General features: G+C 43.8%; 1 long non-coding RNA gene across 1 annotated transcript; it reads right to left on the bottom strand.

Moving 5' to 3' along the window:
* Nucleotides 1-57,141: 57,141 nt before the first annotated feature.
* LOC141069351 (uncharacterized) lies at nucleotides 57,142-60,712 on the bottom strand. Its single transcript, XR_012226557.1, has 2 exons — nucleotides 60,157-60,712; nucleotides 57,142-58,696 (listed from the first exon to the last, which is right to left on the bottom strand). It is a non-coding gene; the product is annotated as an uncharacterized lncRNA (long non-coding RNA).
* Nucleotides 60,713-72,089: the final 11,377 nt, after the last annotated feature.

The following is a 72,089-nucleotide window of genomic DNA, read 5'->3' as shown; positions in this document are numbered from 1 at the left end:
TCTCTGCTTCTGCATTTTGAAGTAGGTTTCGGTAAATAAATAATGGCACGGTTGACTTGTCACGTGTTGTTCATCTCATGATGTATTTTGTATTTTGTCCTGCTATGTAAAACCAAATAGTTCAATCAGGGTGTACTCAGATTTTGTCATAACTGTATAACCTCTTGTTTTAGAGCGAGTACGATCCACACTTGCGCATGAGATGTGCCATGCCGCCACTTGGATAATCAACGGTGAACGCAAAGACCACCATGGCTTGATATGGCAGGCTTTCACAAGAAGGGTAAACCTTATCCATCCCGAGCTGCCAAAAGTGACGGAATATCACAATTATACCATCAACTACACCTACAAGTACAAATGCCACCGATGTGATAAAGAGTAAGTGGATTTTATGACCCATCTCCTCCGGACACACAATCACTGCGGAGAGACGTCCGTGCGGTTCTGTTGGTGGAATGCTTTCATACTTTACTACTATCAGAGCGGACTGACGTCTGGGGGGCGGTAGGGTTTAGGATGCTACGTGTTATATTTTCTGTGCTGGGCCAGTTCTTAATATATTGATTTCAATTTGTTCTTGTTAATATAATCCATGGTATTAATGAACGTTCATTCCAGTCCAGTAACCAATATTCCTCTTATCTTTGCAGAATTGGGCGATTTAGACCAATAGCTGGCAATAAACGTAAATGCCGCCGGTGCGGAGGACGAATGCGACAACTACCCAGCAGCTAAACATGTAACTATTCTTCAGAATATTTAGTCTCTAATTTGGTTTCTTTAAAATGTAAAGTTGAGACACTTTTATATATTTTCCCCTGAGTAGCGAGACAATGAATATCTGTGTTCATCACCAGCAATTAGCGGTAAAGATCCAGAATCCGTCCTCATAGGTTCCAGATAAGCCCCGGTTACATTTCCCATAACTTGCTGGCTATGGAATGATTGACCATTCCCAGCAATTATCTACAATGCTCTGGAAAACCTTCTATGAGTTTACGCTTTGTTGGATGTAATTATTTTCTTTCTATTTTCAGGTTCATTATTGGAACAGTGAGATTCCTCTAAATATTGTCATCTCATCCACCTGTGATGGAGGTAAGAACGAATCTTCCATTATTGTCAGCAATCAATAATAAAAGTGAATTTTACAATATTGAGAATCTGGAGTCTCTAATTTAGTCTTTTATTGAGTTTTATCATTTAAAGATTAAATACTTTTATATATTTTGCCTTTTTCCACCACCGTGTAGGGAGACAATCAGTTTACGTCTTCATCACAAGCAGCGAACAGCAAACATTCAGAATCCACCTCTTCTGATGGACACAAAGCTTCTGACGGGCGTTTTCCAGGTAAATATTTTGGTGGTTTTCCTCCAATCATTCTTGTTTTCAAGAAGTGCAACAGCGAGGACAGTGTAAGCAAGGTGTCATAACAGAAGAAATGCAATATCGGTTTTATTACTGCATTTATTTGTTCTAATTATTATTTTTTCTTGCTGCACAATTTTTAAATTCTGTCTGAGAAAGGAAGGAAATGATGAAAGTTATCAGCCTACTGCTGCGGAGGAATCTCCAACACCCAGTCTGACGGGCGAGATGAGCCCCTCTGACATGGCATGCCGTATAGATCTATTGTGAGTGCTCTCACCATAGCCGTATGGCTCATGTCGCATTTATCTCACATTACACTATTATTGGCAGCTTCCTATTTCCAATCTCCACATTGGCCTTCTTTGTAGACAATATATAATGCAATATTTCAGGTCTATTTCACCTTCAGCTGATGACCAGGAATACAATGCTGAAGTTCCTTCTCGGAGTTTGTTTCTTTTGATCACCAGTACCTTTTGTCAAGTTCTTTATAAACATCTTTTAATTGTTTTCAGGTTAATGAGAAAGGCGACTTATCGCTTCCATACAGGCATGACACATCATGGAAGAAAACGGTGAATTCCGGCCCCGACCTGCGCTGAGAACAGTTTCCAAGACCTGGAGAATCTCTACAAGTGCTTTATAATCAGAGCTGCCCAGCAATGGATATGGCGCTGGACATTTGAACTTCAATAGTCATCAATTGCTTTTTTTTTCTAATTTTTCTGAGTTAGATATAAATACCATTAAAAAATGAATATATTAATTCTTTCTAGTTTGGGATTTTTGTTCTGCAAAACGATGGCTGTTGATAAACATATTACAATCAATGTTGTCTACTTGTGATATTCAGCCATAATCCGCCTCGCACAATCGAGAGGAGCGGAGCTTTGTCTGCTGCTGTTAAACTGTTAAATGCAGCTGTCAATCTGTGAGAGTTGCATTTCAACCCTTAACGTCTAATGTCGGACACAGTCCATCATGGCTGGGTGTCAATTTCCGCACCAGGACGGACAGTGTCCATCATGCATGTAAAGTGTCACTAAAACTTGCAAACACCCAGTGATAGTTCAGTGCCGGCAGATGTGTATGACAGCTGAGAGGCACGGAAAGAGGTAGTGTAGTTACCAGGGGGGCAGAGGGTGTTGTTGCCTCGGGCCCCTTGCTTTGAGGGGGCCCACCCAGAGCTACTGACATGGAGTATACCACATGAGAAACTGGGTCTGAGCAAAAAAAGTAACTTAATGTGCATGCAAAATGTAATTGCATATGAACACATGACCTTTACACAGAGAAAACCAAAAACAAAACACAAAACAAATATCCTGGAATAAAAAAGTAAAAAAATATATATTGCAAAAATTGCATGAAAGTAGTAATAGTAATAATGAGGGTATTTAGTTAACATAATTTTGATCAAAATAATGTAGAAGCCATCCCGCCACATCACGGCAACCCTTGTGGGACAGTCCTAACTCTTGTATTTAAAACCTTTCCACTTGTCAAGTGACTCCAGAAAAGGGGCAAAAAATGTCCTCCAGATTGGCGCGCCTCGAGTCCAGATGGATCTGGACACTTAAAACTGTGCATCCTCATGGGTTGAACGAAAATTTAAGTTTTGCCCCTTTTCTGGAGTAGGTGTGTACTTTTTGTAATTAGCTGTTTTCTTGTCTTTTGTTTTTAACCTTCCTTTTGTTTTATCTTTTTTAGTATATACAGTGCTTAATATTGTGGATTCCGAAAGGTTTTTGTGGATACATGATGAAGTGGACCATATTCCATCATTTGGATCTTCACATTGAATAACGCCATGTGACGAATTTTACACTATGGACAATGGAGTTGGGGTTGTTATTATATGAATCCTACCGCTCATACGTCTTGGTATATTGTAGATATACCGTGAGACATGATGTTTACTAAAGTGTATTTCAACTCTATCTGGGCAATCTAATGTTCTGTATATACAGTTATACTTATATATCCATACTTATGATGGCATAAATTTTTATGTTATATTTTCTATGATTGCTCCAGGTATACCTTTGGTATTTGGATGTATATTAGGGTTATATGTGCGGGTTTGGCTATGAGGGCATCTCTTATTTCTATTTAGCAATAACACTGGTGCTGCGGGCAAAAAATAGGAAGAGGTTATTTATTTTTATATAATTTTTATATATATATGGTTACATCAATATGCTCATTATATTTGGCTTTTGATATTTATTTACCTTTTCAATTGCATGCAGCACCAGTGTTTTATCTGTTATCTATTATTTTTTACTATTCTTGATAATATACTGGCGATCTCATCCCTCAGACCGGCTATTGCTGCCTTTTTGATATGCTGGATCTTTTGCCCCTAACTAATATGGCGCCTATCCATACATGTTTGTTATGCGCATGCCCGATCTACATTGTGTGACTTGTTGGTCCCTCCTCCCGGCCGGCGCATGGCGGCTTTGGGCGTCCGGTCACGTGGGGCCCCACGTCATCCGGACGTCACGGCTGTCCATCTGCCGAGCGTGGGGGTGGGTCCACGGTTACCCGGGTAGCGCTGAATGACTTCCGTCCAATACATGGACTGGCCCTTCCGGTCTCTGCACTATAAGAAGCACTGAGGTTCATTGTCTTATAGCGCCCCCTGACGATGGCTCCCGAAACGCGCGTCGAGGCGGGTACCTGGTCCTTTCACTTGTCGCTGTGCACGGGCACTTGAACTGGTAATGTAGGACAGATTTATATTTCCTTGTCATGACCCTGTGTAATCCACTTTGAGGTTATTATTGTTTTATATAGTGGGCCATCTTCCCACACTACTCTTTGTGTGTTATGACCGTGTGCCATATTACATGATGATATCACTGCTACACTGAGTGGGGTTTGTTCCCACTTTGAGTGGTTGTTATAACATCTCTGTGTTTCTTCCTTTTGTCCTTCCCATTTGGGTTATGCTTGATTGATATGTGAGGACTTCTGGTACCTTTTTTATGACAAGTTACCAACTGTTGCAATTTTTAATGGTATAGTCCCTTGCCCTGTATCCTAAATAAAGCAATTTTATTTATTGACCTGTTTGTTGTCAGGAAGTTTGTTCCTTTCTTCCTTCCCCTTGTAACTTTCATCAAGAAGAACAAGTCATGGATTTCCAATGACTTTTGCATTCCAGTCGCAGACATGGCAGACTAGGCATGGTGTCATTTTTAGTGTCATGCATTGATTTTGCGCTATTGCAGTCTGACACGTTTATTGTGGCTTCTGTGCCTACTGTTCCTACTGCTGCTGATGTTACAAACATTTTTTTTAAATGTGGAGACTCCAAGTTTGGTCTCCATATGGTGTGTTGCCTGTAGTGGAAGGGGTGTCACAGCACAATTATACTATTTCCACTCTGGGAAAATTGATGCCACTTTAGTGGTGTAGGACAATTATTTTTTGAAATGTGGAGACACAAAGTTGGGACTCCATCTGGTGGGTTGCCTGTAGTGGAAGGGATGTCAGAGGCCCATTATACTGTTTCTACTATGGGAAATATAATGCAACTTTAGTGCTGTGTGACAACAATTTTTTGAAATGTGGAGACACCAAGTTGGGTCTTTATCTGTTGGGTTGACTGTAGTGGCACGGGCATCAGAGGGTCGTTATACTATTTCTACTCTGGGGAAATTGATGCCACTTTAGTCGTGTAGGACAATTATTTTGTGAAATGTGGAGATTCCAAGTAGCGTCTCCATCTGGTGGGTTGCCTGTAGTGGAAGTGGTGTCAGAGGCGCATTATACTATTTCTAATATGGGGAAACTGATGCCATTTTAGTGGTGTGTGAGAATATTTTTTATAAATGTGGAGACTCCAAGCTGGGTCTCCCTCTGGCGTGTTGCCTGTAGTGGAATAGTTGTCAGAAGCCCATTGTACTGGTTCTACTCTGGGGAAATTGATGCCACTTTATTCGTGTGTGACAATAATTTCTTAAATGTTTGCACTCAAAGTTGGGTCTCCATCTCGTGGGTTACTTGTAGTGGAAAGGATGTCAGAGGCCCATTGCTCTATTTCTATTTTGGGGAAATTGATACCACTTTATTGGTGTGTGGCAATATTTTTTTAAATGTTTGCACTACAAGTTGGAATTAGAGATGGTCTATTTCACCATGGATGGAAGACACCCCTTGTCAGAAAAGGAAAAGAGAAAACTAACAAAGGACACAGGCAGAGGCGCACATGAATGACAGTGGTTAGAGAGGTGTTAGTATTTTGATATTCAGGCTAAATATTGGTGAATAAACGTGAATTGTCAGCTCTGCTCATGGACCTTAAGGAAGAAGTTGTTCTTCATTTGTATCTGGATCCTCAGTGAAATGTAACAAATGTTTACAGATCTCTGAAGTCAACACTTACTTTCTGACCAGAATGGTTTTCTACATTTGCATAACATGAAGCTCACGGACCCACCATTTAAAAGCTCCAATGGGGTTCTATATCAGGGACAGGAAATTATTCATTTGAGGAAAGCGTTTGCAAATATCCAATTAGGAGAAGGAGCCACCACTCCTTCTGGGCATGAAATTCCACAAAGGCTTAGAACACGGTGGAGCAGGAGTTCTTATGTAGGGTAATGAAGTAGTTTGGGCTTGGTGAGAATTTTACTAGGTGGATCCAAGGCCGGAACAAGGTATTTTGGTGCCGTAGGCAGATGAAGCCGATGGTGCCCCCCCCGATGAACTTTCAGTCCCTAAGTAAAGGAATGGGTCAGAGACTAAAGCGACAGGTCCCCTAACGCCCCTGTCCTTTCCTTCTGATGGGTTAAGTAGCAAGCTGTTAAGACTACTATCAATAGAATTTCTACCTTTTTCACTCAAAAATACCAGCAAAAGTATAAAGAGTGATGTGATGTACTTTAGAGAAGTGGCTCAACAGGGAGTATTTTTTTTAAGATAGATATAGAATCATTCATTGTTTAAGGACCATTAAAAGAATACAAATCGCTCTATTCATCCCTGACAGCCTATATTGTAAATCTCAGAGCCAGTGATGGTCATGGAAACTAATATAGCTTAACTATAATGGGGGCTGTTTGCTTTCAGTTAAGATGTCCAGCATTTGGAAGACATCATAATAGAAACTAAACAGACCCTATTATAGATAAAGGGATACATATGATGATTTTACTCCCATCAGGGTAGTTCTGGTGCCGTATTTCTGTATTGATGGTGCTTCTGCTGATGTATTCATGTATGGATGGTGGTTCTAACAATGTATTTATGTAGTAATGAATGTTCTGGTGACTGATTCATAACCAGAACCATCATCAATATAAAACCAAAATCATCCTCACTACATAAATTGAACACCAGAGCTATCACTAGTACATACATACGGCACCAGAACCATCATTAGTAAATAACTATGTCGTTAGAACTTCCATCAGTATATGAAAATGGCACCAGAACCACCATCAGTAGATAAATGCATCACCAGAAAGCTCATCAGTACAGGACTACATCACCAGAACCACTATCAGTACATTAATGTGTCACCAGAACCACAGCCAGTGAAATAAGTACAACATCAGCACCATTATCTACATAATTACGGCACCAGAACTGTAAGGAAAACACACGAGAGGAGAGATGGGGGATACGGAGCTTACACAGCCACAGCTCTCTGGCGCCCCCTTACCCTCAGGTCAGTCAGGGAACTCCACCTAGGTTATGGAGTCGCCGGAGAGGCTGCCCTGTCATGTACTGGTTATCAGGGCACTCTGCAGTGATTGCTGTATATATATCACCAGTCCCAGTCCGGGAATATATATATACAGTATATATAAAAACCTCCGGTCAGTCACTGCCAGCATCCCCCAATAACATCAGAACAGTATGCTGCCACCAGTTCCTCATTAGATATAAGCCCAGTCCGTTTAAAAGCTTATATCGGGTCAGAAACCAAACCCAGGAAGCGTATAAGTACTAGCCGAACTCACGGATGTGGGAAATCGGGTTTCCAGATAAAAGAGCAGCCCAGGATTAATTGATAGTTTAATTGCCGAAAGGCTCATTACATAATACAATTATATACAGAGTAATATACAGATATTACAGCCAAAAGTACAGATAAAAGTAGGGTACAGGTATGGGGAGTGCAGTCAGCTGTATGTGTCACGTTCCTTACCACTTGTGGATAAGGGAAGCTCTGGTATCCTCAGGCACCTTGTTAGCTCCTGGTCCGTCTCCACACGTGACGTGACGTGGCTTCCATGGCAGAACCAAGACAAAGGCTAAATGTGTGCAGCTAGCTTTTTAACCCCTAGCTCACCCCTCCAATATTTGCCATTGTCCCTCTGGGTTGGACTGATTTCTGCTCCCTTGAACTCTAGCTAAAATAAATCCCAATATCTAGGCTGAGTCATAACTTCCTAGCGGGAGGTTCAAATCAACGACTGCCATCTCAGTGCGTTCGTTGGGTCTGGAAAGATATTGAGAGTCCAAACTTGGGTCGGCTAAGTGGTTCTGGACAGCCAGTCTCGATGCTTAGTATCTGGGCAACTAGAAATATATGAGACACTGGTACTCTCATAATTCATCTCTAGGTGTCGGTGACGCTCAGTCTAGATCTTCCTTTGATGTTGGACACCTTGCACAAAAGATAGCAGGCGGTTCTAGCTCTTGCCGTCATTAACACGTGGCCTCTAATTCTCTGACCAAATGGTGAAGTTCTGTTCTTTTGGGGATTTGTGCACTTATCCCAAGGGTGGGGGGCCACTTCAGGAGTGGAGGAAGATCTCTGGACAATATATTGGGCCTGAATTAGTACATCCAAAATGGAGTCTCCCTCATCCCTCACTTGGGGCTGTTTGGTTTCAGTTAATATGTCCAGCATTTGGAAGACATCATAATAGAAACTAAACAGACCCTATTATAGATATAGGGATACATATGATGATTTTACTTCCATCATGTTAGTTCTGCTGCCGCATCCCTTGTGAGAATCAGGGAGGAATAGTGGATGAGGGCAGGTATATCTCGCCCAGATACCTTTCCTATGTGGCCTGGTCCGGTCAGTATCTCACCTGGTGACTAATGAATAATGGGAAGCGGATATAAAAGGAGGCCAGGTGGTGTGTTAGTAGCTCAGCCTGGGGAACACAGAGAGCCTGTCTGTGTGAGCGACACTTGTGAGTGAAAGCTGTGCTTACGGTAATGCTGGTTTGGGTGGCTGGGAGAAGCCCTCCAGTTGGTAGTTAGTACGGACCCTGTTTAGTTAGTGCCGGACAGGCAAGGAATTGTTTTATGTTTATTTTCCTGTATGTTTTGCTTTCACCTGAAATAATCCTGACCCAGCGTCAGTTATGTCCAAAACCCGGCTGTGCACCTGAGTTTCATGCTAAACCCACGTGACCTTTGACCCCAGCAAAGGTGATCCCGGAGTGTTTTATCACACCCTGTATTGATGGTGCCTCTGGTGATATATTCATGTATGGATGAAGGTTCGTATAATGTAGTGATGAATGTTCTGGAGATTGATTCGTAACCAGAACCATCATCAATATGAAACCAAAATCATCATAAGTACATAAATTGAACACTAGAGCTTTCACTAGTACATACATACGGCACCAGAACCATCATTAGTAAATAACTATGTCACTACAGCCTCTATCAGTATATGAATATGGCACCAGAAGCACCATCAGTAGATAAATGTATCACCAGAAAGATCATCAGTACAGGACTACATCACCAGAACCACTATCAGTACATTAATGCGTCACCAGAACCACAGCCAGTAAATAATTACACCAGCATCATTATCTACATAAATACGGCACCAGAATCATCACTGATAAATAACTATGTCACTAGAGCCACTATCAGTACATTAATGCGTCACCAGAACCACAGCCAGTAAATAAATACACCACCATCATTATCTATATAAATACGGCACCAGAATCATCACTGGTAAATAACTATGTCACTAGAGCCACTATCAGTACATGAATACAGCCCAATAGCCAGCATCAGGAGATAAAGGCATCACCAGAATCATCATCAGTACATGAATACATCACGAGAACCACAGCCAGTAAATAAATACAACATCAGTGTATGTGTACACCACCAAAACTATCACTAGTACATGAATACATCACCAGAACCACCATCAGTACTGTTGGGGTGATCTCGTAATGTGAGATCTTAGTGACTGCCTGCCCCTGACCTGATGAATATCAGCCGAATGCATGCATAGAAGAAGGACATCAGACACAAGGTCAGGTGTGCTCCTCTCTTGGCCAGTGCTGTCACAGAACTGACTTTATTAGTATAAATAATCCTTCACTTTCTGCTAATTCCTCTAATCCCTACTCCTAGTAAGGAACTGTTCATCTCTTCTTCAATCCTCCCCATCCACCTCACCTCCGCCTCAAAACTGTTCCTTAACATACAATCCTGTCTCCAAACACAGACAGCCCCCTCATGCCCTTTCCTGCTCCCACCTGCTAACACTTTCTCTGCTTCTTCTCACTGCTGGTGATATCTCTCCAAATCCTGGTCCTCCTCACCACATTCCCACAGTCATTTCTACCTCCCATCCACGCTCTATCACAACCTTCCGTAACCACTCCAACCTTATACCCATTCACCCAGCCCCCGCTTCCCCAGTCCCACTAACAGGAGCTCTGTGGAATGCTCGCTCTGTCTGCAACAAGCTTTCCTACATCCATGATCTTTTTGTCACTACCAAACTTTCCTTCCTCGCCATCACCGAAACCTGGCTCACCCCTTCTGACACAGCCTCTCCTGCTGCACTTTCGTATGGCGGCTTCCACCTTTCTCACACCCCCCGCCCCAGCAGCAAACATGGCGGAGGAGTTGGTTTTCTCCTGTCAGATACCTGCTCCTTCACCCCAATCCCACTGCCACCCTCTGTTACCCTCCCTTCCTTTGAGGTGCACTCCGTGCGCATCTACTCCCCCTCCAACCTCCAACTGGCAGTCATCTACCGCCCCCCAGGGCCAGCCACCACCTTCTTTGACCACTTCACCACCTGATTACTTCATTTTCCTCTCCGTGGACATCCCTACTATCATCATGGGCGACTTCAACATCCCCATTGACACTTCCCTCTCAGCTGCCACTAAACTTCTATCTCTCACTTCCTCCTTCGGCCTCACTCAATGGTCTTCTACATCCACCCATAAAGATGGCCACACACTGGACCTCATCTTCAACCGCCTCTGCTCCCTATCTAACCTCTCTAACTCACCTCTCCCTCTCTCTGACCACAACCTGCTCACATTCTCTTCCCTCTTCACTCCATGTCTACAATCCCCACCCCACAAACTTTCACACCCTCGCAGGAATCTTAAACACCTTGACCTACACTCATTCTCTGAATCCCTCCTCCCTCTCACAGATATAAGTTCCTTACACAATGCAGATGATGCTGCTGCTCTATATAACACCACAATAGCTGTAGCTTTGGAATCCGCTGCCCCACTTACACATACCAAAACTCGCAAAATCAACAGACAGCCCTGGCACACCAGCCTGACCAAAGAGCTGAGGCGAGCTTCCAGGGCTGCTGAGCGCAGATGGAAAAGATCCCACTCCAACGAGCACTTCATCGCATTCAAACAGTCCCTCACTACTTTCAAGACCACACTTGCCACAGCTAAACAAACCTACTTCTCATCTCTCATATCCTCCCTGTCTCACAACCCTAAACAGTTATTCAACACCTTCAATTCTCTCCTCCGCCCCCCAGCACCTCCTCCCTCCCCACTCATCTCAGCTGAAGACTTTGCCTCATTTTTCAGGCAGAAAATTAATAACATCAGGGACAGTTTTGGTCAACAACCCCCAGAGCCCTTCCTCCTGACTTCCCAGCCCTCCACCTTCAAAACCAACTTCTCCACCATTACAAAAGATCGACTCTCCACTCTACTCTCAAGATCACATCTCACCACCTGTGCACTCGACCCAATCCCATCCCACTTCATACCAAACCTCACCACAGTCTTCATCCCAACCCTAACCCATCTCTTCAACCTATCACTAACAACTGGTGTTTTCCCCTCAAACTTTAAACATGCCTCCATCACACCTATCCTCAAAAAGCCCTCTCTTGACCCATCCTCTGTATCTAGCTATCGCCCTATATCACTTCTCCCCTACGCCTCCAAGCTACTGGAACAACACGTCTACCTTGAACTGTCCTCCCATCTCTCTTCTTGCTCCCTCTTCGACTGCTTACAATCTGGCTTCCGGTCACACCACTCCACTGAAACTGCCCTTACTAAGGTCACCAATGACCTCTTAACCGCCAAGAGCAAGCGACACTACTCTGTCCTCCTCCTCCTGGACCTGTCGGCTGCCTTTGACACAGTGGACCATTCCCTATTATTACAGACCCTCTCATCCCTCGGCATCACAGACTTGGCCCTATCCTGGATCTCATCATACCTAACAGACCGGACATTCAGCGTCTCCCACTCACACACCACCTCCTCACCTCGCCCCCTATCTGTCGGAGTCCCACAAGGTTCAGTCCTTGGGCCCCTGCTGTTCTCTATTTACACCTTTGGCCTGGGACAGCTCATAGAATCTCATGGCTTTCAGTATCATCTTTACGCTGATGACACACAGATCTACATCTCTGGACCAGATATCACCTCCCTACTAAACAGAATCCCTCAATGTCTGTCCACTATTTCATCCTTCTTCTCCGCTAGATTTCTGAAACTCAACATGGACAAAACAGAATTCATCATCTTTCCCCCATCTCACGTGACCCCCCCTACGAACCTATCATTTACAGTAAATGACTGCCCACTCTCCCCAGTCCCACAAGCTCGCTGCCTCGGAGTAATCCTTGACGCTGATCTCTCCTTCAAACCACATATCCAAGCCCTTTCCACTTCCTGCCGACTTCAACTCAAAAATATTTCATATTCCTCACCCAAGAATCTGCAAAAACCCTAGTCCATGCCCTCATCATCTCTCGCCTTGACTACTGCAACCTCATGCTCTGTGGCCTCCCCTCAAACACTCTTGCACCCCTCCAATCTATTCTAAACTCTGCTGCCCGACTAATCCACCTGTCCCCCCGCTATTCCCCAGCTTCTCCCCTCTGTCAATCCCTTCACTGGCTCCCAATTGCCCAGAGACTCCATTACAAAACCCTAACCATGACATACAAAGCCATCCACAACCTGTCTCCTCCATACATCTGTGACCTCGTCTCCCGGTACTTTCCCGCACGCAACCTCCGATCCTCACAAGATCTCCTTCTCTACTCCCCTCTTATCTCCTCTTCCCACAATCGCATACAAGATTTCTCTCGCACATCACCCCTACTCTGGAACTCTCTACCACAACATATCAGACTCTCACCTACCATCGAAACCTTCAAAAAGAGCCTGAAGACCCACCTCTTCCGACAAGCCTACAACCTGCAGTAACCACCGATCGACCAAACCGCTGCACGACCAGCTCTACCCTCGCCTACTGTATTATCACCCATCCCTTGAAGATTGTGAGCCCTCGCGGGCAGGGTCCTCTCTCCTCCTGTACCAGTTATGACTTGTATTGTTTAAGATTATTGTACTTGTTTTTATGTATACTCCTCCTTACATGTAAAGCGCCATGGAATAAATGGCGCTATAACAATAAATAATAATAATAATAAACAAAAGACCATGTAATAGGCAGGAAAAGGGAATTGCTCAGCTTCTCCGGAGCCATTGTTCCAGTCTGTATAAGGTCCGTGCTAAGTCTATTCCACATATGGTCTTCAGTGTATCCTCATCACATTCCAAGGATTCCAGGGCATAGTTCCAGCATATAGACACCACCTTGCCACACCACGTCTGAACTAGCTTATGTTAGGTTAATAATTGATTTCATTAGCCATTCTCTCCTTCACAGTACAGCAATAAGTTGTATTGTCAAGTCAAGCCCATATACCGTATATACTGATGTATAAGCCGAGATTTTGAGCCCATTTTTTTGGCTGAAAGTCCCCCTCTCGGCTTATACGCGAGTCATATATGTCAGGTGGTCGTGGGGTGGGGCGGGGGTGTCAGATCACACTGAACCCATCTGGCACGGTCTCTGCAGCTCCCGTTTGTCCCACGGTCTCAGGCTCCTTCCTTCAGCGGTCATGTGGTACTGCTCATTAAAGTCATGAATATGCGCAGAGAATGGGGCTGCAGAGACCACGCCAGGAGGGGGTAAGTATACGCGATATTCACCTGTCCCCATTCCAACGCTGCTCACCGCTGTCTGCCGCGTCCTCTGTTAGTGACATTCAGGCAGCAGAGGTCGCGATGACATGGTTAGTGCGCGCTGTGCCCTCTGCTGCCTGAACATCACTGACGGAGGACACGGCAGACACCGGCACCTGTTCCCCAGTGAAGGAGAGGTGAGTATGTCTTTTTTTATTTGCAGCAGCATATGGGGTATAATCTATGGAGCAGCATATGGGGGCAGCATGCATATGGGGTATAATCTATGGAGCAGCATATGGGGGCATAATCTGGGGGCAGCATATGGGGGCATAATCTATGGAGAATTTTATGGAGCAGCATATGGGGCATAATCTATGGAGCACCTTATGGGGCAGCATATGGGGGCATAATGTATGGAGCAGCATATGGAGCCTATTCTATGAAGCAACTTATGGGGAAGCATATGGGGACATAATCTATGGAGCATCTTGTGGGGGCATAATCTATGGAGTATCTTACGGGGCCTATTCTATGGAGCATCTTATGGGGCCATTATTAACCTTTGTGCAGCATTATATGTGGTGTATTTTGTATGGAGCATTTTATGGGGCCATCATAAACTGTATGGAGCATTATATGGGGCTCAAAAACATTTAATCTACTGATGTCTCAATTACAGTAATTTTACTTTTATTGGTATCTATTTTTATTTTTGAAATTTATCAGTATCTGCTGCATTTTCCACCCTAGGCTTATACGCGAGTCAATACGTTTTCCCAGTTTTTTGTGGCAAGAGTAGGGGGGTCAGCTTATACATGGGTCGGCTTATACACAAGTATATACGGTATATTTGGTATTCAATTAAATTAAATGTTTATTAAGACAAATTCAAGACAATTAATGCAGGGGTGAGAATAAATTACCAAAAAGAAGGGGCAACACAAGGAGTCTATTGCACAGATATTATGCACTTCAATGTACTATGGCTATATAGGATGTAATATGGTTGTAAAAAGAATTAATAAGCCACAAAAAATAAGAAAATTGATATACTGATATTATACTACATAATCATAAAGTGCAAATAGTGAAAAAATAATTCATAAAAAGCACAAATTTGTAAAGACCAATCTATATATAAAAAGTGCAATATGCACAAATTCATAGACAGTGGGTTTAGGCACACAACCGCATAAATGTATATCACTAATTCAACAAATGACTAGTGTAGATAGCCATGTGGGCAGAGATAAATATATGTCACAACATATATCCATTTAAATAAAAATGCTCAGTGGCAGGTTCTAAGTAGAGGTGTTCAATGACAATTAGTCATATATGCGGCTGCAAGTAAACTGTATTGAAAAGTACATATACATGTGCCAAAAAATTGCACTCAATCAATACCTTATGCCAATGTGCGATAGATCCCCAGGATGCGCCAGTCCCCGACGCGCGTTTCGGCGTCTGTCTTCGTCAGTTTTTTTTCCGTTGTGATATGATTTGATATCCAATTTGTCCTTATTTGTCTTATATTGTTCATTTATGCTTTGATAAGGCTTATTATATAATTTTTAACACCATTTATAATTTTCCTTAAACATGCACCTTTGACCCTGGTATTTTGTTGAACCATATACATTTGGATCTCATAGAATCATAGAATCGTAGAGTTGGAAGGGACCTCCTGGGCCATCTGGTCCAACCACCTGCTCAAAGCAGGATTCGCTAAATCATCCCAGTCAGATGTCTGTCCAGCCTCTGTTTGAAGACTTCCATTGAAGGAGAACTCACCACTTCTCGTGGCAGCCTGTTCCACTCATTGATCACTCTGTCAAAAAGTTTTTTCTAATATCTAATCTGTGTCTCCTCCCATTCAGTTTCATCCCATTGCTTCTAGTCTTTCCTTGTGCATATGAGAATAAAGTTGATCCTTCTACAATGTGACAGCCCTTTAGATATTTGTAGACAGCTATTAAGTCTCCTCTCAGTCTTCTCTTTTGCAAACTAAACATTCTCAAATCCTGCAACCTTTCCTCATAAGACAGGGTTTGCAGACCGGTCACCATTCTGGTCGCTCTTTTCTGAACTTGCTCCAGTTTGTTGATGTCTTTTTTAAAATGTGGTGCCCAAAACTGGACACAATATTCCAGATGAGGTCTGACCAAAGAGGAGTAGAGGGAAATAATGACTTCACGTGATCTAGACTGTATGCTTCTGTTAATACATCCTAGAATTGCATTTGCCTTTTTTGCTGCTGCATCACACTGTTGACTCATATTCAGTCTGTGATCTATTAGTATACCCAAGTCTTTTTCACATGTGCTGTCGCAGTGGAAAACCGCAAAAAAAGGGAAGAAATCCGCAGGAAAAATGCCGGTCATTAAATCCGCGGGAGGATCCGCACCGTGTGCACATGGCCTCACCTGCACAACAGCAGCTATTGGATCTCTATACAAACCGATATCTGCTGCTGCGCAGACTCCCCGGATGCCATTTTCAAAATGACTTTCTTTTTTTTCCCTCGCTCAAGTAAATCTCCAAAGGCATTCAGTGCACAGTAACCATGCGACTATGATGAAGCGCATTTATCATGCAAACTGCGGGGCAGGGCAGTGAGAGATCAGTGGGGGGTCAGTAGTCTGCATTATGAATATCTCATCGGAGCACCACATACATGAACCCCATCCTAGGGCACGAGAATCTCAATAATATCAAACTGAAAATAAAGATTAAGAAACAGCCACAAGACGGCTTTCATCAACCAAGGCATCATTTTATTCAGTATAACAGCACCGACCTGACATTGTGTGTAGGTCACTATGCACAATCCTGCTGACAGGTTCCCTTTAAGTAGGCGGCTTTATATCACAAGAGTGGATTTCGTTAGGAAATGGATAAGGCAAAAATGGAGCATTACAGAACAGAAGAAATTACTAAAGAGAGTGATAAAATATGACGGTGTGGTTTTGCTCCTCTCAGAATTTTGAAAATTGTGTGAACAATTGGAAAAAAAATGTGGAGAGCATTAAACCTCGGGGGAGAGATAATCAACAGCTTAAACATCAGTGAGTTTTTTATTTTTATATATTTGCTTATGTGGGTTTTTTATTATTATTTTTTTCTGAACAATTAGAAAAAGGTTGGGAGTGAAGGAATTAGGCCGGGGTCTCACTCGCGAGTGCAATGCAAGAAAAGTGTGCGAGTCTCTCGCCTCAATCCCCGGCACTGCCACCGGTGGCTCGGAGCAGAGCGTTCAACTGCAAAGAAATACATGCAGCCGCACACTCCGGTCCCGAGTGCCAGCGGTAGTGCCAAGTATTGAGGCCAGAGACTCTCGTGAGTTTCTCGCATTGCACTCGCAAGTGTGACCCGGCCTTAGGAAGATTGTTGTTTTTATCGGATTTCCTCTTTTTGTATCTGTACAGTATGTTTTGTACAATAAAGTTGTAAAATTCAAAAAATGAGCAAACAATTGCAGGGTTCTAATGATGTCACAATGGGCTGGAGGCTATAGAATGCCCCGTCACCCAGGGTTCCGTTGAGGGTTTTAGTAGGCGTTTGTGGAGAGAGGAGTGTTGTGAGCGACTTGTGCAAATATGATGCCAAGAAAGCGATTTAAGAGTATTATAGTTCTCTGTGACACCGAGGACAGCAGCGATGATGACGATTTACATCAGGTGAGTATCATTTTATATTCTTAAATAAATAAAAAATATTTGGGATAAAAGTTCAAGAAAAGATGGTGGGACAGAAAATAGCGCTCCAAGTAGATGAGGCGATAACTCGGATCATGATTGCAGAGTGAAGACTGCGTCACTTGTAATATTTGTGACAATATATCCATGTACTGGATACATAACATTGTATGAAGACACATAAATGTCACCACCGCCCCTATCCATAGCCTAACCATAAGTGTCCCATACCCCCGCTATACTCTGTACGTGGAATAAGCACAGTGGAGACCACACTCATATCGCTGCCCACCTGTAATCAGTGGAATATGGGGTAAGATTATAGATTGGAGATGTTCATGGTTATAGATTCTATCTGACATGTTTGCCATTTTTTCAGTCTCATCGAAGAAAGAGGCCAATACCGAGGTCTCCAGGCCAAGATAACACCACTGGCTTCAATTCGGGCCCGACTCCGAGTTTACCAGGTACTGTAACCCTAATCTAGTGAAGTCTCTGATGTATTAATAAGCCATTGTAGTCACCGGGTGCAGATCACGTGCACATTGTGGTCAGGGCTTGGATTTATCTTTATTATTCGTCTATGGTAGAGTTTATATCAAACATTTCTGTTCAGCATTTGGTCAGGAATATTCATGCAGGCGTTATAAAGTCAGGCAGAAATGGGATTTGGGGATTGCGTCTCATGGTGGCCATGTACAGGGCAGATTACTGTAGCTGAAGGTGATTGTTTTGCCCCATGTAATTTATTAGGATTTATTTCTTTTGATATTGAGCCTCGGTCGTTGCTATTACAATATTCTAATAAGAGAGTTATATTGTGTTTCCCCCACAGATCTGAGTTTACCACCAACAGATCATGGTCCGGACAGTACCACCTGGTAAGACACGTTTCCTCCATTACTAAGTACAAGATGGGGATTAATGATTAATGGTGGCTCATTACCTGTTACATTTATTCCACAGCTCCGATGACATCATTATTGATAATGATGACGATTCCAATAGAGCAGCAACTTCCATGTATAATAGTAAGTTATCATTTCTAGACACAATCCAGGTTTATGTTATTGTAGAGGTAACAATTACTTTTCTGTACTGTCACAGGTCAGTTTCCAAATCTAACAATTACAAGGGCGCTGATCAGGAGTTGGAACAGCGAGCCACCTGGGAAATGTGCTGTAAATGCCAGTGTCAGAGAATGACAGCAGCATTTAACAGGTTAACAGAAGCAGGCAGAGCTCCAATCCACTCTCGGCTGTCAGAGGCAGATGATGGCTGAATGACACAACCATCATCTGCCATGAAAGAGGCGGGCTTAACTCCTTAGCCCTCTCCATTCATTCTCTACTGATGAGCGTCGTACATGGTTGTTAAGGGGTTAAATTACAGATACCTTACAGAGGTAATCCTATTTTACGCATGCTTGATTGGTGTGGATCCTGTGTCTCGGATATTTCCATATTGGGAGAGCACGTCACTGCCATGTTGACTTATGGCCATTGTTATCCTTAGAGAATTTATTACAGATGTGCAGTACATTTGCTTGTGCCTTTTCGGAAACCCAATAGACATCAATGGAGAAATCCCTGCACCAAGGAATCCCACATCTCCATTAAAACCATGGAGGCTACCATGAATCAGCAAATGAGGTGAAAATGGACCCCTACCATTTGAGGGTCCACCCTCCGGCCATTGAGGACATGTTCACTTCTGATCTTGTACTGAGCACATACAACATTACTAAGGATATATTACCTGAGTAACAGGTGGGATAGACATCTGAGAAAGTTTATGGACCCTGATGTTGCTGAACCCCATTATAATTTCAGATCCTGATCTGAAGGGAAGATCCTGTGGATTTCTGGTGGTCTGGTCAGCTATGTCTTCTGCTGTGGTCGGATCCCATATTCATAGTCTTATTAGTCCTCTACACTCTATATTTATAGACCCCTCTCTAGTACGGGCTGCATACTAACACGTCTGATTTGAGCCTTATAAAAAGTATTTTCACTCTTCCATATTTCTGTACAGATCATTTACCATCTGACAGCGAGGAGAGCTCCGCTACAGAGGAGAGGTAAGTTAGGCCAGATCCATCTACCTCTATATAAAGCCATGAACTAGGCAAGATGTTTCCTGTGGATTTATATATGATTCCTTATCTTTGCCAGGACACCACGATGTAACATCCCCGGCTGTTTCCTGGAAGAAATTATTTCTCCTACTTCCATCTATGTTACCCACTTCCAGGAAAATAAGGAGGAGCTGGTGGAGCGACTGTACAACTTGTACAACCGGACAGTCTTCGATAATAAGGTATCACATCTTGTCATGAGTTTCTGGGTGATACATGACTTCTCTATTATCTCCCCCTTTAAACAATCAATTCCAAGAAAAATGGCTCTAACTTTCTGAAAGGCAGATTCCTAACCCCATTGTCATGTTTCTGTAATATAGTTATTGAATATCTCAGGTAAATCTCACTTAGTTTGGTGAATGCCGTCACCCTCTTCCCATCTGTGGGACGAGAGGAAACCTTAGATGATCCACCATGCAGAGACAAAAAGATTAGTATTTTTTGGCTTGACGTTCAAAGGATTTTTACATTTATTGATAAGAAACATTTAGTTGATACTTGGACATTTTAGAATAAGGTTATTTTTATTTTTGTTCTCACATCTTGGACTTCTCGGTAGACCCCGCGCCCCATACAAGTAGACCAGTGCTGTAAATCACATATGAGAGTTGGGGACTTTGTAAGATTGGGGGTCAAAGAGTTTACAGATGTAATGGAATTTGTTTTCTTTATTTTAGCTCCCTTTGAAAATGGACATTTTGTGGAGCAAGAGGCTGACAGCATCCGCCGGCCAATGCTGGAATAAGCTGCTGAACAACCACCGTTTCTCATATATTGAGCTTTCTGAAAAAGTCTGCGATTCTGCCGGTAGGTTTCACATCACATCCATCCTACAGCTTCATAAGACAACCTGTATACAGGGCAAAAAAACTGCTACTTGTTATGCAGAACATCTTACAAACTCATTGTACACACTGTCATAAGAAAAACTAAGTACACCCTCTTTGAATTCTAGTATTTTACATATCAGGAGAAAATAAAAAAAAGTATCAGCTCCATAGAAAGTCCTAAAAGTAGGGAAATACAATCTCAAAAACCAACGTGAAAAAAAAATATATTGCATCATTATTTAACAAAAAGTAGGCCAAAAGGCAACAACGGCGTATGATAAAGTACACCGTCGATGCAATTTCAAGTTATTGCTGCTAAAGATGATTCTAAAAGCTATTGATTCATGGGGTGTACTTATTTTTCACTCTCTGCTTCTGCATTTTGAAGTAGGTTTCGGTAAATAAATAACGGCACGGTTGACTTGTCACGTGTTGTTCATCTCATGATGTATTTTGTATTTTGTCCTGCTATGTAAAACCAAATAGTTCAATCAGGGTGTACTCAGATTTTTGTCATAACTGTATAACCTCTTGTTTTAGAGCGAGTACGATCCACACTTGCGCATGAGATGTGCCATGCCGCCTCTTGGATAATCAACGGTGAACGCAAAGACCACCATGGCTTGTTATGGCAGGCTTTCACAGGAAGGGTAAACCTTATCCATCCCGAGCTGCCAAAAGTGACGGAATATCACAATTATACCATCAACTACACCTACAAGTACAAATGCCACCGGTGTGATAAAGAGTAAGTGGATTTTATGACCCATCTCCTCCGGACACACAATCACTGCGGAGAGACGTCCGTGCGGTTCTGTTGGTGGAATGCTTTCATACTTTACTACTATCAGAGCGGACTGACGTCTGGGGGGCGGTAGGGTTTAGGATGCTACGTGTTATATTTTCTGTGCTGGGCCAGTTCTTAATATATTGATTTCAATTTGATCTTTTTAATATAATCCATGGTATTAATGAGCGTTCATTCCAGTCCAGTAACCAATATTCCTCTTATCTTTGCAGAATTGGGCGATTTAGACCAATACCTGGCAATAAACGTAAATGCCGCCGGTGCGGAGGACGAATGCGACAACTACCCAGCAGCTAAACATGTAACTATTCTTCAGAATATTTAGTCTCTAATTTGGTTTCTTTAAAATGTAAAGTTGAGACACTTTTATATATTTTCCCCTGAGTAGCGAGACAATGAATATCTGTGTTCATCACCAGCAATTAGCGGTAAAGATCCAGAATCCGTCCTCATAGGTTCCAGATAAGCCCCGGTTACATTTCCCATAACTTGCTGGCTATGGAATGATTGACCATTCCCAGCAATTATCTACAATGCTCTGGAAAACCTTCTATGAGTTTACGCTTTGTTGGATGTAATTATTTTCTTTCTATTTTCAGGTTCATTATTGGAACAGTGAGATTCCTCTAAATATTGTCATCTCATCCACCTGTGATGGAGGTAAGAACGAATCTTCCATTATTGTCCGCAATCAATAATAAAAGTGAATTTTACAATATTGAGAATCTGGAGTCTCTAATTTAGTCTTTTATTGAGTTTTATCATTTAAAGATTAAATACTTTTATATATTTTGCCTTTTTCCACCACCGTGTAGGGAGACAATCAGTTTACGTCTTCATCACAAGCAGCGAACAGCAAACATTCAGAATCCACCTCTTCTGATGGACACAAAGCTTCTGACGGGCGTTTTCCAGGTAAATTTTTCGGTGGTTTTCCTCCAATCATTCTTGTTTTCAAGAAGTGCAACAGCGAGGACAGTGTGAGCAAGGTGTCATAACAGAAGAAATGCAATATCGGTTTTATTACTGCATTTATTTCTTCTAATTATTATTTTTTCTTGATGCACAATTTTTAAATTCTGTCTGAGAAAGGAAGGAAATGATGAAAGTTATCAGCCTACTGCTGCGGAGGAATCTCCAACACCCAGTCTGACGGGCGAGATGAGCCCCTCTGACATGGCATGCCGTATAGATCTATTGTGAGTGCTCTCACCATAGCCGTATGGCTCATGTCGCATTTACAATCAATGTTGTCTACTTGTGATATTCAGCCATAATCCGCCTCGAACAATCGAGAGGAGCGGAGCTTTGTCTGCTGCTGTTAAACTGATAAATGCAGCTGTCAATCTGTGAGAGTTGCATTTCAACCCTTAACGTCTAATGACGGACACAGTCCATCATGGCTGGGTGTCAGTTTCCGCACCAGGACGGACAGTGTCCATCATGCATGTAAAGTGTCACTAAAACTTGCAAACACCCAGTGATAGTTCAGCGCCGGCAGATGTGTATGACAGCTGAGAGGCACGGAAAGAGGTGCAGACACCAGTAGTGTAGTTACCAGGGGGGCAGAGGGTGTTGTTGCCTCGGGCCCCTTGCTTTGAGGGGACCCACCCAGAGCTACTGCCACTGAGTATACCAACTGAGAAACTGGGTCTGAGCAGAAAAAGTAACTTAATGTGCATGCAAAATGTAATTCCATATGAACACATGACCTTTACACAGAGAAAACCAAAAACAAAACACAAAACAAATATCCTGGAATAAAAAAGTAAAAAAATATATATTGCAAAAATTGCATGAAAGTAGTAATAGTAATATTAATGGTATTTAGTTAACATAATTTTGATCAAAATAATGTAGAAGCCATCCCACCACATCACGGCAACCCTTGTGGGACAGTCCTAACTCTTGTATTTAAAACCTTTCCACTTGTCAAGTGACTCCAGAAAAGGGGCAAAAGATGTCCTCCAGATTGGCGTGCCTCGAGTCCAGATGGATCTGGACACTTAAAACTGTGCATCCTCATGGGTTGAACGAAAATTTAAGTTTTGCCCCTTTTCTGGAGTAGGTGTGTACTTTTTGTAATTAGCTGTTTTCTTGTCTTTTGTTTTTAACCTTCCTTTTGTTTTATCTTTTTTAGTATATACAGTGCTTAATATTGTGGATTCCGAAAGGTTTTTGTGGATACATGATGAAGTGGACCATATTCCATCATTTGGATCTTCACATTGAATAACGCCATGTGACGAATTTTACACTATGGACAATGGATGGGTGTTATGAGTTGGGGTTGTTATTATATGAATCCTACCGCTCATACGTCTTGGTATATTGTAGATATACCGTGAGACATGATGTTTACTAAAGTGTATTTCAACTCTATCTGGGCAATCTAATGTTCTGTATATACAGTTATACTTATATATCCATACTTATGATGGCATAAATTTTTATGTTATATTTTCTATGATTGCTCCAGGTATACCTTTGGTATTTTGGATGTATATTAGGGTTATATGTGCGGGTTTGGCTATGAGGGCATCTCTTATTTCTATTTAGCAATAACACTGGTGCTGCGGGCAAAAAATAGGAAGAGGTTATTTATTTTTATATATTTTTTATATATATGGTTAAATCAATATGCTCATTATATTTGGCTTTTGCTATTTATTTACCTTTTCAATTGCATGCAGCACCAGTGTTTTATCTGTTATCTATTATTTTTTACTATTCTTGATAATATACTGGCGATCTCATCCCTCAGACCGGCTATTGCTGCCTTTTGAATATGCTGGATCTTTTGCCCCTAACTAATATGGCGCCTATCCATACATGTTTGTTATGCGCATGCCCGATCTACATTGTGTGACTTGTTGGTCCCTCCTCCCGGCCGGTGCATGGCAGCTTTGGGCGTCCGGTCACGTGGGGCCCCACGTCATCCGGACGTCACGGCTGTCCATCTGCCGAGCGTGGGGGTGGGTCAACGGTTACCCGGGTAGCGCTGAATGACTTCCGTCCAATACATGGACTGGCCCTTCCGGTCTCTGCACTATAAGAAGCACTGAGGTTCATTGTCTTATAGCGCCCCCTGACGATGGCTCCCGAAACACGCGTCGGGGCGGGTACCTGGTCCTTTCACTTGTCGCTGTGCACGGGCACTTGAACTGGTAATGTAGGACAGATTTATATTTCCTTGTCATGACCCTGTGTAATCCACTTTGAGGTTATTATTGTTTTATATAGTGGGCCATCTTCCCACACTACTCTTTGTGTGTTATGACCGTGTGCCATATTACATGATGATATCACTGCTACACTGAGTGGGGTTTGTTCCCACTTCACACTTTGAGTGGTTGTTATAACATCTCTGTGTTTCTTCCTTTTGTCCTTCCCATTTGGGTTATGTTTGATTGACATTTGAGGACTTCTGGTACCTTTTTTATGACAAGTTACCAACTGTTGCAATTTTTAATGGTATAGTCCCTTGCCCTGTATCCTAAATAAAGCAATTTTATTTATTGACCTGTTTGTTGTCAGGAAGTTTGTTCCTTTCTTCCTTCCCCTTGTAACTTTCATCAAGAAGAACAAGTCATGGATTTCTAATGACTTTTGCATTCCAGTCGCAGACATGGCAGACTAGGCATGGTGTCATTTTTAGTGTCATGCATTGATTTTGCGCTATTGCAGTCTGTGACACGTTTATTGTGGCTTCTGTGCCTACTGTTCCTACTGCTGCTGATGTTACAAACATATTTTTTTAAATGTGGAGACTCCAAGTTTGGTCTCCATATGGTGTGTTGCCTGTAGTGGAAGGGGTGTCACAGCACAATTATACTATTTCCACTCTGGGAAAATTGATGCCACTTTAGTGGTGTAGGACAATTATTTTTTGAAATGTGGAGACACCAAGTTGGGACTCCATCTGGTGGGTTGCCTGTAGTGGAAGGGTTCTCAGAGGCCCATTATACTGTTTCTACTCTGGGAAATATAATGTAACTTTAGTGGTGTGTGACAACAATTTTTTGAAATGTTTGTACTCCAAGTTGGGTCTTTATCTGTTGGGTTGACTGTAGTGGCACGGGCATCAGAGGGTCGTTATACTATTTCTACTCTGGGGAAATTGATGCCACTTTAGTCGTGTAGGACAATTATTTTGTGAAATGTGGAGATTCCAAGTAGCGTCTCCATCTGGTGGGTTGCCTGTAGTGGAAGTGGTGTCAGAGGCGCATTATACTATTTCTAATATGGGGAAACTGATGCCATTTTAGTGGTGTGTGAGAATATTTTTTATAAATGTGGAGACTCCAAGCTGGGTCTCCCTCTGGCGTGTTGCCTGTAGTGGAATAGTTGTCAGAAGCCCATTGTACTGGTTCTACTCTGGGGAAATTGATGCCACTTTATTCGTGTGTGACAATAATTTCTTGAATGTTTGCACTCAAAGTTGGGTCTCCATCTCGTGGGTTACTTGTAGTGGAAAGGCTGTCAGAGGCCCATTGCTCTATTTCTATTTTGGGGAAATTGATACCACTTTATTGGTGTGTAGCAATTTTTTAAAAATGTTTGCACTACAAGTTGGAATTAGAGATGGTCTATTTCACCATGGATGGAAGACACCCCTTGTCAGAAAGGAAAAGAGAAGACTAACAAAGGACACAGGCAGAGGCGCACATGAATGACAGTGGTTAGAGAGGTGTTAGTATTTTGATATTCAGGCTAAATATTGGTGAATAAACGTGAATTGTCAGCTCTGCTCAAGGACCTTAAGGAAGAAGTTGTTCTTCATTTGCATTGGATCCTCAGTGAAATGTAACAAATGTTTACAGATCTCTGAAGTCAACACTTACTTTCTGACCAGAATGGTTTTCTACATTTGCATAACTTGAAGCTCACGGACCCCCCATTTAAAAGCTCCAATGGGGTTCTATACCAGGGACAGGAAATTATTCATTTGAGGAAAGCGTTTGCAAATATCCAATTAGGAGAAGGAGCCACCACTCCTTCTGGGCATGAAATTCCACAAAGGCTTAGAACACGGTGGAGCAGGAGTTCTTATGTAGGGTAATGAAGTAGTTTGGGTTTGGTGAGAATTTTACTAGGTGGATCCAAGGCCGGAACAAGGTATTTTAGTGCCGTAGGCAGATGAAGCCGATGGTGCCCCCCCCGATGAACTTTCAGTCCCTAAGTAAAGGAATGGGTCAGAGACTAAAGCGACAGGTCCCCTAACGCCCCTGTCCTTTCCTTCTGATGGGTTAAGTAGCAAGCTGTTAAGACTACTATCAATAGAATTGCTACCTTTTTCACTCAAAAATACCAGCAAAAGTAAAAAGAGTGATGTGATGTACTTTAGAGAAGTGGCTCAACAGGGAGTATTTTTTTAAAGATAGATATAGAATCATTCATTGTTTAAGGACCATTAAGAGAATACAAATAGCTATATTCCTCCCTGACAGCCTATATTTCAAATCTCAGACCTAGTGATGGTCATGGAAACTAATATAGCTTAACTATAATGGGGGCTGTTTGGTTTCAGTTAAGATGTCCAGCATTTGGAAGACATCATAATAGAAACTAAACAGACCCTATTATAGATATAGGGATACATATGATGATTTTACTCCCATCATGTTAGTTCTGCTGCCGCATCCCTTGTGAGAATCAGGGAGGAATAGTGGATGAGGGCAGGTATATCTCGCCCAGATACCTTTCCTATGTGGCCTGGTCCGGTCAGTATCTCACCTGGTGACTAATGAATAATGGGAAGCGGATATAAAAGGAGGCCAGGTGGTGTGTTAGTAGCTCAGCCTGGGGAACACAGAGAGCCTGTCTGTGTGAGCGACACTTGTGAGTGAAAGCTGTGCTTACGGTAATGCTGGTTTGGGTGGCTGGGAGAAGCCCTCCAGTTGGTAGTTAGTACGGACCCTGTTTAGTTAGTGCCGGACAGGCAAGGAATTGTTTTATGTTTATTTTCCTGTATGTTTTGCTTTCACCTGAAATAATCCTGACCCAGCGTCAGTTATGTCCAAAACCTGACTGTGCACCTGAGTTCTATGCTAAACCCACGTGACCTTTGACCCCAGCAAAGGTGATCCCGGAGTGTTTTATCACACCCTGTATTGATGGTGCCTCTGGTGATATATTCATGTATGGATGAAGGTTCATATAATGTAGTGATGAATGTTCTGGAGATTGATTCGTAACCAGAACCATCATCAATATGAAACCAAAATCATCATAAGTACATAAATTGAACACTAGAGCTTTCACTAGTACATACATACGGCACCAGAACCATCATTAGTAAATAACTATGTCACTGCAGCCTCTATCAGTATATGAATATGGCACCAGAAGCACCATCAGTAGATAAATGTATCACCAGAAAGATCATCAGTACAGGACTACATCACCAGAACCACTATCAGTACATTAATGCGTCACCAGAACCACAGCCAGTAAATAAATACACCACCATCATTATCTACATAAATACGGCACCAGAATCATCACTGGTAAATAACTATGTCACTAGAGCCACTATCAGTACATGAATACAGCCCAATAGCCAGCATCAGGAGATAAAGGCATCACCAGAATCATCATCAGTACATGAATACATCACGAGAACCACAGCCAGTAAATAAATACAACATCATCATCATCATCAGTGTATGTGGACACCACCAAAACTATCACTAGTACATGAATACATCACCAGAACCACCATCAGTACTGTTGGGGTGATCTCGTAATGTGAGATCTTAGTGACTGCCTGCCCCTGACCTGATAAATATGAGCCGAATGCATGCATAGAAGACGGACATCAGACACAAGGTCAGGTGTGCTCCTCTCTTGGCCAGTGCTGTCACAGAACTGACTTTATTAGTATAAACGAAAGACCATGTAATAGGCAGGAAAAGGGCGTTGCTCAGCTTCTCCGGAGCCATTGTACCAGTCTGTATAAGGTCCGTGCTAAGTCTATTCCACATATGGTCTTCAGTGTATCCTCATCACATTCCAAGGATTCTAGGGCATAGTTCCAGCATATAGACACCACCTTGCCACACCACGTCTGAACTAGCTTATGTTAGATTAATAATTGATTTCATTAGCCGTTCTCTCCTTCACAGTACAGCAATAATAAGTTGTATTGTCAAGTCAGGCCCATATACCGTATATACTCGCGTATAAGCCGAAATTTTCAGCCCATTTTTTTTGGCTGAAAGTCCCCCTCTCGGCTTATATGCGAGTCATATATGCCAGGGGGTCGTGGGGTGGGGCGGGGGTGTCAGATCACACTGAGCCCCTCTGGCACGGTCTCTGCAGCCTCCTGCTTGTCCCACTGTCTCAGGCTCCTTCCTTCAGCGGTCATGTGGTACTGCTCATTAAAGTCATGAATATGCGCATATTTATGACTTTAATGAGCGGTACCACGTGACCGCTGAAGGAAGGAAGGGAAACCTTCGGAGAATGGGGCTGCAGAGACCGCGCCAGGAGGGGGTAAGTATACCCGATATTCACCTGTCCCCATTCCAACGCTGCACTCCGCTGTATGCCGCGTCCTCTGTTAGTGACATTCAGGCAGCAGAGGGCGCGATGACATGGTTACTGCGCGCTGTGCCCTCTGCTGCCTGAACATCACTGACGGAGGACACGGCAGACACCGGCACCTGTTCCCCAGTGAAGGAGAGGTGAGTATGTCTTTTTTTTATTTGCAGCAGCATATGGGGTATAATCTATGGAGCAGCATATGGGGGCATAATCTGGGGGCAGCATATGGGGGCATAATCTATGGAGAATTTTATGTAGCAGCATATGGGGCATAATCTATGGAGCACCTTATGGGGCAGCATATGGGGGCATAATCTATGGAGCATCTTATGGGGGCATAATCTATGGAGCATCTTATGGGTCCTATTCTATGGAGCATCTTATTGGGCCATTATTAACCTTTGTGCAGCATTATATGGGGTGTATTTTGTATGGAGCATTATATGGGGCTCCTGATTCAATATGGATGTTCAAAAACATTTAATCTACTGATGTCTCAATTACAGTAATTTTACTTTTATTGGTATCTATTTTTATTTTTGAATTTTACCAGTAGCTGCTGCATTTTCCACCCTAGGCTTATACGCGAGTCAATAAGTTTTCCCAGTTTTTTGTGGAAAGAGTAGGGGGGTCAGCTTATACACGGGTCGGCTTATACACAAGTATATACGGTACATTTGGTATTCAATTAAATTAAATGATTATTAAGAAAAAATCAAGACAATTAATGCAGGGGTGAGAATAAATTACCAAAAAGAAGGGGCTGTTATACCGCTCCGCCATACTCACCCGGCCTCCGCTCCCACGCCGCAGTCGCCCTCCGCAGCCTCTCTCCACCCGACGGCCGTCACCTGAGACAGGCCCGCGACCGATGCCTTCCCTGCATGCTATGCACATGCGCCATAGGCCGCGCCTCCTTCCTGCTTCTTATGCTCCAGCTGTGCCCTGACTCGGAAGCACCTTTGGACCAATGGCTGACCAGACGGAGCCATATCAGGCCGCTTCCCCCTGAGGGAGGCGCCTGATCGTTGTGTTTCCTGACACTCTGGCCTCGCTCCATCGTGCACACTATGCTCCTGCAGTTCCTGTCTCTGGGAAACTGTTAGGCGTCGGCTTCCTGGCACTGCACAGCGGGAATCCAGAGCCCGACATCCTGCGGTCTCCCATTCCTCTCCGACCACTCGGACTCATGCTCAGCAATCTCGGCTGGCCAGACATCTCCCTCTGACTCGTTCTGTGAGCTTGGATGTTGCTGCCACCTCTGGTGCAGCAATGGTGACGCAACCTGCTTTGCAGGGAACTGCTCCCGAGGCTAAGTCCTCATGCCGTGCTACTAGGCATGCCCACAACTTGTCCTCTCAGTGGAGAGCAGGGGTCACATGTGCAGGTCCTATGTCGGATCTGATTGGTCCTTCCTATAGTACTGGAAGGTCCCGGAAGCGCATGGCTATAAAAAGCCCGCATGGCGGCTCGGCCATGCGCTAGTGTAGCATATTATGCTGTGTGTGTATGGTGATGGATGCATGGACTGGTGACTGACTCATTTGAAACCCCTTCCCTCGGTTATGACGAATGGTGACAGATTGTTGGGTAGTCAGCTCCAGGTTGTGGCCAGCTACACGCCACTGTGCCTCCTGCATGACACACTAGCGTCCGACGGTGCTCGGTCGTTCCGCTCAGCAGCGATAGTTATTGCCGCGCTGCGGTTGCAGCGTTCTTGGCGTCTGCGGTTGCAGCGTCATTCGCTGGGTATCCTGTGAAGTAAACAGGGCCAGCGTCCTCATACAACTCTGTTGTCTTAGCGACTCTGTGTGTGAACAGAGCCGTACTTAGCGTTCGGGTGACGTTAACCCGAGCGCAGTACCTCACCTTTCGGTGCATCCGCCATTACTTAGCAGCGGTCTTGTCACCTACCGCACGGTGGACCCCGGGCGGCGAACGCACCTCCTATTATTTATATCTGGTGCGTTCCGCCGACCCTAACATTACACTAGCGCCAGGGTCTGGCTAGTAATGGCGGATGAACAGCGACTGCTGCAGCACATCCGGCAGCTGCAGGGCAGGTTGGCGGCTCTCGAGCGTTCAGCCTCAGCTGCGGATGTTACTGCAGTCGCTGTTCAGGCAGCCACAGAGGCTGTTTCCCGTGTGACCACTGCCATCCCTGTCCCGACTTTGTCCCACCTCCCGCTGCCCGAAAAGTTCTCGGGTGATAGTGCAGCTTGTAGGGGTTTCGTAAGCCAGTGCTCTTTGCAGCTGGAGCTGCTGGCCGCCCGATTCCCCTCCGAGCGGGCTAAAGTGGGATTTATTATTTCCCTTCTGTCGGGCAGGGTTTTGGAGTGGGCCACACCGCTGTGGGATCGTGGTGATCATGTGGTGCAGGGTGCTTTGCGGTTCTTAGACACTCTGAAACAGGTCTTCCTGGGACCACGAGTCACCCATGACACCGCGCTCCGGCTGCTGGCACTGTCACAGGGCTCGTCCATGGTCAGTCACTTCGCCATCCAGTTCCGGACGCTGGCCTCAGAATTAGAGTGGCCAGATAAGGTCCTCATTCCGGCGTTCTGGAGAGGTTTGACTGGCCATGTGAGGGACGCTCTGGCCACCAGGGAGATTCCCGCTACACTGGAGGAGCTTATCTCTGTCTCAACCCGAATCGATCTTCGCTTCATCGAGCGAAGGTTGGAACGGGACCAGTGTAGGCAGAGGTTTAGGTTGGCACCTTGTTTTTCTAGACCTCTGGAATCCCCCGATCGGGCGTCCGAGCGTCAGGGGGCTTCCCATGAGGGATCTAGACTCCGGTCCGCTCGAGCTCCTGTGAGCTGTCATATTTGTAGGCAGGCCAGTCACCTCGCCAACCGGTGCCCACAGCAGCAGGGAGAACGCTCGCGCCTAGTGGCCGTAGGAGGCGGCGCACTAAAGCCAGCGACGTTTTCCTCCAAGCTGTCCTTTAAGGGGACTCTTGGGTTTAATTCTTCCACTCTGGCGGTGGAGGTTTGCGTGGATTCCGGGGCGGAGGGCAATTTTATGTCGTCAGCCTTCGCCCAACGGCACGCTATACCTCTGGTTATGATGTCTACACCAGTCACCATCAGAGTGGTAAACGGCACCACTCTACCCTCGCAGATAACTCACCAGACCGTCCCCTTGGTACTCTCTGTGGCTCCGTCTCATCAGGAGACGATATCCCTCCTCGTCATGCCCGAGGGTATTGACCAGGTACTTCTAGGGGTTCCCTGGCTGCGGTATCACTCCCCCCCATATAGAGTGGTCCTCAGGGAGGATTATTGGGTGGAGTAAGTCATGTGAGGGTAGATGTCTGAGGGAGTGCGTTCAGGTTGCCTCCACCAAGGTTCCCGCTGATCTCTTCTCGCTCCCCAAACACTATCGGCAGTATGCAGACGTGTTCTCCAAAAAGGCGGCGGAGACCCTTCCACCGCATCGCCCCTATGACTGTCCTATTGACCTCTTGCCTGGTGCTGAGCCTCCCCGGGGTCGAGTCTATCCCCTATCTCTCCCGGAGACTGAGGTCACGTCTCAGTACATCAGGGAGAATCTGGCAAGAGGATTCATTAGGAAGTCAGTGTCACCAGCGGGGGCGGGATTCTTCTTCGTCCAGAAGAAGAGTGGGGTATTACGTCCTTGCATTGATTACAGGGGTCTTAACGCCATCACCGTTAAGAATAAATATCCACTGCCCCTGATATCAGAACTGTTTGATAGGCTACGAGGAGCGAAGGTATTTTCCAAACTTGATCTGCGGGGGGCTTACAACCTGATTCGCATCCGTGATGGGGATGAATGGAAGACGGCATTTAACACCAGGGACGGGCACTATGAATACCTGGTGATGCCCTTCGGGCTCTGTAATGCCCCGGCCGTCTTCCAGGACTTTGTGGACGATATCTTCCGGGATATGCTTACCACCTCGGTTGTAGTCTATCTGGATGATATCCTCATCTACTCTCCAGATATTGACTCCCACCGGAGAGAAGTTTGCAAAGTTTTCGATCGCCTGCGGGCGAACTCCCTCTATGCCAAGTTGGAGAAGTGTGTGTTTGAGCAGGAGTCCTTGCCTTTTCTGGGCTATATCATCTCGGCCCAGGGATTGGCCATGGATCCTGCCAAGCTACAGGCGGTGATGGATTGGCAGGAACCTCATTCTCTCAAAGCGGTGCAGCGCTTTATGGGGTTCATAAATTATTATCGCCAATTCATCCCCCACTTCTCGACTTTGGTAGCACCCTTGGTAGCCCTCACCAAGAAGGGTGCAAATCCCAAGTTGTGGTCGGAACCGGTCTCCAAGGCCTTCTCCACCATTAAGTCCCATTTCGCTAGCGCTCCCATTCTACATCGCCCCGATGTAGACAAGCCCTTCATTCTGGAAGTGGATGCCTCTTCCGTCGGTGCTGGAGCAGTCCTGTTCCAGAAGGACACGCAAGGTCGGAAGCATCCATGCTTCTTTTTCTCCAAGACCTTCACACCGGCGGAGAGGAATTATGCCATCGGGGACAGGGAGTTGCTAGCGATGAAGTTGGCCTTCTCGGAGTGGAGACACCTCCTGGAGGGGGCTCGTCACCCTTTCCAGGTGTTCACCGACCACAAAAACTTGGTGTATTTACAAACAGCCCAGCGGCTAAACTCTCGCCAGGCTAGATGGTCCTTGTTCTTTTCTCGGTTCCATTTCACCCTCCACTTTCTCTCCGGGGAGAAGAACGTCCGGGCCGATGCTCTCTCCCGCACCGTGGTGTCATCGGAGGAAGAGGAGGAGGAGCCTCGGCTGATCGTCCCATCCGAAAGCCTGAGGACTGTGGCTCCGGTTGCCCTTGAGTCTGTGCCTCCGGGCAAGACATTTGTCCCTGCACGTCTGCGACCGGAGGTCCTCTCTTGGGCTCACTCGTCCAGAGTGGGTGGACATTTTGGGACAAAACGGACCTTCGACCTTTTGGCGAGGACGTACTGGTGGCCACATATGGCGCGTGACGTCAAGGACTATATTGAGGCATGCGTCTCTTGCGCCCGGAATAGGTCCTCTCGGCAGCGGCCCGCTGGGCTTCTTTTCCCTCTGCCGATAGCAGACAGGCCCTGGGAGATGGTCGGTATGGACTTTGTGGTGGGGCTACCCAGGTCCTGCGGCAGCACGGTCATTTGGGTTTTCACCGACCATTTCTCTAAGATGGTGCACCTGGTACCTCTCTCCCGGTTACCATCAGCGCGGGGCCTGGCAGTCTTGTTCATCAAGCACGTTTTCCGCCTGCACGGCATGCCGGACAAGAGTGTCAGTGACCGAGGTCCTCAGTTTGCGTCCCGGTTTTGGAGAGAGCTCTGTTCTCTACTCAGCATTGAGCTGAATCTCTCCTCGGCCTATCATCCCGAGACGAATGGGTTGATAGAGAGAGCCAACCAGACCTTGATAACATATCTTCGACATTTTGTCTCAGCCAGGCAGGACGACTGGGCATCCTTGCTGCCGTGGGCAGAGTTCGCGCTGAACAATGCTGTGGCCGACTCTACCGGTCAAACCCCATTCCTCCTAAATTACGGTCAGCATCCGCGCGTTCCTGTGCCCATGCCCGTGTCTTCCACCGACTCCAGGGTGGCAGACTGGGCGGTGGAGGCACGTGACATTTGGGATCGCACCCAGGATGCTATCCGAGCTTCCAAGGAGAGAATGAGGATCTCCGCTGACGCACACCAGCGTCCTGCTCCAAGCTTCTCCCCTGGCGACATGGTATGGCTCTCTACCCGAAACATTAAACTGCGGGTTGAGTCGCCCAAGTTCGCGCCACGATACATTGGCCCATTCAAGGTCCTTGACCGACTTAGCTCGGTGGTCTACCGTCTGGCTCTTCCTCCACATTTGGCCATCTCGGACGTGTTCCATGTGTCCCTCCTCAAACCAGTTCACATGGCCCGGTTTTCCGAGCCATCTGCCGGGTCATCAGACTTATCGTCTGACGAGTTTGAGGTTAATGCCATCGTGGGGCGCAAGTTTGTCCGTGGCAAAAAATTTTATTTGGTGGACTGGAAGGGTAATGGTCCCGAGGCTCGGACCTGGGAGCCGGTGGAAAACAATCACGCACCGCTCCTGATTGCGGCTTTTGAGCGCAGTGAGGCTCAGAGGGGAGGGGGCCCTAGGGGGGGGGGGTAATGTTAAGCGTCGGATTCCTGGCACTGCACAGCGGGAATCCAGAGCCAGACATCCTGCGGTCTCCCATTCCTCTCCGACCGCTCGGATTCCTGCTCAGCAATCTCGGTTGGCCAGGCATCTCCCTCTGACTCGTTCTGTGAGCTTGGATGTTGCTGCCACCTCTGGTGCAGCAATGGTGACGCAACCTGCTTTGCAGGGAACTGCTCCCGAGGCTAAGTCCTCATGCCGTGCTACTAGGCATGCCCACAACTTGTCCTCTCAGTGGAGAGCAGGGGTCACATGTGCAGGTCCTATGTCGGATCTGATTGGTCCTTCCTATAGTACTGGAAGGTCCCGGAAGCGCATGGCTATAAAAAGCCCGCATGGCGGCTCGGCCATGCGCTAGTGTAGCATATTATGCTGTGTGTGTATGGTGATGGATGCATGGACTGGTGACTGACTCATTTGAAACCCCTTCCCTCGGTTATGACGAATGGTGACAGATTGTTGGGTAGTCAGCTCCAGGTTGTGGCCAGCTACACGCCACTGTGCCTCCTGCACGACACACTAGCGTCCGACGGTGCTCGGTCGTTCCGGCGCCGTCGCTCAGCAGCGATAGTTATTGCCGCGCTGCGGTTGCAGCGTTCTTGGCGTCTGCGGTTGCAGCGTCATTCGCTGGGTATCCTGTGAAGTAAACAGGGCCAGCGTCCTCATACAACTCTGTTGTCTTAGCGACTCTGTGTGTGAACAGAGCCGTACTTAGCGTTCGGGTGACGTTAACCCGAGCGCAGTACCTCACCTTTCGGTGCATCCGCCATTACTTAGCAGCGGTCTTGTCACCTACCGCACGGTGGACCCCGGGCGGCGAACGCACCTCCTATTATTTATATCTGGTGCGTTCCACCGACCCTAACAGAAACGACTCCACCTAGGTCAGGCAAGAGAGGCCTTCCTAGGTGATGATGATTCCTCTCAACCCCTTACGATTTCTGTGCTTTTGGTTTCAGGGGGGAGGCGTGGTTCCGAGGTGGCCTACGTGGATTCGGGCTCAGCGGGTAACTTCATTCGGCCGGAAGAGGTAGACAAATACCAAATTCCTGTGGTCACTCTATCTAACCCAATTCAGATTGCCACCGTGGATGGCAAACCGCTACAGGTGACCGTCACCTTGGTCACTGAAGAGGTGGGGTTGCAAATCAGAGCCTTACATCGAGAGAAAATAGCCTTTTACGTTTTACCTAAGCTCTCTCACGTCATTCTACTCGGTCTTCCATGGTTAAGGACTCATCAGCCTGTTCTCGACTGGTCTTCTGGGGAGATACTCAGCTGGGGGCACCCGTGCCAAGCTCGCTGTCTGACTCCTGTCCGCCTGGCGGCCGCTCCACGGTCACCTCCAGGCCTCCCGGGTCTTCCTCCAGCTTACAGCTCCTACGCCGATGTTTTTGATAAGAAGGAAGCGGAGGTCCTCCCTCCACACCGGCCGTTTGACTGCCCAATTGAACTTGTTTCCGGTTCAACCCCCCCAAGGGGCAGAATCTACCCTCTGTCTCCCGCAGAGACCACCGCCATGCCCGAGTACGTCCGAGAGAACCTCGCCAAAGGCTTTATACGGAAATCCTCTTCGCCCGCGGGAGCCGGGTTCTTCTTCGTCAAAAAGAAGGACGGAACTCTACGGCCATGCATTGACTATAGGGGCTTGAATGAGATTACCATCAAGAACAGGTACCCTCTTCCACTCATTCCGGAACTGTTTGACCGTCTCAGAGGGGCTCGGGTCTTTACCAAGCTGGACCTCAGAGGAGCCTACAATCTGGTCCGTATCCGTGCAGGTGACGAGTGGAAGACCGCTTTCAACACTCGAGATGGCCATTACGAGTACCTGGTCATGCCCTTCGGTCTTTGCAATGCTCCTGCAGTCTTTCAAGAGTTCGTCAATGAGATCTTCCGGGATCTCTTGTACTCCTGTGTGGTCGTGTACTTAGACGACATCCTCGTCTTCTCGCCGGACCTCTCCTCCCACAGAAAGTGTGTCCGCCTGGTGCTTCAGCGCCTTCGGGAGAACCGTCTGTATGCGAAGATCGAGAAATGTCTCTTCGAACAGACCTCTCTGCCATTCCTGGGTTACATAATCTCCGACGCTGGTCTATGGATGGATCCCGAGAAGTTGTCTGCCATCCTCAAATGGCCTCGCCCCGTCGGATTGAAGGCGATACAATGATTCCTCGGGTTCGCCAACTATTACCGGCAATTTGTCTCCCACTTCTCCGCGATCACAAGACCCATTTCTGTGCTCACCCGTAAAGGATCTACTTCCAAGGATTGGTCTCCTGAGGCAGAGGAGGCCTTTCTGAACCTAAAACGGGCTTTCTCCACGGCTCCGGTCCTTCATCGCCCTGAGAGCGATCGACCTTTTGTACTCGAGGTGGACGCTTCCTCGACTGGTGCCGGGGCGGTGCTGTCCCAGAGAACCGCCTCCGGTCGCCTGCACCCTTGTGGCTTCTTCTCGAAGGCCTTTTCTCCATCCGAGTGTAACTGCTCGATCGGTGACTGGGAACTTTTGGCCATCAAGTTGGCCTTGGAGGAATGGCGCCACCTCCTGGAAGGAGCCGTCCATCCTTTTGTCATCTTCTCGGACCACAAGAATCTGGCCTATCTCCAGTCTGCCCAGAGACTAAACCCTCGCCAGGCCAGATGGTCTTTATTTTTTGCCCGATTTGATTTTGAGCTCCGATTCCGTCCTGGCAACAAGAATTCCAAAGCCGACGCCCTGTCCAGGGTCTTCCAACCACACGAATCCACGGAGGAACTGTCGCATATCATTGATCCCACTAGAATCATCACCGTGGCTCCAGTGAACTGGCTTACTCCTCCACCTGGCAGGAAGCTTATGCCAGAGAATCTCAAGCAAAAGGTTCTTCTAAGGGGGCACTCCTCCTAACTGGCCGGCCATGCCAGAACTAAGAAGACCCTTGACCTTATCAAACGTCACTACTGGTGGCCCTCACTTCGCCAAGATGTACTCGACTTTGTGGCTTCTTGTCCATCCTGTGCAAAAAACAAGGTGCCACGGAGATCTCCGTCCGGCTTGTTGCTTCCGTTGCCTGTCCCTACGGTTCCTTGGGAGAACATTGCCATGGATTTCATCACCGACCTACCCTGCTCTGCGGGCTGCTCAGTCATTCTGGTGGTGGTGGATCGTTTTTCCAAGATGGCTCACTTCATCCCTCTGCCCGGTCTTCCCTCAGCGCCAGAGCTGGCCGAAATCTTCATTCATCAAGTCTTCAGGCTTCATGGACTACCTCGACGCATTCTGTCTGACCGAGGGGTTCAGTTTACCTCCAAGTTCTGGCGTTCGCTTTGTAAGCTCATGAACGTTTCCCTCGACTTCTCCTCGGCCTACCATCCACAGTCCAACGGACAAGTAGAGCGTACCAACCAGACGCTTACGGGATACTTACGTCACTTCTCTAACGCCCACCAGAACGATTGGGTCAACTTATTCCCCTGGGCAGAGTTCGCTTATAACAACCATGCTGGTGAGTCTTCGGCCAAGTCTCCGTTTTTCATTGTTTTTGGCAGACATCCCGATGTTACTGTCGTCCTACTCCAGTCCTGCCTTGTGTTCCTGCCGTCCTACTCCAGTCCTGCCTTTGGTGTTCCTGTTGTCCTACTCCAGTCCTGCCTTGTGTTCCTGCCGTCCTACTCCAGTCCTGCCTTCAGTGTTCCTGCCGTCCTACTCCAGTCCTGCCTTCAGTGTTCCTGCCGTCCTACTCCAGTCCTGCCTTCAGTGTTCCTGCCGTCCTACTCCAGTCCTGCCTTCAGTGCTCCTGCCGTCCTACTCCAGTCCTGCCTTCAGTGCTCCTGCCGTCCTACTCCAGTCCTGCCTTCAGTGCTCTTGCCGTCCTACTCCAGTCTCAGTCTTACTCCGGTCCATCCAGAGCCGCCCCTCTCGGTACTGGCTACCTTGGTACTCGAACCCCTGGGCCTGCTCCTAACGGTCCCTGTATAGGGGTCGGTTCCACCTGGCAGCTCGCCCGGGGTCCCTCGGTGCCACAGTCCAGAGGGTCCACTCTCGGAGTTTCCCGCTCCAGACCACCCGCGCTAACAGGGGCAACACAAGGAGTCTATTGCACAGATATTATGCACTTCAATGTACTATGGCTATATAGGATGCAATATGGTTGTAAAAAGAATTAATAAGCCACAAAAAATAAGAAAATTGATATACTGATATTATACATAATCATAAAGTGCAAATAGTGAAAAAATCATTCATAAAAAGCACAAATTTGTAAAGACCAATCTATATATAAAAAGTGCAATGTCCAGAAATTCACAGACAGTGGGCTTAGGCACAAGTTTGTAAAGACCAATACATATATAGAGTGCAATATGCACGAATTCATAGACAGTGGGCTTAGGCCCACAACCGCATAAATGTATATCACTAATTCAACAAATGACTAGTGAAGATAGCCATGTGGGCAGAGATAAATATATGTCACAACAGATATCCATTTAAATAAAAATGCTCAGTGGCAGGTTCTAAATAGAGGTGCCAATGACAATTAGTCATATATGCGGCTGCAAGTAAACTGTATTGAAAAGAACATATACATGTGCCAAAAAATTGCACTCAATCAATATATTATGCCAATGTGCGATAGATCTCCAGGATGCGCCCGTCCCCGACGCGCGTTTCGACGTCTGCCTTCGTCAGTTTTTTTTTCGTTGTGATATGACTTGATATCCGATTTGTCCTTATTTGTCTTATATTGTCCATTTGTGCTTTGATAAGGCTTATCATATAATTTTTAACACCATTTATAATTTTCCTTAAACATGCAACTTTGACCTTGGTATTTTGTTGAACCATATACATTTGGATCTCATGAACCAACAACTCCCAATATGTATTAAACAATGATAAGGAGATGCTGGGAGTGGTTGTTATCAGTCATTATCAGACTGCGGACCATGCAGGAACCACAATACTGATGAAACGCAGGCATATGTAAATGTTTACATCCAGGTACCTAATAGGTGACATCTTCTCTGATTGAGTGGTTTCTTTCTTCTTATTTCCATCTTGACCAGATGCCATGATGACTTTTCACATCCACAACTGTTCTCTGCAGACTTCTCTCTTCTCCAATCTTCTGGAGCACATCCCCACATGGTGACCTTAAAAGTCAAAGTGTTACTAGATTGCCTTCTGCACAAAGATATCTGTCCATACTATGCCCTAAATAAGCCTCCTATGGTGTATGGCCTCTACACTGTGTGCCTTACTAATCCACAACCACATTACTGTGTGCCATTATCAGCTATAACTGCTACAATGTCATTTTTTCTTCTCCAGCCAGATGGCGTCGCCGTCAGGATATGTGCACACGATGCATATTTGCTGCGGATCCGCCGCGGATGTTTCCGCGTAGAAACGCTGCAGATCCGCACTGTGATTTACAGTACAATGTAAATCAATGGGGAAAATAAATCCTGTGCAGATGGTGCAGAAAAATCAGTGCGAATTTGCTGTGGGTTTAAAAGAAGTGCATGTCACTTCTTTTCTGCGGTTTTGCTGCAGTTTTCCACTTGCTCCATTCTACAAAACCGCAGGTGGAAAACCGCAGTGGAAAACTGCACAAAAACCGCAAAAAAAAGGAAGAAATCCGCAGGAAAAATGCAGGTCATTAAATCCGCGGGAGGATCCGCACCGTGTGCACATGGCCTCACCTGCACAACAGCAGCTATTGGATCTCTATACAAACCGATATCTGCTGCTGCGCAGGCTCCCCGGCGCCATTTTCAAAATGACTTTCTTTTTTTTCCCTCGCTCAAGTAAATCTGCAAAAGGCATTCAGTGCACAGTAACCATGCGATTATGATGAAGCGCATTTATCATGCAAACTGCGGGGCAGGGCAGTCAGAGATCAGTGGGGGGGTCAGTAGTCTGCATTATGAATATCTCATCGGAGCACCACATACATGAACCCCGTCCTAGGGCACAAGAATCTCAATAATATGAAGCTGAAAATAAAGATTAAGAAACAGCCACAAGACGGCTTTCATCAACCAAGGCATCATTTTATTCAGTATAACAGCACCGACCTGACATTGTGTGTAGGTCACTATGCACAATCCTGCTGACAGGTTCCCTTTAAGTAGGCGGCTTTATATCACAAGAGTGGATTTCGTTAGGAAATGGATAAGGCAAAAATGGAGCATTACAGAACAGAAGAAATTACTAAAGAGAGTGATAAAATATGACGGTGTGGTTTTGCTCCTCTCAGAATTTTGAAAATTGTGTGAACAATTGGAAAAAAAATGTGGAGAGCATTAAACCTCGGGGGAGAGATAATCAACAGCTTAAACATCAGTGAGTTTTTTATTTTTATATATTTGCTTATGTGGGTTTTTCATTATTATTTTTTTCTGAACAATTAGAAAAAGGTTGGGAGTGAAGGAATTAGGCCGGGGTCTCACTCACGAGTGCAATGCAAGAAAAGTGTGCGAGTCTCTCGCCTCAATCCCCGGCACTGCCACCGGTGGCTCGGAGCAGAGCGTTCAACTGCAAAGAAATACATGCAGCCGCACACTCCGGTCCCGAGTGCCAGCGGTAGTGCCAAGTATTGAGGCCAGAGACTCTCGTGAGTTTCTCGCATTGCACTCACAAGTGTGACCCGGCCTTAGGAAGATTGTTGTTTTTATCGGATTTCCTCTTTTTGTATCTCTACAGTATGTTTTGTACAATAAAGTTGTAAAATTCAAAAAATGAGCAAACAATTACAGGGTTCTAATGATGTCACAATGGGCTGGAGGCTATAGAATGCCCCGTCACCCAGGGTTCCGTTGAGGGTTTTAGGAGGCGTTTGTGGAGAGAGGAGTGTTGTGAGCGACTTGTGCAAATATGATGCCAAGAAAGCGATTTAAGAGTATTATAGTTCTCTGTGATACCGAGGACAGCAGCGATGATGACGATTTACATCAGGTGAGTATCACTTTATATTCTTAAATAAATAAAAAATATTTGGGATAAAAGTTCAAGAAAAGATGGTGGGACAGAAAATAGCGCTCCAAGTAGATGAGGCGATAACTCGGATCATGATTGCAGAGTGAAGACTGCGTCACTTGTAATATTTGTGACAATATGTCCATGTACTGGATACATAACATTGCATGAAGACACATAAATGTCACCACCGCCCCTATCCATAGCCTAACCATAAGTGTCCCATACCCCCGCTATACTCTGTACGTGGAATAAGCACAGTGGAGACCACACTCATATCGCTGCCCACCTGTAATCAGTGGAATATGGGGTAAGATTATAGATTGGAGATGTTCATGGTTATAGATTCTATCTGACATGTTTGCCATTTTTTCAGTCTCATCGAAGAAAGAGGCCAATACCGAGGTCTCCAGGCCAAGATACCACCACTGGCTTCAATTCGGGCCCGACTCCGAGTTTACCAGGTACTGTAACCCTAATCTAGTGAAGTCTCTGAGGTATTGATAAGCCATTGTAGTCACCGGGTGCAGATCACCTGCACATTGTGGTCAGGGCTTGGATTTATCGTTATTAGTCGTCTATGGTAGAGTTTATAGCAAACATTTCTGTTCAGCATTTGGTCAGGAATATTCATGCAGGCGTTATAAAGTCAGCCAGAAATGGGATTTGGGGATTGATTCTCATGGTGGCCATGTACAGGGCGGATTACTGTAGCTGAAGGTGATTGTTTTGCCCCATGTACCTATAGGGAAACACTGGATAATTTATTAGGATTTATTTCTTTTGATATTGAGCCTCGGTCGTTGCTATTACAATATTCTAATAAGAGAGTTATATTGTGTTTCCCCCACAGATCTGAGTTTACCACCAACAGATCATGGTCCGGACAGTACCACCTGGTAAGACACGTTTCCTCCATTACTAAGTACAAGATGGGGATTAATGATTAATGGTGGCTCATTACCTGTTACATTTATTCCACAGCTCCGATGACATCATTATTGATGATGATGATGATTCCAATAGAGCAGCAACTTCCATGTATAATAGTAAGTTATTATTTCTAGACACAATCCAGGTTTATGTTATTGTAGAGGTAACAATTACTTTTCTGTACTGTCACAGGTCAGTTTCCAAATCTAACAATTACAAGGGCGCTGATCAGGAGTTGGAACAGCGAGCCACCTGGGAAATGTGCTGTAAATGCCAGTGTCAGAGAATGACAGCAGCATTTAACAGGTGAACAGAAGCAGGCAGAGCTCCAATCCACTCTCGGCTGTCAGAGGCAGATGATGGCTGAATGACACAACCATCATCTGCCATGAAAGAGGCGGGCTCAACTCCTTAGCCATCTCCATTCATTCTCTACTGATGAGCGTCGTACATGGTTGTTAAGGGGTTAAATTACAGATACCTTACAGAGGTAATCCTATTTTACGCATGCTTGATTGGTGTGGATCCTGTGTCTCGGATATTTCCATATTGGGAGAGCAAGTCACCGCCATGTTGACTTATGGCCATTGTTATCCTTAGAGAATTTATTACAGATGTGCAGTACATTTGCTTGTGTCTTTTTGGAAACCCAATAGACATCAATGGAGAAATCCCTGCACCAAGGCATCCCACATCTCCATTAAAACCATGGAGGCTACCATGAATCAGCAAATGAGGTGAAAATGGACCCCTACCATTTGAGGGTCCACCCTCCGGCCATTGAGGACATGTTCACTTCTGATCTTGTACTGAGCACATACAACATTACTAAGGATATATTACCTGAGCAACAGGTGGGATAGACATCTGAGAAAGTTTATGGACCCTGATGTTGCTGAACCCCATTAATATATCAGATCCTGATCTGAAGGGAAGATCCTGTGGATTTCTGGTGGTCTGGTCAGCTATGTGGTCTGCTCTGGTCGGATCCCATATTCATAGTCTTATTAGTCCTCTACACTCTATATTTATAGACCCCTCTCTAGTACGGCCTGCATACTAACACGTCTGATTTGAGCCTTATAAAAAGTATTTTCACTCTTCCATATTTCTGTACAGATCATTTACCATCTGACAGCGAGGAGAGCTCCGCTACAGAGGAGAGGTAAGTTAGATCCATCTACCTCTATATAAAGCCATGAACTAGGCGAGATGTTTCCTGTGGATTTATATATGATTCCTTATCTTTGCCAGGACACCACGATGTAACATCCCCGGCTGTTTCCTGGAAGAAATTATTTCTCCTACTTCCATCTATGTTACCCACTTCCAGGAAAATAAGGAGGAGCTGGTGGAGCGACTGTACAACTTGTACAACCGGACAGTCTTCGATAATAAGGTATCACATCTTGTCATGGGTTCCTGGGTGATACATGACTTCTCTATTATCTCCCCCTTTAAACAATCAATTCCAAGAAAAATGGCTCTAACTTTCTGAAAGGCAGATTCCTAACCCCATTGTCATGTTTCTGTAATATAGTTATTGAATATCTCAGGTAAATCTCACTTAGTTTGGTGAATGCCGTCACCCTCTTCCCATCTGTGGGACGAGAGGAAACCTTAGATGATCCACCATGCAGAGACAAAAAGATTAGCATTTTTTGGCTTGACGTTCAAAGGATTTTTACATTTATTTATAAAAAACATTTAGTTGATATTTGGACATTTTAGAATAAGGTTATTTTTATTTTTGTTCTCACATCTTGGACTTCTCGGTAGACCCCGTGCCCCATACAAGTAGACCAGTGCTGTAAATCACATATGAGAGTTGGGGACTTTGTAAGATTGGGGGTCAAAGAGTTTACAGATGTAATGGAATTTGTTTTCTTTATTTTAGCTCCCTTTGAAAATGGACATTTTGTGGAGCAAGAGGCTGACAGCATCCGCCGGCCAATGCTGGAATAAGCTGCAGGACAACCTCCGTTTCTCATATATTGAGCTTTCCGAAAAAGTCTGCGATTCTGCCGGTAGGTTTCACATCACATCCATCCTACAGCTTCATAAGACAACCTGCATACAGGGCAAAAAAACTGCTACTTGTTATGCAGAACATCTTAGAAACTCATTGTACATACTGTCATAAGAAAATCTAAGTACACCCTCTTTGAATTCTAGTATTTTACATATCAGGAGAAAATAAAAAAAGTATCAGCTCCATAGAAAGTCCTAAATGTAGGGAAATACAATCTCAGAAAACAACGTGAAAAAAAATATATTGCATCATTATTTAACAAAAAGTAGGCCAAAAGGCAACAACGGTGTGTGATAAAGTACACCGTCGATGCAACTTCAAGTTATTGCTGCTAAAGATGATTCTAAAAGCTATTGATTGATGGGGTGTACTTATTTTTTTACTCTCTGCTTCTGCATTTTGAAGTAGGTTTCGGTAAATAAATAACGGCACGGTTGACTTGTTACATGTTGTTCATCTCATGATGTATTTTGTATTTTGTCCTGCTATGTAAAACCAAATAGTTCAATCAGGGTGTACTCAGATTTTGTCATAACTGTATAACCTCTTGTTTTAGAGCGAGTACGATCCACACTTGCGCATGAGATGTGCCATGCCGCCTCTTGGATAATCAACGGTGAACGCAAAGACCACCATGGCTTGTTATGGCAGGCTTTCACAGGAAGGGTAAACCTTATCCATCCCGAGCTGCCAAAAGTGACGGAATATCACAATTATACCATCAACTACACCTACAAGTACAAATGCCACCGGTGTGATAAAGAGTAAGTGGATTTTATGACCCATCACCTCCGGACACACAATCACTGCGGAGAGACGTCCGTGCGGTTCTGTTGGTGGAATGCTTTCATACTTTACTACTATCAGAGCGGACTGACGTCTGGGGGGCGGTAGGGTTTAGGATGCTACGTGTTATATTTTCTGTGCTGGGCCAGTTCTTAATATATTGATTTCAATTTGTTCTTGTTAATATAATCCATGGTGTTAATGAACGTTCATTCCAGTCCAGTAACCAATATTCCTCTTATCTTTGCAGAATTGGGCGATTTAGACCAATACCTGGCAATAAACGTAAATGCCGCCGGTGCGGAGGACGAATGCGACAACTACCCAGCAGCTAAACATGTAACTATTCTTCAGAATATTTAGTCTCTAATTTGGTTTCTTTAAAATGTAAAGTTGAGACACTTTTATATATTTTCCCCTGAGTAGCGAGACAATGAATATCTGTGTTCATCACCAGCAATTAGCGGTAAAGATCCAGAATCCGTCCTCATAGGTTCCAGATAAGCCCCGGTTACATTTCCCATAACTTGCTGGCTATGGAATGATTGACCATTCCCAGCAATTATCTACAATGCTCTGGAAAACCTTCTATGAGTTTACGCTTTGTTGGATGTAATTATTTTCTTTCTATTTTCAGGTTCATTATTGGAACAGTGAGATTCCTCTAAATATTTTCATCTCATCCACCTGTGATGGAGGTAAGAACGAATCTTCCATTATTGTCAGCAATCAATAATAAAAGTGAATTTTACAATATTGAGAATCTGGAGTCTCTAATTTAGTCTTTTATTGAGTATTATCATTTAAAGATTAAATACTTTTATATATTTTGCCTTTTTCCACCACCGTGTAGGGAGACAATCAGTTTACGTCTTCATCACAAGCAGCGAACAGCAAACATTCAGAATCCACCTCTTCTGATGGACACAAAGCTTCTGACGTGCGTTTTCCAGGTAAATATTTCGGTGCTTTTCCTCCAATCATTCTTGTTTTCAAGAAGTGCAACAGCGAGGACAGTGTAAGCAAGGTGTCATAACAGAAGAAATGCAATATCGGTTTTATTACTGCACTTATTTGTTCTAATTATTATTTTTTCTTGCTGCACAATTTTTAAATTCTGTCTGAGAAAGGAAGGAAATGATGAAAGTTATCAGCCTACTGCTGCGGAGGAATCTCCAACACACAGTCTGACGGGCGAGATGAGCCCCTCTGACATGGCATGCCGTATAGATCTATTGTGAGTGCTCTCACCATAGCCGTATGGCTCATGTCGCATTTATCTCACATTACACTATTATTGGCAGCTTCCTATTTCCAATCTCCACATTGGCCTTCTTTGTAGACAATATATAATGCAATATTTCAGGTCTATTTCACCTTCAGCTGATGACCAGAAATACAATGCTGAAGTTCCTTCTCGGAGTTTGCTTCTTTTGATCACCAGTACTTTTTCTCAAGTTTTTTATAAACACCTTTTAATTGTTTTCAGGTTAATGAGAAAGGTGACTTATTGCTTCTACACAGGCATGACACATCGTGGAAGAAAACGGTGAATTCCGGCCCCGACCTGCGCTGAGAACAGTTTCCAAGACCTGGAGAATCTCTACAAGTGCTTTATAATCAGAGCTGCCCAGCAATGGATATGGCGCTGGACATTTGAACTTCAATAGTCATCAATTGCTTTTTTTTTCCTAATTTTTCTGAGTTAGATATAAATACCATTAAAAAATGAATATATTAATTCTTTCCAGTTTGGGATTTTTGTTCTGCAAAACGATGGCTGTTGATAAACATATTACAATCAATGTTGTCTACTTGTGATATTCAGCCATAATCCGCCTCGCACAATCGAGAGGAGCGGAGCTTTGTCTGCTGCTGTTAAACTGTTAAATGCAGCTGTCAATCTGTGAGAGTTGCATTTCAACCCTTAACGTCTAATGACGGACACAGTCCATCATGGCTGGGTGTCAATTTCCGCACCAGGACGGACAGTGTCCATCATGCATGTAAAGTGTCACTAAAACTTGCAAACACCCAGTGATAGTTCAGCGCCGGCAGATGTGTATGACAGCTGAGAGGCACGGAAAGAGGTAGCGTAGTTACCAGGGGGGCAGAGGGTGTTGTTGCCTCGGGCCCCTTGCTTTGAGGGGGCCCACCCAGAGCTACTGACATGGAGTATACCACATGAGAAACTGGGTCTGAGCAGAAAAAGTAACTTAATGTGCATGCAAAATGTAATTGCATATGAACACATGACCTTTACACAGAGAAAACCAAAAACAAAACACAAAACAAATATCCTGGAATAAAAAAGTAAAAAAATATATATTGCAAAAATTGCATGAAAGTAGTAATAGTAATAATGAGGGTATTTAGTTAACATAATTTTGATCAAAATAATGTAGAAGCCATCCCGCCACATCACGGCAACCCTTGTGGGACAGTCCTAACTCTTGTATTTAAAACCTTTCCACTTGTCAAGTGACTCCAGAAAAGGGGCAAAAAATGTCCTCCAGATTGGCGCGCCTCGAGTCCAGATGGATCTGGACACTTAAAACTGTGCATCCTCATGGGTTGAACGAAAATTTAAGTTTTGCCCCTTTTCTGGAGTAGGTGTGTACTTTTTGTAATTAGCTGTTTTCTTGTCTTTTGTTTTTAACCTTCCTTTTGTTTTATCTTTTTTAGTATATACAGTGCTTAATATTGTGGATTCCGAAAGGTTTTTGTGGATACATGATGAAGTGGACCATATTCCATCATTTGGATCTTCACATTGAATAACGCCATGTGACGAATTTTACACTATGGACAATGGATGGGTGTTATGAGTTGGGGTTGTTATTATATGAATCCTACCGCTCATACGTCTTGGTATATTGTAGATATACCGTGAGACATGATGTTTACTAAAGTGTATTTCAACTCTATCTGGGCAATCTAATGTTCTGTATATACAGTTATACTTATATATCCATACTTATGATGGCATAAATTTTTATGTTATATTTTCTATGATTGCTCCAGGTATACCTTTGGTATTTGGATGTATATTAGGGTTATATGTGCGGGTTTGGCTTTGAGGGCATCTCTTATTTCTATTTAGCAATAACACTGGTGCTGCGGGCAAAAAATAGGAAGAGGTTATTTATTTTTATATATTTTTTATATATATATGGTTACATCAATATGCTCATTATATTTGGCTTTTGATATTTATTTACCTTTTCAATTGCATGCAGCACCAGTGTTTTATCTGTTATCTATTATTTTTTACTATTCTTGATAATATACTGGCGATCTCATCCCTCAGACCGGCTATTTCTGCCTTTTTGATATGCTGGATCTTTTGCCCCTAACTAATATGGCGCCTATCCATACATGTTTGTTATGCGCATGCCCGATCTACATTGTGTGACTTGTTGGTCCCTCCTCCCGGCCGGCGCATGGCGGCTTTGGGCGTCCGGTCACGTGGGGCCCCACGTCATCCGGACGTCACGGCTGTCCATCTGCCGAGCGTGGGGGTGGGTCCACGGTTACCCGGGTAGCGCTGAATGACTTCCGTCCAATACATGGACTGGCCCTTCCGGTCTCTGCACTATAAGAAGCACTGAGGTTCATTGTCTTATAGCGCCCCCTGACGATGGCTCCCGAAACGCGCGTCGGGGCGGGTACCTGGTCCTTTCACTTGTCGCTGTGCACGGGCACTTGAACTGGTAATGTAGGACAGATTTATATTTCCTTGTCATGACCCTGTGTAATCCACTTTGAGGTTATTATTGTTTTATATAGTGGGCCATCTTCCCACACTACTCTTTGTGTGTTATGACCGTGTGCCATATTACATGATGATATCACTGCTACACTGAGTGGGGTTTGTTCCCACTTTGAGTGGTTGTTATAACATCTCTGTGTTTCTTCCTTTTGTCCTTCCCATTTGGGTTATGCTTGATTGATATGTGAGGACTTCTGGTACCTTTTTTATGACAAGTTACCAACTGTTGCAATTTTTAATGGTATAGTCCCTTGCCCTGTATCCTAAATAAAGCAATTTTATTTATTGACCTGTTTGTTGTCAGGAAGTTTGTTCCTTTCTTCCTTCCCCTTGTAACTTTCATCAAGAAGAACAAGTCATGGATTTCCAATGACTTTTGCATTCCAGTCGCAGACATGGCAGACTAGGCATGGTGTCATTTTTAGTGTCATGCATTGATTTTGCGCTATTGCAGTCTGACACGTTTATTGTGGCTTCTGTGCCTACTGTTCCTACTGCTGCTGATGTTACAAACATTTTTTTTTTAATGTGGAGACTCCAAGTTTGGTCTCCATATGGTGTGTTGCCTGTAGTGGAAGGGGTGTCACAGCACAATTATACTATTTCCACTCTGGGAAAATTGATGCCACTTTAGTGGTGTAGGACAATTATTTTTTGAAATGTGGAGACACAAAGTTGGGACTCCATCTGGTGGGTTGCCTGTAGTGGAAGGGGTGTCAGAGGCCCATTATACTGTTTCTACTCTGGGAAATATAATGCAACTTTAGTGCTGTGTGACAACAATTTTTTGAAATGTGGAGACACCAAGTTGGGTCTTTATCTGTTGGGTTGACTGTAGTGGCAGGGGCATCAGAGGGTCGTTATACTATTTCTACTCTGGGGAAATTGATGCCACTTTAGTCGTGTAGGACAATTATTTTGTGAAATGTGGAGATTCCAAGTAGCGTCTCCATCTGGTGGGTTGCCTGTAGTGGAAGTGGTGTCAGAGGCGCATTATACTATTTCTAATATGGGGAAACTGATGCCATTTTAGTGGTGTGTGAGAATATTTTTTATAAATGTGGAGACTCCAAGCTGGGTCTCCCTCTGGCGTGTTGCCTGTAGTGGAATAGTTGTCAGAAGCCCATTGTACTGGTTCTACTCTGGGGAAATTGATGCCACTTTATTCGTGTGTGACAATAATTTCTTGAATGTTTGCACTCAAAGTTGGGTCTCCATCTCGTGGGTTACTTGTAGTGGAAAGGATGTCAGAGGCCCATTGCTCTATTTCTATTTTGGGGAAATTGATACCACTTTATTGGTGTGTGGCAATATTTTTTTAAATGTTTGCACTACAAGTTGGAATTAGAGATGGTCTATTTCACCATGGATGGAAGACACCCCTTGTCAGAAAAGGAAAAGAGAAAACTAACAAAGGACACAGGCAGAGGTGCACATGAATGACAGTGGTTAGAGAGGTGTTAGTATTTTGATATTCAGGCTAAATATTGGTGAATAAACGTGAATTGTCAGCTCTGCTCAAGGACCTTAAGGAAGACGTTGTTCTTCATTTGTATCTGGATCCTCAGTGAAATGTAACAAATGTTTACAGATCTCTGAAGTCAACACTTACTTTCTGACCAGAATGGTTTTCTACATTTGCATAACATGAAGCTCACGGACCCCCCATTTAAAAGCTCCAATGGGGTTCTATATCAGGGACAGGAAATTATTCATTTGAGGAAAGCGTTTGCAAATATCCAATTAGGAGAAGGAGCCACCACTCCTTCTGGGCATGAAATTCCACAAAGGCTTAGAACACGGTGGAGCAGGAGTTCCTATGTAGGGTAATGAAGTAGTTTGGGCTTGGTGAGAATTTTACTAGGTGGATCCAAGGCCGGAACAAGGTATTTTGGTGCCGTAGGCAGATGAAGCCGATGGTGCCCCCCCCCGATGAACTTTCAGTCCCTAAGTAAAGGAATGGGTCAGAGACTAAAGCGACAGGTCCCCTAACGCCCCTGTCCTTTCCTTCTGATGGGTTAAGTAGCAAGCTGTTAAGACTACTATCAATAGAATTTCTACCTTTTTCACTCAAAAATACCAGCAAAAGTAAAAAGAGTGATGTGATGTACTTTAGAGAAGTGGCTCAACAGGGAGTATTTTTTTTAAGATAGATATAGAATCATTCATTGTTTAAGGACCATTAAAAGAATACAAATCGCTATATTCATCCCTGACAGCCTATATTGTAAATCTCAGACCCAGTGATGGTCATGGAAACTAATATAGCTTAACTATAATGGGGGCTGTTTGCTTTCAGTTAAGATGTCCAGCATTTGGAAGACATCATAATAGAAACTAAACAGACCCTATTATAGATAAAGGGATACTTATGATGATTTTACTCCCATCAGGGTAGTTCTGGTGCCGTATTTCTGTATTGATGGTGCTTCTGCTGATGTATTCATGTATGGATGGTGGTTCTAACAATGTATTTATGTAGTAATGAATGTTCTGGTGACTGATTCATAACCAGAACCATCATCAATATAAAACCAAAATCATCCTCACTACATAAATTGAACACCAGAGCTATCACTAGTACATACATACGGCACCAGAACGATCATTAGTAAATAACTATGTCACTAGAACTTCCATCAGTATATGAATATGGCACCAGAACCACCATCAGTAGATAAATGCATCACCAGAAAGCTCATCAGTACAGGACTACATCACCAGAACCACTATCAGTACATTAATGTGTCACCAGAACCACAGCCAGTGAAATAAGTACAACATCAGCACCATTATCTACATAATTACGGCACCAGAACTGTAAGGAAAACACACGAGAGGAGAGATGGGGGATACGGAGCTTACACAGCCACAGCTCTCTGGCGCCCCCTTACCCTCAGGTCAGTCAGGGAACTCCACCTAGGTTAAGTAGTGGCCGGAGAGGCTGCCCTGTCATGTACTGGTTATCAGGGCACTCTGCAGTGATTGCTGTATATATATCACCAGTCCCAGTCCGGGAATATATATATACAGTATATATAAAAACCTCAAAAGACAAAGGCTAAATGTGTGCAGCTAGCTTTTTAACCCCTAGCTCGCCCCTCCAATATTTGCCATTGTCCCTCTGGGTTGGACTGATTTCTGCTCCCTTGAACTCTAGCTAAAATAAATCCCAATATTTAGGCTGAGTCATAACTTCCTAGCGGGAGGTTCAAATCAACGACTGCCATCTCAGTGCGTTCGTTGGGTCTGGAAAGATATTGAGAGTCCAAACTGGGGTCGGCTAAGTGGTTCTGGAGAGCCAGTCTCGATGCTTAGTATCTGGGGCAACTAGAAATATATGAGACAATGGTACTCTCATAATTCATCTCTAGGTGTCGGTGACGCTCAGTCTAGATCTTCCTTTGGAGATGGCCACCTTGCACAAAAGATAGCAGGCGGTTCTAGCTCTTGCTGTCATTAACACGTGGCCTCTAATTCTCTGACCAAATGGTGAAGTTCTGTTCTTTTGGGGATTTGTGTACTTATCCCAAGGGTGGGGGGACACTTCAGGAGTGGAGGAAGATCTCTGGACAATATATTGGGCCTGAATTAGTACATCCAAAATGGAGTCTCCCTCATCCCTCACTTGGGGCTGTTTGGTTTCAGTTAATATGTCCAGCATTTGGAAGACATCATAATAGAAACTAAACAGACCCTATTATAGATATAGGGATACATATGATGATTTTACTTCCATCATGTTAGTTCTGGTGCCGTATACCTTGTGAGAATCAGGGAGGAATAGTGGATGAGGGCAGGTATATCTCGCCCAGATACCTTTCCTATGTGGCCTGGTCCGGTCAGTATCTCACCTGGTGACTAATGAATAATGGGAAGCGGATATAAAAGGAGGCCAGGTGGTGTGTTAGTAGCTCAGCCTGGGGAACACAGAGAGCCTGTCTGTGTGAGCGACACTTGTGAGTGAAAGCTGTGCTTACGGTAACGCTGGTTTGGGTGGCTGGGAGAAGCCCTCCAGTTGGTAGTTAGTACGGACCCTGTTTAGTTAGTGTCGGACAGGCAAGGAATTGTTTTATGTTTATTTTCCTGTATGTTTTGCTTTCACCTGAAATAATCCTGACCCAGCGTCAGTTATGTCCGAAACCCGGCTGTGCACCTGAGTTTCATGCTAAACCCACGTGATCTTTGACCCCAGCAAAGGTGATCCCGGAGTGTTTTATCACACCCTGTATTGATGGTGCCTCTGGTGATATATTCATGTATGGATGAAGGTTCGTATAATGTAGTGATGAATGTTCTGGAGATTGATTCGTAACCAGAACCATCATCAATATGAAACCAAAATCATCATAAGTACATAAATTGAACACTAGAGCTTTCACTAGTACATACATACGGCACCAGAACCATCATTAGTAAATAACTATGTCACTACAGCCTCTATCAGTATATGAATATGGCACCAGAAGCACCATCAGTAGATAAATGTATCACCAGAAAGATCATCAGTACAGGACTACATCACCAGAACCACTATCAGTACATTAATGCGTCACCAGAACCACAGCCAGTAAATAAATACACCACCATCATTATCTACATAAATACGGCACCAGAATCATCACTGGTAAATAACTATGTCACTAGAGCCACTATCAGTACATGAATACAGCCCAATAGCCAGCATCAGGAGATAAAGGCATCACCAGAATCATCATCAGTACATGAATACATCACGAGAACCACAGCCAGTAAATAAATACAACATCATCATCATCATCAGTGTATGTGGACACCACCAAAACTATCACTAGTACATGAATACATCACCAGAACCACCATCAGTACTGTTGGGGTGATCTCGTAATGTGAGATCTTAGTGACTGCCTGCCCCTGACCTGATAAATATGAGCCGAATGCATGCATAGAAGACGGACATCAGACACAAGGTCAGGTGTGCTCCTCTCTTGGACAGAGCTGTCACAGAACTGACTTTATTAGTATAAACAAAAGACCATGTAATAGGCAGGAAAAGGGCATTGCTCAGCTTCTCCGGAGCCACTGTACCAGTCTGTATAAGGTCCGTGCTAAGTCTATTCCACATATGGTCTTCAGTGTATCCTCATCACATTCCAAGGATTCCAGGGCATAGTTCCAGCATATAGACACCACCTTGCCACACCACGTCTGAACTAGCTTATGTTAGATTAATAATTGATTTCATTAGCCGTTCTCTCCTTCACAGTACAGCAATAAGTTGTATTGTCAAGTCAGGCCCATATACCGTATATACTCGCGTATAAGCCGAGATTTTCAGCCCATTTTTATGGCTGAAAGTCCCCTCTCGGCTTATACGCGAGTCATATATTCCAGGGGGTCGTGGGGTGGGGCGGGGGAGTCAAATCACACTGAGCCCCTCTGGCATGGTCTCTGCAGCCCCCCTGCTTGTCCCACTGTCTCAGGCTCCTTACTTCAGCGGTCATGTGGTACTGCTCATTAAAGTCATGAATATGCGCATATTTATGACTTTAATGAGCGGTACCACGTGACCGCTGAAGGAAGGAAGGGAATCCTTCGGAGAATGGGGCTGCAGAGACCACGCCAGGAGGGGGTAAGTATACACGATATTCACCTGTCCCCATTCCAACGCTGCTCACCGCTGTCTGCCGCGTCCTCTGTTAGTGACATTCAGGCAGCAGAGGGCGCGATGACATGGTTACTGCGCGCTGTGCCCTCTGCTGCCTGAACATCACTGATGGAGGACACGGCAGACACCGGCACCTGTTCCCCAGTGAAGGAGAGGTGAGTATGTCTTTTTTTATTTGCAGCAGCATATGGGGTATAATCTATGGAGAAGCATATGGGGGAAGCATGCATATGGGGTATAATCTATGGAGAAGCATATGGTGGCATAATCTGGGGGCAGCATATGGGGGCATAATCTATGGAGAATTTTATGTAGCAGCATATGGGGCATAATCTATGGAGCACCTTATGGGGCAGCATATGGGGGCATAATCTATGGAGCATCTTATGGGGCAGCATATGGCGGCATAATCTTTGGAGCAGCATATGGGGCCTATTCTATGGAGCAACTTATGGGGCAGCATATGGGGGCATAATCTATGGAGCATCTTATGGGGGCATAATCTATGGAGCATCTTATGGGGGCATAATCTATGGAGCATCTTATGGGGCCTATTCTATGGAGCATCTTATGGGGCCATTATTAACCTTTGTGCAGCATTATATGGGGTGTATTTTGTATGGAGCATTTTATGGGGCCATCATAAACTGTATGGAGCATTATATGGGGCTCCTGATTCAATATGGATGTTCAAAAACATTTAATCTACTGATGTCTCAATTACAGTAATTTTACTTTTATTGGTATCTATTTTTATTTTTGAAATTTACCAGTAGCTGCTGCATTTTCCACCCTAGGTTTATACGCGAGTCAATAAGTTTTCCCAGTTTTTTGTGGCAAGAGTAGGGGGGTCAGCTTATACACGGGTCGGCTTATACACAAGTATATACGGTACATTTGTTATTCAATTAAATTAAATGATTATTAAGAAAAAATCAAGACAATTAATGCAGGGGTGAGAATAAATTACCAAAAAGAAGGGGCAACACAAGGAGTCTATTGCACAGATATTATGCACTTCAATGTACTATGGCTACATAGGATGTAATATGGTTGTAAAAAGAATTAATAAGCCACAAAAAATAAGAAAATTGATATACTGATATTATAAATAATCATAAAGTGCAAATAGTGAAAAAATCATTCATAAAAAGCACAAATTTGTAAAGACCAATCTATATATAAAAAGTGCAATGTGCAGAAATTCATAGATAGTGGGCTTAGGCACAAGTTTGTAAAGACCAATACATATATAGAGTGCAATATGCACGAATTCATAGACAGTGGGCTTAGGCACACAACCGCATAAATGTATATCACTAATTCAACAAATGACTAGTGTAGATAGCCATGTGGGCAGAGGTAAATATATGTCACAACAGATATCCATTTAAATAAAAATGCTCAGTGGCAGGTTCTAAATAGAGGTGTCCAATGACAATTAGTCATATATGCGGCTGCAAGTAAAACTGTATTGAAAAGTGCATATACATGTGCCAAAAAATTGCACTCAATCAATATCTTATGCCAATGTGTGATAGATCCCCAGGATGCACCAGTCCCCGACGCGCGTTTCGGCGTCTGTCTTCGTCAGTTTTTTTTCGTTGTGATATGATTTGATATCCGATTTGTCCTTATTTGTCTTATATTGTCCATTTGTGCTTTGATAAGGCTTATTATATAATTTTTAACACCATTTATAATTTTCCTTAAACATGCAACTTTGACCTTGGTATTTTGTTGAACCATATACATTTGGATCTCATGAACCAACAACTCCCAATATGTATTAAACAATGATAAGGAGATGCTGGGAGTGGTTGTTATCAGTCATTATCAGACTGCGGACCATGCAGGAACCACAATACTGATGAAACGCAGGCATATGTAAATGTTTATATCCAGGTACCTAATAGGTGACATCTTCTCTGATTGAGTGGTTTCTTTCTTCTTATTTCCATCTTGACCAGATGCCATGATGACTTTTCACATCCACAGCTGTTCTCTGCAGACTTCTCTCTTCTCCAATCTTCTGGAGCACATCCCCACATGGTGACCTTAAAAGTCAAAGTGTTACTAGATTGCCTTCTGCACAAAGATATCTGTCCATACTATGCCCTAAATAAGCCTCCTATGGTGTATGGCCTCCACACTGTCTGCCTTACTAAGAAGGGGTGGAAAAACCACTAAAATGCGACTACAGATCCAGTGTAAAAATAGAGTATCTTTATTAAGACAAGTACACAGTACAGGACAAAGACAGTGTGGAATGGTGCATAAAAACAACCCACGCAGTGTGAACTACAAAACAGACCCACCTCAGGAACTCATCATATTATATTCCAAAACAGAACAAATATATATATAGGAAATGCATCTGTGGTCACCTAAATACCTTCATGCGTCATATAAATCCCCATAAATTATATATATCAATAATCAAGCCCACCTTAACAGCATGTCACAGCATCAGTATGAGCCCATGAATCACTATAACACAAATACCAAAGGAGCGCTATACAAGAGAAGGTCCAAATATATATGGGGTATAGGTTCCTGCACAATCCCACCATACCGAGATGAATGTAATATAGCTCTGGCCATAGTCCCAGTCCAGATAGTACTTAGCTCAATTCCCACTCATTCAAAATTAAAAACCGGGAACAGTTGAATCTCACCAAAATAAGTCGGTAGGTCGGAGAGTCCTGGGGGGGGTCCGTGCATCTGCCCCGACGCGCGTTTCGGATGCTCGTCCTTGGTCAGGGGGCGTGATAAACAGCGAGACCGGGAAGTTTAAAAAGACCGTGGACCGGAAGTCCGACCGGAAGTGACGCATCCGCAGTCATGACGACCAGGGATGTGAGGCGGCGCCAGCGTCTATCAGTGCGCGCCAAGGTATACAACGACACCATGGCAACGCACCGATCACAGACGCCAGAGGCCGCGTCACAGCCCCAGACCATGACACTCATGCGTGCTGGTCAGGACAGATCATGTGGGTCAAACTGGAATCCATAACAATTAGCACAGGGAATATTTCTAATCATATAAGGGACATAATGTTTGAACAGGACATAGAAATAATCAGAATCAATGAATCAGTTTGAAAATACTAAGGGGCATATAAGATATAATAAATGGCCGTTTATATGTATTCTAGTAAATATATCAGTAGCAGCATACATATGCTTTAGCCCATTAGTCACACATACCATATATAGAATGGCCCTATGCACATATGTACTCTAATAGACATATCAATAATGATATATATATATAGTTTAAGCCACATTAACCATATATATCATATAAGGCACACCAATACACATGTTATCAATACTAAATAATGTTTGCCTGTGTACAAATTGCTATACTATCACTTTAAGGATAAATATACCATAAATAGTATAAACTGTGCCAGCCACAAACGAATAAAGCATATAATATATTATGGAGCAAGCAGGTTCATAGATCCATCCTATTTCCCTTCCATTAGATGACAATAATACAGTAAATATTTATCCCACATATAAAGGAGATAAGTACAAATGTCCCTGCAAAAAACTGCTTAGTCAATCCCATGAATTGCCTCTAGTGATTCCTTGATTATCATAAGACAATACTTGTACAAGTACAACAGGGATAAACATATATAATGGATTGTAGGTATAACATGTTGGTATATGGCCCTCGTAGATCAGGATGTAAAAGGTCCACGGATCCGGCTCCCGATGTAACACAGCATGATAAACTAAAGGCCTAAAAGTAAGAAATATAAAATAAAATAGAAATTAATGACAGCCAGATAAAAACAATCACACTAACGTGGATGGCTAGATGCACAGAATGATACAGCCAGCGGGTGACCATAGAAAAGACGCAAAATTAAGGCATTCATTTAACCCATTCGGATGGACCGTATTTAAGGTCCATATCCATCTTGCCTCACACTGGGCTAGACGTAATGAGAGCCTACCTCCCCGAATACCGAAGTTCAAACTATCAATCCCTTTGACTCTGACTAACTTGCTATCACACTGGTGATGTAACTTAAAGTGCTTAGGTATGGTCTTAAGCATTGAAATATCATTTTCATTCGCCGCAGTCTGTATACCTAACACGTGCTCCCTGACCCTAACTTTCAGTTGACGTGTGCTCAATCCCACATAGATCAGGGAGCACGGACAGGTGGCGTAGTATATCACATATTTTGATAAGCAAGTGATTCTCTTTTTGATTTTGAATACCTTAGTACCAGATGAGTCCATAAATGTATCACTACGATCGATATTGGTACAAGCCACGCATTGTCCACAGGTGAAACACCCTATTCGTGGAGTACCACCGCTCAAAAATGTCAATGGTGGATTGGTCTCGTAATGGCTCCTAATTAGATGTCCCCGCAGATTCTTAGCCCTACGATATGCGATGCTGGGCTTTTTGGGTAACATTTTGGCCATTATTGGATCAGCTAATAAGATAGGCCAGGACCTTTCCAATATCTTCCTGACCCTATCTGATTGGGAGTGAAAGGTGGTTACAAATCTCAATCGATCTTCTTTAGATGGAGAGACATCAGTCTTATATAAAAGGGAATTACGCGTACTGTACTTTGCACGATTGTATGCTTTTTTAATTGATCTATGACTGTAACCCCTCTCCCGAAAACGCTGTTTTAAGTCCTTGGCCTGTATTTCATAGTCGACATCTGTCGAGCAAATACGCCTTAGGCGCAAAAATTGTCCTGTCGGAACTGATCTAATCATATGGCCGGGATGTGAGGAGGAGGCATGTAACAGCGAATTCGTAGAGGTCGGTTTTCTAAAGATGTTGGTCTGAATCAAATCATGATCATCCCTCCTGAGTAGAACATCCAAGAATTCAATTTTATTCTCATTGTACGCAAAGGTCAGCTTGATGTTCAGCATGTTGTCATTAAGCTGTTGGAAAAATTGTCCCAGCAAATGGCTAGGACCCTGCCAGATCAAAAACACGTCATCTATGTACCTCGTCCATAGAAGGACGCGGTCCATAGATGCGTGTAGATCTGACTGAAAGAGATCCCTCTCCCACAGACCCAGGAACAGATTAGCATAGGAGAGCGCATAGGCCGCCCCCATGGCTGTCCCCTGGGTCTGCAGGAAGAAGGACCCCTTAAAGACGAAAAAATTGTGCGTGAGTGCAAATAAGAGCATATGTAAATGCTTACACCCAGGTACCTAATAGGTGACATCTTCTCTGATTGAGTGGTTTCTTTCTTCATATTTCCATCTTGACCAGATGCCATGATGACTTTTCACATCCACAGCTGTTCTCTGCAGACTTCTCTCTTCTCCAATCTTCTGGAGCACATCCCCACATGGTGACCTTAAAAGTCAAAGTGTTACTAGATTGCCTTCTGCACAAAGATATCTGTCCATACTATGCCCTAAATAAGCCTCCTATGGTGTATGGCCTCTACACTGTCTGCCTTACTAATCCACAACCACTTTACTGTGTGCCATTATCAGCTATAACTGCTACAATGTCATTTTTTCTTCTCCAGCCAGATGGCGTCAACGTCAGGATATGTGCACACGATGCATATTTGCTGCGGATCCGCCGCGGATTTTTCCGCGCAGAAACGCTGCAGATCCGCACTGTGATTTACAGTACAATGTAAATCAATGGGGAAAATAAATCCTGTGCAGATGGTGCAGAAAAATCAGTGCGAATTTGCTGCGGGTTTAAAAGAAGTGCATGTCACTTCTTGTCTGCGGTTTTGCTGCAGTTTTCCACTTGCTCCATTCTACAAAACCACAGGTGGAAAACCGCACAAAAACCGCAAAAAAAAAGGAAGAAATCCGCAGGAAAAATGCAGGTCATTAAATCCGCGGGAGGATCCGCACCGTGTGCACATGGCCTCACCTGCACAACAGCAGCTATTGGATCTCTATACAAACCGATATCTGCTGCTGCGCAGGCTCATCGGCGCCATTCTCAAAATGACTTTCTTTTTTTTCCCTCGCTCAAGTAAATCTGCAAAAGGCATTCAGTGCACAGTAACCATGCGATTATGATGAAGCGCATTTATCATGCAAACTGCGGGGCAGGGCAGTGAGAGATCAGTGGGGGGTCAGTAGTCTGCATTATGAATATCTCATCGGAGCACCACATACATGAACCCCGTCCTAGGGCACGAGAATCTCAATAATATGAAGCTGAAAATAAAGATTAAGAAACAGCCACAAGACGGCTTTCATCAACCAAGGCATCATTTTATTCAGTATAACAGCACCGACCTGACATTGTGTGTAGGTCACTATGCACAATCCTGCTGACAGGTTCCCTTTAAGTAGGCGGCTTTATATCACAAGAGTGGATTTCGTTAGGAAATGGATAAGGCAAAAATGGAGCATTACATAACAGAAGAAATTAGTAAAGAGAGTGATAAAATATGACGGTGTGGTTTTGCTCCTCTCAGAATTTTGAAAATTGTGTGAACAATTGGAAAAAAAATGTGGAGAGCATTAAACCTCGGGGGAGAGATAATCAACAGCTTAAACATCAGTGAGTTTTTTATTTTTATATATTTGCTTATGTTGGGTTTTTTATTATTATTTTTTTCTGAACAATTAGAAAAAGGTTGTGAGTGAAGGAATTAGGCCGGGGTCTCACTCGCGAGTGCAATGCAAGAAAAGTGTGCGAGTCTCTCGCCTCAATCCCCGGCACTGCCACCGGTGGCTCGGAGCAGAGCGTAAAACTGTAAAGAAATACATGCAGCCGCACACTCCGGTCCCGAGTGCCAGCGGTAGTGCCAAGTATTGAGGCCAGAGACTCTCGTGAGTTTCTCGCATTGCACTCGCAAGTGTGACCCGGCCTTAGGAAGATTGTTGTTTTTATCTGATTTCCTCTTTTTGTATCTGTACAGTATGTTTTGTACAATAAAGTTGTAAAATTCAAAAAATGAGCAAACAATTACAGGGTTCTAATGATGTCACAATGGGCTGGAGGCTATAGAATGCCCCGTCACCCAGGGTTCCGTTGAGGGTTTTAGTAGGCGTTTGTGGAGAGAGGAGTGTTGTGAGCGACTTGTGCAAATATGATGCCAAGAAAGCGATTTAAGAGTATTATAGTTCTCTGTGATACCGAGGACAGCAGCGATGATGACGATTTACATCAGGTGAGCATCATTTTATATTCTTAAATAAATAAAAAATATTTGGGATAAAAGTTCAAGAAAAGATGGTGGGACAGAAAATAGCGCTCCAAGTAGATGAGGCGATAACTCGGATCATGATTGCAGAGTAAAGACTGTGTCACTTGTAATATTTGTGACAATATGTCCATGTACTGGATACATAACATTGTATGAAGACACATAAATGTCACCACCGCCCCTATCCATAGCCTAACCATAAGTGTCCCATACCCCCGCTATACTCTGTACGTGGAATAAGCACAGTGGAGACCACACTCATATCGCTGCCCACCTGTAATCAGTGGAATATGGGGTAAGATTATAGATTGGAGATGTTCATGGTTATAGATTCTATCTGACATATTTGCCATTTTTTCAGTCTCATCGAAGAAAGAGGCCAATACCGAGGTCTCCAGGCCAAGATACCACCACTGGCTTCAATTCGGGCCCGACTCCGAGTTTACCAGGTACTGTAACCCTAATCTAGTGAAGTCTCTGATGAATTAATAAGTCATTGTAGTCACCGGGTGCAGATCACGTGCACATTGTGGTCAGGGCTTGGATTTATCGTTATTATTCGTCTATGGTAGAGTTTATAGCAAACATTTCTGTTCAGCATTTGGTCAGGAATATTCATGCAGGCGTTATAAAGTCAGGCAGAAATGGGATTTGGGGATTGCTTCTCATGGTGGCCATGTACAGGGCAGATTACTGGAGCTGAAGGTGATTGTTTTGCCCCATGTACCTATAGGGAAACACTGGATAATTTATTAGGATTTATTTCTTTTGATATTGAGCCTCGGTCGTTGCTATTACAATATTCTAATAAGAGAGTTATATTGTGTTTCCCCCACAGATCTGAGTTTACCACCAACAGATCATGGTCCGGACAGTACCACCTGGTAAGACACGTTTCCTCCATTACTAAGTACAAGATGGGGATTAATGATTAATGATGGCTCATTACCTGTTACATTTATTCCACAGCTCCGATGACATCATTATTGATGATGATGATGATCATTCCAATAGAGCAGCAGCTTCCATGTATAATAGTAAGTTATCATTTCTAGACACAATCCAGGTTTATGTTATTGTAGAGGTAACAATTACTTTTCTGTACTGTCACAGGTCAGTTTCCAAATCTAACAATTACAAGGGCGCTGATCAGGAGTTGGAACAGCGAGCCACCTGGGAAATGTGCTGTAAATGCCAGTGTCAGAGCAGTATTTAACAGGTGAACAGAAGCAGGCAGAGCTCCAATCCACTCTCGGCTGTCAGAGGCAGATGATGGCTGAATGACACAACCATCATCTGCCATGAAAGAGGCGGGTTCTACTCCTTAGCCCTCTCCATTCATTCTCTACTGATGAGCGTCGTACATGGTTGTTAAGGGGTTAAATTACAGATACCTTACAGAGGTAATCCTATTTTACGCATGCTTGATTGGTGTGGATCCTGTGTCTCGGATATTTCCATATTGGGAGAGCACGTCACCGCCATGTTGACTTATGGCCATTGTTATCCTTAGAGAATTTATTACAGATGTGCAGTACATTTGCTTGTGTCTTTTTGGAAACCCAATAGACATCAATGGAGAAATCCCTGCACCAAGGCATCCCACATCTCCATTAAAACCATGGAGGCTACCATGAATCAGCAAATGAGGTGAAAATGGACCCCTACCATTTGAGGGTCCACCCTCCGGCCATTGAGGACATGTTCACTTCTGATCTTGTACTGAGCACATACAACATTACTAAGGATATATTACCTGAGTAACAGGTGGGATAGACATCTGAGAAAGTTTATGGACTCTGATGTTGCTGAACCCCATTATAATGTCAGATCCTGATCTGAAGTGAAGATCCTGTGGATTTCTGGTGGTCTGGTCAGCTATGTGTTCTGCTGTGGTCGGATCCCATATTCATAGTCTTATTAGTCCTCTACACTCTATATTTATAGACCCCTCTCTAGTACGGGCTGCATACTAACACGTCTGATTTGAGCCTTATAAAAAGTATTTTCACTCTTCCATATTTCTGTACAGATCATTTACCATCTGACAGCGAGGAGAGCTCCGCTACAGAGGAGAGGTAAGTTAGGCCAGATCCATCTACCTCTATATAAAGCCATGAACTAGGCGAGATGTTTCCTGTGGATTTATATATGATTCCTTATCTTTGCCAGGACACCACGATGTAACATCCCCGGCTGTTTCCTGGAAGAAATTATTTCTCCTACTTCCATCTATGTTACCCACTTCCAGGAAAATAAGGAGGAGCTGGTGGAGCGACTGTACAACTTGTACAACCGGACAGTCTTCGATAATAAGGTATCACATCTTGTCATGGGTTCCTGGGTGATACATGACTTCTCTATTATCTCCCCCTTTAAACAATCAATTCCAAGAAAAATGGCTCTAACTTTCTGAAAGGCAGATTCCTAACCCCATTGTCATGTTTCTGTAATATAGTTATTGAATATCTCAGGTAAATCTCACTTAGTTTGGTGAATGCCGTCACCCTCTTCCCATCTGTGGGACGAGAGGAAACCTTAGATGATCCACCATGCAGAGACAAAAAGATTAGCATTTTTTGGCTTGACGTTCAAAGGATTTTTACATTTATTTATAAAAAACATTTAGTTGATATTTGGACATTTTAGAATAAGGTTATTTTTATTTTTGTTCTCACATCTTGGACTTCTCGGTAGACCCCGTGCCCCATACAAGTAGACCAGTGCTGTAAATCACATATGAGAGTTGGGGACTTTGTAAGATTGGGGGTCAAAGAGTTTACAGATGTAATGGAATTTGTTTTCTTTATTTTAGCTCCCTTTGAAAATGGACATTTTGTGGAGCAAGAGGCTGACAGCATCCGCCGGCCAATGCTGTAATAGGCTGCAGAACAACCACCGTTTCTCATATATTGAGCTTTCCGAAAAAGTCTGCGATTCTGCCGGTAGGTTTCACATCACATCCATCCTACAGCTTCATAAGACAACCTGCATACAGGGCAAAAAAACTGCTACTTGTTATGCAGAACATCTTAGAAACTCATTGTACATACTGTCATAAGAAAATCTAAGTACACCCTCTTTGAATTCTAGTATTTTACATATCAGGAGAAAATAAAAAAAGTATCAGCTCCATAGAAAGTCCTAAATGTAGGGAAATACAATCTCAGAAAACAACGTGAAAAAAAATATATTGCATCATTATTTAACAAAAAGTAGGCCAAAAGGCAACAACGGTGTGTGATAAAGTACACCGTCGATGCAACTTCAAGTTATTGCTGCTAAAGATGATTCTAAAAGCTATTGATTGATGGGGTGTACTTATTTTTTTACTCTCTGCTTCTGCATTTTGAAGTAGGTTTCGGTAAATAAATAACGGCACGGTTGACTTGTTACATGTTGTTCATCTCATGATGTATTTTGTATTTTGTCCTGCTATGTAAAACCAAATAGTTCAATCAGGGTGTACTCAGATTTTGTCATAACTGTATAACCTCTTGTTTTAGAGCGAGTACGATCCACACTTGCGCATGAGATGTGCCATGCCGCCTCTTGGATAATCAACGGTGAACGCAAAGACCACCATGGCTTGTTATGGCAGGCTTTCACAGGAAGGGTAAACCTTATCCATCCCGAGCTGCCAAAAGTGACGGAATATCACAATTATACCATCAACTACACCTACAAGTACAAATGCCACCGGTGTGATAAAGAGTAAGTGGATTTTATGACCCATCACCTCCGGACACACAATCACTGCGGAGAGACGTCCGTGCGGTTCTGTTGGTGGAATGCTTTCATACTTTACTACTATCAGAGCGGACTGACGTCTGGGGGGCGGTAGGGTTTAGGATGCTACGTGTTATATTTTCTGTGCTGGGCCAGTTCTTAATATATTGATTTCAATTTGTTCTTGTTAATATAATCCATGGTGTTAATGAACGTTCATTCCAGTCCAGTAACCAATATTCCTCTTATCTTTGCAGAATTGGGCGATTTAGACCAATACCTGGCAATAAACGTAAATGCCGCCGGTGCGGAGGACGAATGCGACAACTACCCAGCAGCTAAACATGTAACTATTCTTCAGAATATTTAGTCTCTAATTTGGTTTCTTTAAAATGTAAAGTTGAGACACTTTTATATATTTTCCCCTGAGTAGCGAGACAATGAATATCTGTGTTCATCACCAGCAATTAGCGGTAAAGATCCAGAATCCGTCCTCATAGGTTCCAGATAAGCCCCGGTTACATTTCCCATAACTTGCTGGCTATGGAATGATTGACCATTCCCAGCAATTATCTACAATGCTCTGGAAAACCTTCTATGAGTTTACGCTTTGTTGGATGTAATTATTTTCTTTCTATTTTCAGGTTCATTATTGGAACAGTGAGATTCCTCTAAATATTTTCATCTCATCCACCTGTGATGGAGGTAAGAACGAATCTTCCATTATTGTCAGCAATCAATAATAAAAGTGAATTTTACAATATTGAGAATCTGGAGTCTCTAATTTAGTCTTTTATTGAGTATTATCATTTAAAGATTAAATACTTTTATATATTTTGCCTTTTTCCACCACCGTGTAGGGAGACAATCAGTTTACGTCTTCATCACAAGCAGCGAACAGCAAACATTCAGAATCCACCTCTTCTGATGGACACAAAGCTTCTGACGTGCGTTTTCCAGGTAAATATTTCGGTGCTTTTCCTCCAATCATTCTTGTTTTCAAGAAGTGCAACAGCGAGGACAGTGTAAGCAAGGTGTCATAACAGAAGAAATGCAATATCGGTTTTATTACTGCACTTATTTGTTCTAATTATTATTTTTTCTTGCTGCACAATTTTTAAATTCTGTCTGAGAAAGAAAGTTATCAGCCTACTGCTGCGGAGGAATCTCCAACACACAGTCTGACGGGCGAGATGAGCCCCTCTGACATGGCATGCCGTATAGATCTATTGTGAGTGCTCTCACCATAGCCGTATGGCTCATGTCGCATTTATCTCACATTACACTATTATTGGCAGCTTCCTATTTCCAATCTCCACATTGGCCTTCTTTGTAGACAATATATAATGCAATATTTCAGGTCTATTTCACCTTCAGCTGATGACCAGGAATACAATGCTGAAGTTCCTTCTCGGAGTTTGCTTCTTTTGATCACCAGTACTTTTTCTCAAGTTTTTTATAAACACCTTTTAATTGTTTTCAGGTTAATGAGAAAGGTGACTTATTGCTTCTACACAGGCATGACACATCGTGGAAGAAAACGGTGAATTCCGGCCCCGACCTGCGCTGAGAACAGTTTCCAAGACCTGGAGAATCTCTACAAGTGCTTTATAATCAGAGCTGCCCAGCAATGGATATGGCGCTGGACATTTGAACTTCAATAGTCATCAATTGCTTTTTTTTTCCTAATTTTTCTGAGTTAGATATAAATACCATTAAAAAATGAATATATTAATTCTTTCCAGTTTGGGATTTTTGTTCTGCAAAACGATGGCTGTTGATAAACATATTACAATCAATGTTGTCTACTTGTGATATTCAGCCATAATCCGCCTCGCACAATCGAGAGGAGCGGAGCTTTGTCTGCTGCTGTTAAACTGTTAAATGCAGCTGTCAATCTGTGAGAGTTGCATTTCAACCCTTAACGTCTAATGACGGACACAGTCCATCATGGCTGGGTGTCAATTTCCGCACCAGGACGGACAGTGTCCATCATGCATGTAAAGTGTCACTAAAACTTGCAAACACCCAGTGATAGTTCAGCGCCGGCAGATGTGTATGACAGCTGAGAGGCACGGAAAGAGGTAGCGTAGTTACCAGGGGGGCAGAGGGTGTTGTTGCCTCGGGCCCCTTGCTTTGAGGGGGCCCACCCAGAGCTACTGACATGGAGTATACCACATGAGAAACTGGGTCTGAGCAGAAAAAGTAACTTAATGTGCATGCAAAATGTAATTGCATATGAACACATGACCTTTACACAGAGAAAACCAAAAACAAAACACAAAACAAATATCCTGGAATAAAAAAGTAAAAAAATATATATTGCAAAAATTGCATGAAAGTAGTAATAGTAATAATGAGGGTATTTAGTTAACATAATTTTGATCAAAATAATGTAGAAGCCATCCCGCCACATCACGGCAACCCTTGTGGGACAGTCCTAACTCTTGTATTTAAAACCTTTCCACTTGTCAAGTGACTCCAGAAAAGGGGCAAAAAATGTCCTCCAGATTGGCGCGCCTCGAGTCCAGATGGATCTGGACACTTAAAACTGTGCATCCTCATGGGTTGAACGAAAATTTAAGTTTTGCCCCTTTTCTGGAGTAGGTGTGTACTTTTTGTAATTAGCTGTTTTCTTGTCTTTTGTTTTTAACCTTCCTTTTGTTTTATCTTTTTTAGTATATACAGTGCTTAATATTGTGGATTCCGAAAGGTTTTTGTGGATACATGATGAAGTGGACCATATTCCATCATTTGGATCTTCACATTGAATAACGCCATGTGACGAATTTTACACTATGGACAATGGATGGGTGTTATGAGTTGGGGTTGTTATTATATGAATCCTACCGCTCATACGTCTTGGTATATTGTAGATATACCGTGAGACATGATGTTTACTAAAGTGTATTTCAACTCTATCTGGGCAATCTAATGTTCTGTATATACAGTTATACTTATATATCCATACTTATGATGGCATAAATTTTTATGTTATATTTTCTATGATTGCTCCAGGTATACCTTTGGTATTTGGATGTATATTAGGGTTATATGTGCGGGTTTGGCTATGAGGGCATCTCTTATTTCTATTTAGCAATAACACTGGTGCTGCGGGCAAAAAATAGGAAGAGGTTATTTATTTTTATATATTTTTTATATATATATGGTTACATCAATATGCTCATTATATTTGGCTTTTGATATTTATTTACCTTTTCAATTGCATGCAGCACCAGTGTTTTATCTGTTATCTATTATTTTTTACTATTCTTGATAATATACTGGCGATCTCATCCCTCAGACCGGCTATTTCTGCCTTTTTGATATGCTGGATCTTTTGCCCCTAACTAATATGGCGCCTATCCATACATGTTTGTTATGCGCATGCCCGATCTACATTGTGTGACTTGTTGGTCCCTCCTCCCGGCCGGCGCATGGCGGCTTTGGGCGTCCGGTCACGTGGGGCCCCACGTCATCCGGACGTCACGGCTGTCCATCTGCCGAGCGTGGGGGTGGGTCCACGGTTACCCGGGTAGCGCTGAATGACTTCCGTCCAATACATGGACTGGCCCTTCCGGTCTCTGCACTATAAGAAGCACTGAGGTTCATTGTCTTATAGCGCCCCCTGACGATGGCTCCCGAAACGCGCGTCGGGGCGGGTACCTGGTCCTTTCACTTGTCGCTGTGCACGGGCACTTGAACTGGTAATGTAGGACAGATTTATATTTCCTTGTCATGACCCTGTGTAATCCACTTTGAGGTTATTATTGTTTTATATAGTGGGCCATCTTCCCACACTACTCTTTGTGTGTTATGACCGTGTGCCATATTACATGATGATATCACTGCTACACTGAGTGGGGTTTGTTCCCACTTTGAGTGGTTGTTATAACATCTCTGTGTTTCTTCCTTTTGTCCTTCCCATTTGGGTTATGCTTGATTGATATGTGAGGACTTCTGGTACCTTTTTTATGACAAGTTACCAACTGTTGCAATTTTTAATGGTATAGTCCCTTGCCCTGTATCCTAAATAAAGCAATTTTATTTATTGACCTGTTTGTTGTCAGGAAGTTTGTTCCTTTCTTCCTTCCCCTTGTAACTTTCATCAAGAAGAACAAGTCATGGATTTCCAATGACTTTTGCATTCCAGTCGCAGACATGGCAGACTAGGCATGGTGTCATTTTTAGTGTCATGCATTGATTTTGCGCTATTGCAGTCTGACACGTTTATTGTGGCTTCTGTGCCTACTGTTCCTACTGCTGCTGATGTTACAAACATTTTTTTTTTAATGTGGAGACTCCAAGTTTGGTCTCCATATGGTGTGTTGCCTGTAGTGGAAGGGGTGTCACAGCACAATTATACTATTTCCACTCTGGGAAAATTGATGCCACTTTAGTGGTGTAGGACAATTATTTTTTGAAATGTGGAGACACAAAGTTGGGACTCCATCTGGTGGGTTGCCTGTAGTGGAAGGGGTGTCAGAGGCCCATTATACTGTTTCTACTCTGGGAAATATAATGCAACTTTAGTGCTGTGTGACAACAATTTTTTGAAATGTGGAGACACCAAGTTGGGTCTTTATCTGTTGGGTTGACTGTAGTGGCAGGGGCATCAGAGGGTCGTTATACTATTTCTACTCTGGGGAAATTGATGCCACTTTAGTCGTGTAGGACAATTATTTTGTGAAATGTGGAGATTCCAAGTAGCGTCTCCATCTGGTGGGTTGCCTGTAGTGGAAGTGGTGTCAGAGGCGCATTATACTATTTCTAATATGGGGAAACTGATGCCATTTTAGTGGTGTGTGAGAATATTTTTTATAAATGTGGAGACTCCAAGCTGGGTCTCCCTCTGGCGTGTTGCCTGTAGTGGAATAGTTGTCAGAAGCCCATTGTACTGGTTCTACTCTGGGGAAATTGATGCCACTTTATTCGTGTGTGACAATAATTTCTTGAATGTTTGCACTCAAAGTTGGGTCTCCATCTCGTGGGTTACTTGTAGTGGAAAGGATGTCAGAGGCCCATTGCTCTATTTCTATTTTGGGGAAATTGATACCACTTTATTGGTGTGTGGCAATATTTTTTTAAATGTTTGCACTACAAGTTGGAATTAGAGATGGTCTATTTCACCATGGATGGAAGACACCCCTTGTCAGAAAAGGAAAAGAGAAAACTAACAAAGGACACAGGCAGAGGTGCACATGAATGACAGTGGTTAGAGAGGTGTTAGTATTTTGATATTCAGGCTAAATATTGGTGAATAAACGTGAATTGTCAGCTCTGCTCAAGGACCTTAAGGAAGACGTTGTTCTTCATTTGTATCTGGATCCTCAGTGAAATGTAACAAATGTTTACAGATCTCTGAAGTCAACACTTACTTTCTGACCAGAATGGTTTTCTACATTTGCATAACATGAAGCTCACGGACCCCCCATTTAAAAGCTCCAATGGGGTTCTATATCAGGGACAGGAAATTATTCATTTGAGGAAAGCGTTTGCAAATATCCAATTAGGAGAAGGAGCCACCACTCCTTCTGGGCATGAAATTCCACAAAGGCTTAGAACACGGTGGAGCAGGAGTTCCTATGTAGGGTAATGAAGTAGTTTGGGCTTGGTGAGAATTTTACTAGGTGGATCCAAGGCCGGAACAAGGTATTTTGGTGCCGTAGGCAGATGAAGCCGATGGTGCCCCCCCCCGATGAACTTTCAGTCCCTAAGTAAAGGAATGGGTCAGAGACTAAAGCGACAGGTCCCCTAACGCCCCTGTCCTTTCCTTCTGATGGGTTAAGTAGCAAGCTGTTAAGACTACTATCAATAGAATTTCTACCTTTTTCACTCAAAAATACCAGCAAAAGTAAAAAGAGTGATGTGATGTACTTTAGAGAAGTGGCTCAACAGGGAGTATTTTTTTTAATATAGATATAGAATCATTCATTGTTTAAGGACCATTAAAAGAATACAAATCGCTATATTCATCCCTGACAGCCTATATTGTAAATCTCAGACCCAGTGATGGTCATGGAAACTAATATAGCTTAACTATAATGGGGGCTGTTTGCTTTCAGTTAAGATGTCCAGCATTTGGAAGACATCATAATAGAAACTAAACAGACCCTATTATAGATATAGGGATACATATGATGATTTTACTCCCATCAGGGTAGTTCTGGTGCCGTATTTCTGTATTGATGGTGCTTCTGCTGATGTATTCATGTATGGATGGTG

This window comes from Dendrobates tinctorius, unplaced genomic scaffold (genome assembly GCF_039654945.1).
Source record: "Dendrobates tinctorius isolate UK_male_01 unplaced genomic scaffold, ASM3965494v1 ptg000259l, whole genome shotgun sequence".
In the NCBI taxonomy this organism is placed as follows: domain Eukaryota; kingdom Metazoa; phylum Chordata; class Amphibia; order Anura; family Dendrobatidae; genus Dendrobates; species Dendrobates tinctorius.
Note: the sequence above shows the minus strand (reverse complement) of the source record. Positions and strands in the feature narration are given on the sequence as shown.